The sequence below is a fragment of the Gossypium hirsutum genome, chromosome A11 (assembly GCF_007990345.1).
Source record: "Gossypium hirsutum isolate 1008001.06 chromosome A11, Gossypium_hirsutum_v2.1, whole genome shotgun sequence".
NCBI classification, from domain to species: domain Eukaryota; kingdom Viridiplantae; phylum Streptophyta; class Magnoliopsida; order Malvales; family Malvaceae; genus Gossypium; species Gossypium hirsutum.
The window spans coordinates 28,490,644-28,554,810 of NC_053434.1; the positions used below are offsets into that span (position 1 = coordinate 28,490,644).

Here is a 64,167-nt window from a genome sequence, read left to right on the forward strand (position 1 = left end):
AATAAATAAATATATTTTTAATTATATAATTAAATTGTTACAAATTAACTTGACTTCAATTCAGTCAAAAATAATTATACATATTTTATATAAATTATATGATTACAATGATTTTATCGTAAATATTAAAATTTAAATTAATGTTATAAATATCTATAAAATATTTTATTTTAATATTTTTATACAATTCAATATGTCACATTAGAGTTATTCATAAATTGAATAAGGGTAATCTACAAAAATAGTCACTTTTATTTGCCTCAGGTTACATTTTGTCATTTATGTTTGAAATGTTACGTTTTGGTCACTTATGTTATTACTTTGTTACGAAGTTATCACTCTACCGTTAAGTTCCGTTATCTTTCTAACGGTAATCCTACGTGGCAGTCCAACTAGATTTTAAGTGCCAACTTAGATTTCTAAATGGGATAAAAATAAATTTTTAATTAAAAATTTAATTAATTAAAATTTTTAAAGCTAAACTTTAACTAAAAAAAAACTGTTTATATCCTCTTTAATTTTTCTTCCATCTCTTCTTTTTTTCAATAATTTTTTTTCTCATTTGACTGAAAAAACTATTATTAATATCAAAATAGTTGAAATTAAATTGACTGCTTCATAAAGATGAATTCAATGGAAGGTTCAGGTATGTCTTTTTTATATTCCTCTATCTCTTTTATTCAGTACTGAAAAACAAAAGATTAGATTTTTTATTGTATAATGAAAATCCTAAATTAAAATTCTTGATATTTTCTTCTACTTTTTGAAATTGTTTGTAAACATGTATTTTATTTTGCGTCAATAGACATCCCATAAAATGCAACCAGAAACATGTTTCATTCAAGCTAATTTTAAAATTTTCAGAAAAGGGCTGTTACTTTCACTGTTCTTGTTCCTAATTATTATATTTTCTAGTTCTTTCATAGTTCTTGAATAATTGGTTTCTCAATCAATTTTTTTATTAGAATCAACTTGTATATTCATAATCTCTTTGTGGGTATTCCAGATTATTTTTTCTTATTTTTGATTTTAACTATTTTGATCTTAATAATAGTTTTTTCAGTCAAATGAAAAAAAATCATTGAAAAAAATAAGAGACAGAAGAAAAATTAAAAAGAAGAGATGAACAGTTTTTTTAGTTAAGGTTTAGGTTTAAAAATTTTAATTAATTAAATTTTTTTAATTAAAAATTTATTTTCATCCCATTTAAAAACCTAAGTTGGCACTTAAAATCTAGTTGTACTGCCATCTACAATTACCGTTAGAGAGATAACGAAACTTAACGGTAGAGTGATCACTTCGTAACAAAATAATAATATAAGTGACTAAATTTGTAAATTATCTATTGAATAAATGGTTGAAGTGGTTCATAAATTTCTTTAAAAAAGTGTAGCTGAGAGGAAATCATAAAAGTGGTTCAAGTCGTGGTGCACCTCCGTCACCACAAACATATCCCGATCTCGCACCACAAGGCCAATATTATTTTTCTAAAAGAATTACTTTGTACATCAAAATAACTAAAGTCTGAACTCTTTTTCTTACCAAACAAATGTAAGAAACATTGAAAATGCCTACTGTTCCTCCCACTGCCCTTCCCTTCTTTTTTTCTCCGCGCGAAATAAAGGACAACATTATATTATACTCTGATTTTCAACTAGGTAGCTAGTGGAATTAAGTTTTTCTATTTCGAGATGTCAGGAGACCTTGACTTTTAATATGGTCTTTGTCAACTATGCTTTTTAAAACACTATGCAATTTAATAATATGAAAAAGTCCAAGTCAATAATATACATGGGTAAACATACTAGGGACTACAATTTTATCTTCTATCTGTTTTGCTCCTTCAATTATGTAGTTACTATATTGTTAAGTGGTTGCTTATTTCTAAGATAAATTATATAAATAGTCATTCAATTATGAGAGCATTTCTATTTTAGTCGCTCAACTATAAAAAAATATTTTAATTACTCATTAAGATTTTTGAAATTAGAATTCTTTTTAACCACTATGCTATTAAGTTGATAATGAAAGTTTGATGTGATCTTTTTTATTGGCCTAATATCAAAAGTTTCCCTTCAATATTTATATGTTCTATAAGTTTAAACCTAATTTATATATATTTAGCTATAATTATTTCTTACCAGTATTTGATGCTAGAAAGTTTTTTTTTGTAATTTTTTATTTAACGCTAGTAAGAATTGAACTTTTTGGCTTAGGAGAACCATTATTTTCACATAAAAATTATATAGAAGAAACTTTTCAATAACTTATGATATTTCTGCCGCTGAAAAAAAAAAAGCTTTGAGTTTTTCAGTGTCAGAGAAGCACAGTTTAATATAAAGTGTTAAAAAAAATTACCAACAACTTATGATCTTTTTGGCATATAAAACTAGAAACATTTGAGTTTTCTACGCTAAATTACACTAGCAAAGACAATAAAAAATAGGTAGATGAAAAAAAAAGAGTTTAATAATTAAGATTAAATTGAAAAATTTTGTAAATATTGAGGGCTAAATTGTTGTTCTTTAGTATTAAGACTAAATTGATAGAAGATAAAAATATTGAAGGGTTGAATTTGTTATTTGTCCAATAAAAAAGATTCACGTCAAATTTTTGTTATCAATTTAATGACATTATAACTAAAAAATCTAATTTAAAAAATTTTATTGACTAAATAAATAAAAATATAGTTAGGTGACCAAACAAAAACAGATACATAGTTGATTGATTATTCATATAGTTGATTTGAGAAATAAATGACCATATCATCCAACCGTTTTAAATTTTAAAAAAATGAATTTGGATAGTTTAATGATTAAATTGAAAAAATTTTCAAGTGACCAAAACAAAAAGATAGTAAAAGTTTAGTGTATAGTAACCCGATTTTCATTGGTGCCAAAAAAGGTTGTTTCAAAACCTCATTTTTATAAACCAGGCCCGTTGGTATAATAAAATATTAGTTTGGTCCTTTGATTTTTTCTATTAATTGTTTAGTCAGGGTATAGGGAATAAATTGTAAAAATATTTATCGTTATAAATTTTTAATTGGCTAAAGACATAGAGACTTAAACTGCAATAATCCAAAGTTTCAAAATAATAATTAACTCATTTTATGATATATGTCTAGAAGATTCCACTAAAATTTGTTAATGATGGTTTTTGTTAATTAATTATAATTAAGCTTAATTAACAAATCCCTAATCTAACTATATAAGACAAAAATAAAGTAAAGCTTTCATCTTTTCTTCATCTTCTTCTTTTGGTCGAAACTTGAAAAAAAGAAAAACTTAGGAAGTTTTCACCATTCAGTCCTCAATTATTAAGATAATTCAAGTCATTTTCCTGTAATTTTTATATTTTTAAAGTCATGAGAGCTCGATTTAGCTAGCCTATGTACCAATTTGCAAAACTTCTAAAGTTTTTGAAAGTTTCCATTATTGATTTCTTGAAGAAATTGGTGTTAAATTGATAGAATTTAAGCTTAAATGTGAAAAAGGACTAGATTGTAATGTGTAATTGTTAGTTTTATACAAAAGGACTAAAGTCAATAAATTATGAAATTTCAGTAATACTAGATATTAAGGAGACCCCAATGGATGTGATTGAGATGGGTTTAAAAATCGAAGCTCAAAATTGAAAGATAGTTATTTCGGTTTCAATGACTAAATTGAATAAAATGCAAAAATTAAAGGACATTCGAAAAATGAAATTAAATAGGTTCATGCATATTATTGAATGATGTAAAAATATTTGGTATTGACGAATTAACTAAAATAATTGTTTAGATTAAGAATTGAATCAAATCAGAATAATTGAAGAAAAGCCAAAATTGTCAAATAGTCCATGAAGATTCAAATTGCTCGTTGTTTTGACTAGGTAAGTTCATATGGTATAAGTGTGTTTAAGTTGTTATGCAATTGATTTGTGTATATATGTTATATTGTGGGTTGATTTGTGGTAATTTAGTATGAATGGTGAGAAATGGACTAAATTGTAAAATAAAGGTTATAATTGACATGCCAATAGGGTTTTGTGTGCTATTGTACGAGATTGGTTGCAATTTTTACTGAGATCCAGCATTTGTTGTGAACTCGAAGACACAGTGACACATATTTAGCTTGGATTGGTAACCTGATGTCGTTTTAAAGGTTTAGCTTGGACGTGTAACCTGACATATATATTTTCAGATTGGACAAGCAATCAGATATGTCGTTATAAAGGTTTAGCTAAGACTGGTAACTTGACACGAATATAATTAGCTCAAACGAGCAATTGGTGTGACGTAGATACTTGAGTATCAGAGTTCGTTTAATAAGGTTCATCGGGCAAAATAAATTACATGAAGGTATCCGAACCTGTTTACTAAGGTTTACCGGGCGAAACAAATTACATGAATTGAGAAATTGAAATGAGACATAATGATATTGATATTCATTTTTGAAATGTTAAATTTGAACTTGAATAAGGTATTAAAGAAATGACATTAGAATGTATACAATTGTTTCATTCCATAATTGAATAAGTTTTGAGCTAGTCAATCAAAATGACATGAACTGACATGATATGTGATTGTGGTATTATATGTTTTATTTACAAATCAAAACTCACATTATGTGGTTCGCCATGTCTAGCCAACTATGCCAAGCTTAGTAACTTGTTGTGCTTAATTGAAAGTTGATGTAAACTTCTGTTTAATGCCTATGAACTTACTCTGTTTGTTTTCCCTTTTCCTTATAGATCAATACCTTGCAAAATACGTCAAGCCAGATCATTCTGAAGCCCACACTATCTTATCACTAAATCGTAAGATATTTAATCGTTTTGAGTCAAGGGATTGTGGCATGTATATAGTGCTTTGGTATTCATCTTAATGTATAAAAGTCTTGATGAGTTTGATAACATTTAATGGATTTGGTATACGATGATTCTCATATTGTTCATGGTATTAAATTTGGTTAATGCATGAGTTGGAAATGGTTGATGCTTATTTGAAATGGTATATGTTGTTATCATGCTTGAAATTTGATTTGGCATATATTTGATTTGATTCATTTTAAGGTCTATAGTCTTTGAAGTATACTATGTACATACACCAGTTATTCCTACCATTTGCCTTAAATTGCTATTGGTTTTGCTATTTTTTTTAATCGTTGCTACACCAATTATTCCTTCCTACTGTAAATTGCTACAAAATTATCGTCCAATTAAATTGTCGATTGCTACTTCAATTTATTGCTACATTTGCCTTTAGCCTTTAATTGGTTGCCAAAAATCTTGTCAATTTACTTGTTTGTTCCTCTAAATAATTCGTCGTAATTTTTTCCTCTAAAGTTCTACCTACACCGATCAATTCCCTGTTGTTGTTCATCTTCTCATCATTTGTTGTTGTTATGGCTTCATATAAAGTTTCAATTTTTTTCAAAATAGCGGCTACTATTATTTGATTTAATTGCCACTTTGTTGCACTTAATTTGTCTCTACAAAGGTGTTGATTTGCTCTTCAAAAATTGTTGTTATTTCAACCTACATAAGTTGCCCAAATCGCCCAATTTAGAAATTTACTTTTAATTCATACATTTTTCTATTAAAGTGAAAAGGGTTAGACGAACTGTTAAAAGCAATGCTCGTAATGAATTGATTGTTTCTAAGCTACGAACCCTTAGAATTATGATTTGTTATCCTTACATTTTAAATTATTTTAATATTGTAATTAAATTATTAGCTTAGTAACTATAATGTTGCGATACCTTACATTTAAAATTGTACTTGTGTGGTAGTTTATTAAATTGATTTTCATGATGGCTACTATTGTTAAATTGTTATTTTAGTTAATTGATTATTTTTTGATAATCATTGCTTAAATTATTACTTTAATAATAGATAATGCCTAATAAAGCTAGTGAAAAAAATTTCATATATAGTTGGCATGTTGTAAATGATAGGGGCCCCAATCATTGCTTACTGTTCATTGTCTGGATTGCCTTGAGTGTCTAGAAGTATTGTCATTGTTACACTTTATGCATTTGATTTGATGGTTGGTTTTTTATTAAGTGCATTTATTGTGCAACAGAGTATTGTCATTGTTGGTGGTTGCACTATTTTCATTGATTGTTTGGCGTTTGATTGGACACTTGTATGCCCAAACGTTTTTCCTCCTTGTGTTACTTGGGAAAAATGATTAAATGATTAAATGAACTTGAACATTGAATCGGAACGTTTTTGTTATTTATTGAGTGCCTTGTTAATGTTTCATTGTTATTTAGAAATGTTATTTCGTGATTGAATTATTAAGGTATTGCATCTTTGAAAAATGTTATTGACGGTGACTTTCCCTCGTAATATTGCATAATCATATATGGTTGTATCTTACTAGAATGCTCGGATTTTTAATTACGCATGTAGGTAATGGATAATTTGTGAGTTCTTGATTCAGTAGTATCGCCAAATAGTCTCTGCAATCATTTAATTTGTAAAGACCATTTAATTAGCTAAGTTTGGAATGTACTTAGGATTTGTTAGATTGTTTGGTTCAATTACTTTTGGTTTTATTTATTTCTATTTTGAAACTTATTGATTGTTTGATCAAGTATGTTAAATGATTTATTATTTGTATCATTTTTTTTACAATTTACGTTTTAATTTGTAAGATTGAGTGATTGATCGAGCGGGTTGCTCCGACGACCACAGTGGTGCTTCGGATCCAGTTGGACTTTCGGGTTAGGTTTTAGGTGTGCATGTATGATGTTAATATTAGCCAACAATTTCCCACCTGGGCTACGCACATACACATACTAATTAACTTATAATTACATGCTTTACTAGAACTACAAAATCTGCAATTGTATACAATCGTAATAAGTAATAAAGTGATAAGTATATCGAGTTATCGTCTCCATAAGAACTGTACAAGAAAATATTTATGAAATATTGACTTAAGTAAATTTGGGCAAGAGATGGATGGTTTTGGGCTGCTCCTTGGGCTCATGCTTCTTCCTTCCTCAATTGGTCCTTCCTTTCACATCAGGCTGTCTAAATTTATAGACCCAATTATTAATCAAATCAAACTAATTGTTTAGAGAGTCCAAATATGTTAATATGGGACATTCATGGTTGTAAATTCATCAAATAATGCTTTAGAGATGCTCTAGCAATTTAATCTTCCCAAGGTGACTTCAAGGCTGATTTTACTTCCATTACACAAAACTACTAAAAATAGGCAGAATTCCATAAGTTTAATATTAAAAGCTAAAAATCAAGATGTGTCTTAAATCATATCCAACTTAGTTATTTTACAATTAAAGCACAAAATCCAATAAAAAATAGTTAGAATTTTCATGAATTAATGCCTGAAGGTGTTGAAAAGTTTATATATTTTAGTGCTTCTACACCCCTAAACTTAATTCATTGCTCATCCCGAGGAATGCTTGACTTACGAAGAATTCAAGAAAATAACCTTTCAAAAATCAATCCTTCCCATAATTATGAGTTTAATACAATTATGCTCAAGAATAAAAATTCTATAATTATGCAACTCAAGTGTACATATCATTTAATTATTCTCAAATATTATCATGATAGCAAAAATATAGACCACATGCTTTCTCTTAATAATTATGTACTTAGTTTATTCCAATAAACTTTTGTTCCCTTAATTTAAACTAAGTTGCACTCCTTAAGTTTAATTATGCCTTCTTAAGTTGAGCTTAGAAATATCTCTCCACTAATGTAGTTGGCATAGAAATCTAAATCAATAGGTCATTAATATGGTTGTAACGTGGCTTGGCTAGAGGTAGGTAAAAGATAGATAATGTAGGCTAAAACCCTAGACTTAGCTTGCCTTGAACCTTCGAAATACAAATGCCCCAAAATCACCGGCTACTTTTGAATTTGAGTACACATGCTCTCTGTACATCTTTATTTTTTAGTACATATGCTATCTCTCTCTCTTTTTTTAACAAACTTGAGCATACTACTACATGCACTTCAACATTTTGAGCCTTTAGTACCACTTCTTAATTCCCCCAAGCTAATTCTATAAATATTCTAAATAAACTGAGTCTAGTGTTTGGGAAAATTTAAAGATAAATATTGCTTATTAATATAATATCCAGAAAAAAATTAGGCCCTATAGTCTCAAAGTTGAGTTTCAATGGATAAATATTCATTAAGGTTGGCTTGAAAGGTTCAGATGGTCCATTTTTTTTTTTTTGCATAAATCATTTTCAAATTATCATGCCTCCTAGGATTTTGCCTCAAGAAATTACTAAGTCAATTCTAGAGACTTAAACTTTCATGCATGCTTAGTTTTTCTAAGAAATTAAATTTTTCATGGCTTAACTTATACATTTTTATTAAGACCAACATTTATGTCATAATTTAGCTAACATAAAAATTATTGAGATAATAGAATTTTATTTATATTAAATTTTAACATAACTAAACAAAATTTTAAATTTTTTGAACAAAAATTTAACTTAATAATTTGATAAGAAAAATAACTTTTTGAAGAAAAAAGAAAAATTCAATTTTTGGTCCCCTCTCTTAAAAATAAATAATGTCCTCATTGTTTGAAATTAAAAAAGTGAATGTGAACTATACACCAGGTAGGATCCCAGGAAAGGGGGGTGAGTCAAATTTGACTGCTTAAATACCAAGCCTTTCCTTAACAGATCCAATCTTAAACATGTATTGATGAATGCCAAAAGTAACATGTTTTAGCCTCACTGCTAATGCGTTTTTGGATGATTATTTGATTTAAAATGCTGAATTTTATGCTTCAAATCCTTTAAATTCATGTTTCTATACTTAGGAAAGTATTTGGGAGCAAAAGGAGCAAATAACAAGCGAAAATAAAAAATCGGAGCAAGTTTCAGGAGCCACATGGGCTGGGCCATTCCACACAGGCTAGACACATGGCTATGTGCCAGATCTTGTGGAAATCACAAATTACACTCCAAACATGTAGAAAAATGCAATTTTTAGGTTCTTTGGGCATTCTAAGACCTATATATGACAAAGATAAGAAGAGAGAAGAGAGCCTTCATAGGATACTAAAGAAAACAAATCAAAAAACACCATTGAAGTCAACCCTGAAGTTGATTTTCGTCAAGATTGAGATCTCCTCTTAATTCCTTTGAAGTTTATTATGGGTTTTTTTCTTTCTTGTGGTTATACTGTATTTTTGATGTTTTTATTTGCGATTATAAACTAATTTTCTAAATACTTAGGGGAGATGAGCCCTATGATAATTATGTTTTTTTATTTCTATTTTATGCAATAAATGCTTGAATCTTGTTTCCAATTATGTGTGCTTAATTCTTGGTTTAATATTTTCAGACTATTAATCCATATTTGATATGCTTAAGTCAGAGGATGAAAAGTCCTTGTTTAAGAGTGAATCTAGCATATTTAAGTGAAGTTGCATGCAATTATAGAAATAGGATGACATAAATCTATCAAATTAGAGTAAAATCTAATAAGGGGATCCATAGATCGAGTTAATGCGACAATAGGGGTTTTAATTAGAAAGAAATTTCAATTAATCAACCTAGAGTCAGTTGCTATTACTCTTAAAAAAGATATTAGCATAATTTAGGCATTCCTACGAATCAAGATACTAAGTGAAGAAATTGTTTAATCCAGTTTGATACTGACAGATAAAATCTAGGTGGATTCTTTCTTGGGTATTGTTTCACTTCTTGGTTGTTAATCATTTGTTTTCCTAATTCATTTTTTGTCGTGTTCTTTAGTTAATTAATTTACTTAATTTTAGTTTTAATCAGTCTCTTTAATTTTTCGGTTAAATAATAGAAAGACGGTAATTACTAGTTCTTTTAGTCCTTGTGGGAACGATATCTTTACTCACCATAACTATACTATTAATTGATAGGTGCACTTGCCATTGTCAGATTTTTAGTTGGTTTACGACTGCAATCAAGTTTTTAGCACTGTTGCCGGGGTCTAAAATATTAGGAAAACTTTATTTTTATTAATTTAACCATTTTTAATTTTAATTTTAATATTTTTGTTTTTAATTTAATTGTTACATTTTACTTCTTCTTTTGTTTAATTTTGACAAGTTTTAGAGATGGATTATGATAAAAATAATCAGAAGCTCTTGAACGTCCTACTCCTCGGACTATGAATGATTATGCCAAGCCTACTCTGATCGGGGTTGAATCGAGTATTTTCAGATCGATTGTTAATGCAAAAAATTTTGAGATTAAGCTGAACACAATTTGTATGGTGCAGCAATTTGTTCAGTTTGAAGTGTTGCAAGATGAAGATCCGAATGCTCATTTAACCAATTTTCTAGATATTTGTGACACTTTCAAGATTAATAACATTATTGATGGTGGCATACATTTACGGTTGTTCCTATTCTCTTTGAGGAGCAAGGCAAAATAGTGGTTAAATTCACTGCCACGAGGTTCTATCACAACTTGGGATCAGATTATCGAGAATTTTCTGTTGAAGTACTTCCCACCGCTAAAACAACTAAGTTGAGAAATGATATTTCTTCTTGTACTCAAATTGATTTGGAGACATTATATGATGCATGGGAGAGATTTAGGGATCTTTTGAGAATGTGTCCTCATCATGAATTACATTTGTGGTTGCAAGTTAAAACTTTCTACAACGGTTTGAATCTCTCGACTAGGCAATTAATTGATGCAGTAGTTGGTGGAACACTGAATAATAAAAAACTCTAGATAGCTCAAGAATTCATTGAGGAAATGACACTAGATAACTATTAGTGGCAAGTCATGAGAATGAAAACGAATAAAGCAACCGGTGTTTTTAATATTGATGCAGTTTCTATATTAGCAAATTAGGTTGAAACTCTTGGTAAGAAATTTGATGGTTTGAGTTTTTCTAAGCAGGTGAACCTAGTAATGCAATACGATGAGAATGGAGCGGGGATGATTAATTCAGAATGGTTACGCTTCGGTTCTAGCATGGAGCATGAGCAAGTCAACTTTATGGGTAACAATTCTAGGCCTCAAAATAACCTTTATAGCAACAACTATAATGCAGGTTGGAGGAACTATCCAAATTTCTCTTGGGGTGGTCAAGGAAATCAAAGGTCACAATGCTTTGGTTTTTCAGCAACCTTATCATCAAGAGAATAAATTGAACCTTAAGGAAATGTTGGCTAAATTTATTTCGATGTTAGAAACTCGATTTCAAAACACTGAAACAACACTAAAAAATCAACAAGCATCAATTCATGGGCTTGAAAATCAAATTGGACAGCTTGTTAAACTTGTTTCAGAAATACCACAAAGTAGCTTACTTAGCAAATTGAAACTAACCTAGAAGAAGAAATCCATGCAATCATTGTTTGCAATGTGTAACGCCCCAAATTTCTTATGTCAGCTTCTGTAAAAATTTTGACACAACTGTGCATCTGCTTCAGTGGTTAAGTGTTCTGGGTGTGTGTGTGAGGTCTTGGGTTCAAGCCTTACCTTTAGCAATTTTTGTTATTTTTTTTTTAAAATTAGGCCTTACTCTTGGTAAGTGGTTTTATTTTTAATTGTTGCTATTGGGTGTCAGAATGGACATGCTATCGATGGAAGCCAAAAAACACTGTATGAGCCACACGGGCTAGGCCAGATTGGACGTGTAGGCCCATATGGGCACACCACACGGACGTGTGATAACTGGGCAAGGCCAATCTGGGCGTGTGGGCCCATTAGACTGAAATTTTTCGTTAGGTCACACTGGTCATCGTAATCGACTGTGGGCCTATCGTAGGGTTGGTAAATGCAATCTAACCTTATAACCAAATGATTTATTAGACTGAAATATGTTTATGAGCATGCCTATGTTTGTTTATCTGTTATCTATTTATGAAAGCATGTTAACCATGATTTATCTGTTAATTTTGTATGCATGTTCTGTTACTGAATTGGGGTGGGATGATGTATATAGGAGGAAGTGTTCTGAAAGGTAGAATATGCCTAATATCTGGCAGCTCGGCTGCATTATATCTGATATGTGTCGTATCGGTACAGCGTGGTGTGTAAGGTTGAGTGGGTGTTTTAAACCCCACATAGTGGCAGGGATGGTCGGAGATGGTGTGTAAAAGATGGCGGTAGGATTCTGATATCTAATTTGCATATCTATAACTGTGTCTGCATCTGAAATGGGCTCAGGCCCAAATCTGTATCTGCATCTGACATGGGCCCGTGCCCGAATATGAATCTATCTGATTTGTGGTATTCTGTATGTGTACATGTTTAACTCTGCTGGGTTACACACTGAGTTTACGTAAACTTACCCATTTTCTATTTGTCTGTGCTGGTAACCCACAATATTATGTGGATCGGTACAGCGGAGGACTTAGAAGTGACCACTTATTTTTACGATTTTATTTTATTTTATGGTTATGAAGTTTTGGCATTGAGGTTGTATTTTCTGGACTCTTTTAAATTGTTTGACGTTGGCTTTGGATTTTTGGTTTTTACTTATTTACAACTGTGATGGTTTACCAAAGGCAAGGGTTTTCTAAAATCTTGAACAGATTTTCTAGACCCAATGATTTTACAAGCTTCCGCTACTAATACGTTTTATCTCTTAATGATTAAATGAAAGAAAGCTTTGAAATTAATAATAGCAATAAAGGCTAATGAACTGGAAAGGTTTTAACTTAACGATAATGGTTTTTCAACTCATTTCATGTGAGACTTTAGGATTCGGCCATAACGTCTAGGCCGAGTTTGGGTGTTACATTTAGTGGTATCAGAGCCAGGTTACAAAACTCGACTGTAGAATTTGGGTTTTCAAAATTTGGTTTTAAAAAATTAGTTTTTCGAATGATTTTTAAAACTCTGGTGAAGTGTGAGGTATACTGAGTCTCTGGCGCCGATCCTGCAAGTAATTTGAAACTTAGATAGATTATTCTAAAATAATGAATATAGTTATTTTAAAAACACTATAGTTAGTACTCTCTGAAACTGTAGTGAAACGAATAAAGACTGAAACTTACGAAAATCTTACTGAACTTCTGATATTTATTACATAAAATATTTGCTTATAAAAACTGAAACTGATGCATAAAATTATTAATGTAGATAAACTTAGAACTTACAATGAGCGCACGAGGTATCTGTGGACGTGGTACTCAAAGTTGAGGTAGAGGCCGTAAGGGAGCTCTAGCTGAGTCTTCACATCTGGGCAGTACGCCGAATCTGGACACTAGTGAGACACCTGTGTCACTTGCTACTGAGATTAGGTCTCAGAGTTGTTTGGTTGGGGATGACGTACTGTCTCAAGCCATGCTGAGGATATTAGAGAGGGTCGCTAGACCTAATTCTAGATCTGGGGGACAAAGGGCAGTAACTGAGGGGCTCCAGTCTAATGGAGCTGAGTTATTTAGGGGTGTCACAAGAGTTGCCCCTAATGTGGCTGAGTTGGAGGCCACTAAAAGGATTATGGATGACTTAGACTGTACTCTCGAGTAGAAATTGAAGAGTTCAGTCTTCTTGCTTCTCGATGAGGCATATTAGTGGTGGTCGACTGTTAAGGAAGGCACTCAACCTGATCGTCTGACTTGGGAATTCTTTAAGACCACATTCCAGAGCAAGTATGTAGAAGCTAGCTACGTCGATACTTGTAGGTGTGAGTTCCTAAACCTCACACAAGGTAATCGATCTGTGGTTGAGTATGAGGTCAAATTTTTAAGGCTGAGCCGCTACGCTCGAGGCGTGGTAGTGTCCGAGTATGAAAGGTGTGTTAGGTTTAAGGACAGCCTAAGGGATAATCTAAGGGTTCTGATTACTCCGTAGAGGGAGTGTAAGTTTTCTGTTTTGGTAGAGAAGGTAAAGATTGTCGAGGATGTTAAGCGCGCAGAGCTCCAAAATAGAAATAGGGAGAGAGATAAGAACAAGAGGGATTTGAAGCCCTCGTGTTCTGTGCAGTGGCCTAAGAAAAAGGCCAGATTTGATGGGCCAGTTATAGTGTGAGGCCCTGTTGCCTCTACTAGGTTGCTGCCTTATGAAAATTATGGGAGATGCCATCCGGGCGAATGCTAGAGGAGGATTGGGGCGTGTTTGAGGTTTGGGTTTTTTGAGCACTGTATCAGGGAGTGTCTGCAGCAGGTAGATTAGACGCAAGCTCCGGGTCATGTACAACCGTCGAGGGTAGTTCAGCAGCCACCTAGGGGTCGTGGAGCAATTAGGGTGGTAACGGTTTGGGCTGAGGGAAGAGAGCACCGGGCTGAGACTCTGATTAGACAGATGCGATGTAGCCTACTTTGGTTTATGCTGCACATCGCCTAGAGGACAGAGATACTCCTGACGTCATCACTAGTACATTTCTTGTGTTTGATTAACCTTACTTTTCTCTGGTAGACATAGGATCTACTTATTCCTATATGGTTTGTTCTATTTCCGAAAATCTGGGGCTATCGGTTGAGAGTACTTCTAGTGAGGTTACTGTGATAAGTCTGTTGGGGCAGTCAATTTAGGTTAGTAAATTGTATAAGGATGTCCTGTTAGAGGTGCAAGGGGAGATATTTCTGGCTAATTTGATGGAGCCTCCGTTTAGGGAGTTCGACCTAATTCTGGGTATGGACTGGTTGGTTAAACACCAAGTTATTTTAGACTGTGTGGCTAAAATAATCGTTCTGAGGACTGAGGTGATAGAGAAGTGGTGGTAATCAGCGAGCATCGAAATTATTTGTCTAACGTAATCTCTGTGCTTATGGCTGAGAAACTGGTCCAGAAAGGATGTGAGGCATACTTGACCTATGTAAGTGTTTCAGATTCTGGGGACTCTTCTATTGGGAACATCAGAATAGTAAAAGACTTTCTAGACGTCTTTCTTGAGGAGTTTATAGGATTACCACCGAATCGAAAAGTGGAATTTGGGATTGAGCTTCTTCCGGATACAACATCGATGTTCATTGCTCGCTACCGAATTGTACGGAAAGAGCTTACTGAGCTCAAGGCTCAACTACAAGAACTTCTAGACCATGGCTTCATCCGTTCTCGTGTGTCTCTGTGGGGAGCACTAGTACTGTTTGTTAAGAAGAATGATGAGACCATGAGTATGTACATAGGTTATCGGTAGTTGAACAAGCTGACCATTAAGAATAAGTATCCACTTCTAAGGATCGATGACTTATTCGATCAATTTCGAGGGGCTTCTGTGTTCTCTAAGATCGATCTCTGTTTAAGGTATCATTAGTTAGGGTTAAGGAGGCTGATGTTCATAAGACCGCATTTAGGACTCGTTATAGACATTAAGAGTTCCTAGTTATGCCTTTTGGTTTGACGAACGCTCCGGCTGTGTTCATGGATATGATGAATCGAGTATTTCAATCCTATCTGGATTAGTTCGTCGTGGTATTCATTGATGATATTCTGGTTTACTCTAAGATCGAAGATGAGCATGACGTACATCTTATAGTAGTGCTTCAAGTTCTATGTGAAAAGTAGCTCTGCTAAATTCAGCAAGTACGAATTCTGGCTACGTGAAAGTGACTTTTTTGGGGTACGTAGTCTCTACTGAAGGGATTCAAGTTGATCCTTGAAAGATTAACGTTATGTTGGATTGGAAACAACCCAAGAATGTGTCTGAAATCCGTAATTTTTTGGGTCTGGCCGGTTATTATCGGTATTTTGTGGAGGGTTTCTCCTTGATCGTTGCTCCATTGACTAAGCTACTGCGTAAGGGGGTTCCATTTGTTTGGACATGTTGATACGTGATATTCGTGATAGGTTTTAAATATTTATAATAAATCGTTCTTGAAACTAACTATTATCACGATGAAGGCAAGTGTACCTATCGAACAGTAGTATAGCTTTAGCAAGACTGGTTTATCGAACCCAAAGGAACTAAAAGTACTAGTATTAACTTCCTTTTTATTATCTAGCCTAAGAATAATGAGGTTAGTTTTACCTAACTAATTAACTAAACTGAGAATTCATAGAAAATAAAATTGGAGAATTACTTTTGGAAAAACAATTGAATTAAGACAATACCTAAGGAAAAATCCACCTAGACTTCACTTGTTATTTGACTCTGAATCGAATGATTTATTCATTCAACTTGTTCCATAGAGATCCCTAAGTTATATTATTATCTCTCTCGAGACTAACAACGTCTAACCCTAGTTTGAATAATTGAAATCTCTTTCTAATTAACGCCCTAGGGTTGCATTAACTCGACCTATGGATCCCCTTATTAGGTTTCACCCTAATCCGGTAAAATCTTGTCGCCCTATCTCTAGGTGCACAACCAACTCCACTTAATTATGACAAATTTACTCTTAGACAAGGTTTATTCCTCCTCTGAATAAGAGCTTAACTTGTAATGCCCCAATTTTTGAGAATTCTGTGAATGTTGGCATAGGTTTAATTATGTCAGTGGGCCTCTAGAAGGCCCAAGCTTAAGATAGAACCCGGCAATTTTAGTTAATTTTTGTTCTATAAGAAAAAGGGGGTGAAATTATGAAATAGAACCTATATGAAAATGTTTGAAAATGCTATCGGCTAAATTGAAGTGGCCAAATAAATAGGAGTGCAAAATAGGAGAATTTGCATGACAAACCTCCCATTTTACATGAAGTGGCCAGCCATCATGTTATTGTAGACAATATGAGCACTTGATATCCATAATTCATGGTACAAATTGATAATGGGTTAGAAAAATGTTCCATGATAATGGATTAGGTAAATATTCCATGATAATGGGTTAGGTAAATGTTCCATGATAATGGTTTAGGTAAATGTTCCATGACGGGCATTTCATGACTTTTGTATTAAAGAATTAAATTGATGAAATATGAAATTTTATTAAAAGAAAAAGGGGTGAAAAGAACAAAGTTTTGTCCATCTTTGTTCATCATAGCCGAAAGTTAGAGAAGAGAAAGGAGAGGAGAAAGCTCTTGAATGTTCGGTCACTTAGGGAAGAAAATTGAAGGTAAGTTAATGGCAGTTTGCTTCTATCTTGATGTTCATGAGTTCTTCTTGATTCTACCTTAACTCTTGAAGCATATCTTGGTTTTTAGTTGTGTTGTGAGCATTTAGTCATGAATTAAAATGAAGGAAATGGTTGTTGTTTCATGTTCTTTTGATGAAAAATGGAAGATAGGAGAAGTTGAGCCAAACAAATGAGCATGCATGTGCCTTAGATGCTAAGGTGAAAAATCGGCTAACATGTTGTGCTTTAAAATGATGAAATGGAGATTATACTTAAATAAAATCATAGATATGTGATGATTGATTGGTGATATACATGTTTAAATAACAAGCATGCAAGTTAGGTGTGAAAGAGTGATTTGGTAATAAATCTGCTTGGGACAGCAGCAGTAACGTGACTTTCGAAAATCGCCATAAATTGTGGGAGATGAGTTAGAAGCTGAATAAATTATATAATTAAAGCTTAATGAGTCTAGTTTCAAATGAAATAAACGAGAACATATTTTTAATTCTGTACAATGAGAAATTTGATTCGTAATGAAGAGTAGTCGGATTAGTCAAACAGTGAAACATGGGAAACTTTAAGAAAAATCTGGTATTGATTGGCCTAACAAAAAATTCTGAAAATTTTATGGATAGAAGATATATGAGTATATTTTCAGGGAAAATTAACGGCACTTGATTTGGAGTTTCGTAGCTCCAGTTATAGATGATTTAGTGACTATTGCTCAGGAAGATAGCTTGCAGTGAAATTATGATTATGTGGTAAACATTGACAAATTTGTTAATGAGTTGCATATTGATTTCTTATAAGCTTACTCTGATCTGTAGGTGTGATTGGCCGAATATTGTAAGGGGTTAATACGTAGTTCGTATTTGAATAGTTAGATTAACGTGTTAGTAATCCAATTGTAGGCAGTTCGTGTGTGGATCTCGTCAGCATATCGTCGCAAACAGGTGTGTAACTGACACTCTCTCATAGACTAGATTGGCAAAAGCCGAAAAGCCGAAATGCCGAAAAGTCAGTATTTTGGGAATTTACGAGTGTGCGAATGCTCGTAAGATAGTTGGGTTTGTATATTTGGTAATCTAAAGTAATAAACTGCAGTACGCGTGATTTCGTACATTTTGATAATTTGGGCTTAATGGGCCAAAGATCGGGTTCATGGGCCAACGAGCCCAATTCGGTAAGTATGCGCGGTAAGTGTTCTGATAGTACGTAAATAGTTAGTATATGCATAAAAACCCTAAAAGCAGTTAAATTACTATAATACCCCTATGTATGGAAAATTATTGTTATACCCTTAGGTGCAAAATTACCATTATACCCCTAGGGTTAATTTTGACTGAAAAGCATGATGATCTGATTCTGTATAATGTATGTCATGATTATATATTTGTTGCATGGAGACATGGATTATGTTATGAAGGAAGCGTCCTGGTGGCTATGCCACAATTATCTGATCTGGTGGCTCTGCCACATATATTTGTTCTAGTGGCTATGCCATGATTATCTGATCTGGTGGCTCTGCCACATATATCTGTTCTGGTGGTTATGCCACGATTATCTGATCTGGTGGCTCTGCCACATATATCTGTTCTGGTGGCTCTGCCACAATATCTGTATCTGGTGACTTCGTCACAATATCTGGCAGCCTCGCTGCAATTTCTGTAGTGTGTAGCGGTTGGGTGGGTCGAGTAGTCTCCTCACATGGTGTAAGGCTGGTACGGGGGTGTTATGGATGAATTTGGGTTGGGTTGGGTTTCTGCATAAACATGTAATATCTGTTCTGTTCTGTTATGGGCCTATGGGCTTTATTTTGAATTTCTGTTCTGGGCTAAGGCCAACTTATTCTATTTCTGTGGTTTGAGCTGATATAGGCTATGGTTGGGTTAATTTACACATTGAGTTTCCCCAAACTCACCCCATTTATTTTCATCCACGCAAGTAATCCCCAACCATAGTGGGCTTGGAGCTGTGAGGGAATTCGGAGTTGCCACCCGTTCTGAAAGTTTGATTTTCTTCTGGTGAATTGGACATCCTTTTATTTACGTTTGAAATTTTGGGTTTTTAAATGTAATAAGGCCGCTTAATTATTTTTGATGGTTTTAATATGTATTACTAAGATAGGTATTACTTATTTTAACTGTTGAAATTGGATAGCTTTAGGGCGCGTTTTCAAAAACAATTGATTTCAAAATAACACGACAACAAGCAAAGCTTCCGCAATGAAAGTATTTTTCAAAATTAATCACTTTTCCTAAAAAGGACATAATCAAATCGGTTTCCTAGAAATATCCATGACGTTAAGGTGTGGCAATAGCGGTATGAATGTCTAGGATTGGATCCGAAGGGAGCTTGGTACTTAGGCAGTCCGATGGACTCACCACCTCTTTTCCGATTTCCTACCTGGTGCACAGCTTCCATTCACTTTAACCTATAATGAAATTATCTTTTAAAACACTAAGTTTTTCTGGATCAACAATATAAAATGTTTTGAACGTTTCGATGTGGCATGTCGGATCCGGTCATAATGTCCGGGTCGGGTTTGGGGTGCTACATAACTTGAATCAATATCCTGGACTATCAAAACAAGAATTAAGAACACATAATTAAGAACAAGTCAAATATTTATGATACAATTCAGATAATAATAACAAGATCCGTCTTAGGTTTCATCCCCCTTAGGTATTTAGGGGTTTTAGTTCATAACTAAAAAGGTAAACATTTCAGAAGAATAATTAATACAAAACATAAAGAAAAACCCAAAACTCCTGAAGGGAAATTGATGGGAGATTTTCAGTCTTGATGATGAATCCGACTTCTAAGATGGATCAATCGGCTTTCCTTGAGTAGTTCCCTGCTTCCTCCTCTATGGCCCCTTTTCCCTCATCCTCTAGGGTGTATTTATAGGCTTTAGAATGCCTAAGAACCCTCAAAATTGGCCTTTTCCAAATTGGACTAAACTTGGGCTCAGCAGAGACACGCCCTGTGCAATTACTTCAGGCCGTGGTCAAACCTGTTAAATAGACACGGGCGTGTGGTCTACCCGTGTGAGTTGTGCTTCGATTCTAGCAAATTGACACGGCCGTGTGGTCTGCCTGTGTGAGGAAGCCTAGGCCGTGTTGATTTTGTACGTTGGCCTATTTTCTTCATTTTTGGCTCGTTTCTCGTTCCTTTCACTGTCCTATGCTCACCTAAGTAGAAAACATGAATTTAAGGCATTAGGAGCATCGAATTCACCAATTTTAAGGAAAAATCATCCATAAAATGTACTAAGCATGGGATAGAAATATGTATGAATTACGGTTTATCACATATGCACAACAATCGAGCTTCGAGAAGCTCAGGACTGTTTTGACTCAAGCTCCTGTTCTAATATAGCCTGAATTTGGTGAGGAGTTTGTGGTATACAGTGATGCATCACATGTTAGTTTGGGATGTGTGTTGATGCAGGAGGGGAAAGTTGTGGCCTATGCATCTCGAATGCTTAAGATGTATGAGGCAAATTATCCGACGCATGATCTCGTACTGTCTGTGGTGGTTTTTGCATTAAAGATCTATAGACAGTATCTGTACGAGGAGAGGTGTATTGTCTACACTGATCAAAAGAGCTTCAAGTACCTCCTTACTTAGAAGGAGTTGAATCTTAAGCAGCACCGTTGGATTGAGTTGCTCAAAGATTATGACTACATAATAGAGTATCACCCTGGTAAGGCCAATGTAATGACTAATGCTCTAAGTCGTAGAGCGATGTTCGCTCGCCTTAGTCTGTTTGATTATGGGGGTCTGTTAGCTGAGTTGCAAGTTAAGCCAACTTGGATTGATTAGATTCAAGTTAAGCAGTTGGAGGATGAGTCTCTGGGTGTGCAGTTTCGACAGATTGAGAGTGGTGGTACTTTAGATTTTGGGCTGAATAAAGATATATGTTTCCGAGGTTGAATTTATGTGCCAAAGGATGTGGATTTGAGGTAATCGATATTGAGGGAGGCGCATAGTAGTCCTTATGCTATGCATCCTGGCGGTAATAAGATGTATCACGACCTTTGCAAGTTGTAGTGGTGGCCCAGTTTGAAACATGAGGTTATTGACTTCGTGGCTCGATGTCTGACGTGCCAACAGGTTAAGGCTAAGCACCAGTTACCTTTGGCTTTATTGCAGCCAGTCAAGATTCCCTTATGGAAATGGGAACGTGTGATGATGGACTTTGTTAGTGGGTTTCCCTTAACACCCACTAGGAAGAATTTTGTTTGGGTCATCGTGGATCAGTTGACCAAGTCTGCTCACTTCATTCTAGTTCAGACGGACTTTTCTCTTCAGAAGTTGGCGAAGCTGTATACCTCTGAGATAGTTAGACTGCATGGGGTTCTGGTATCAATTATTTTCGACAGAGATCCTCGTTTTACATCATGGTTCTAGAAGTTACATGAAGCTTTGGGTTCTAGATTGGACTTTAGTACTGCGTTTCATCTTCATACAGATGGCCAATTCGAGAGGGTGATTTAGATTCTGAAGGATATGCTTAGGAGTTTTGTGAATGATTTCCACGGTAGTTAGGAGGATTATCTGCTGCTGGCTGAGTTCACCTATAATAATAGTTTCCAGGCCAATATTCAGATGGCACCTTATGAGGCTTTGTATAGTCGTAAGTGTCGTACTCTATTGTGTTGGATTGAGTTAGGCGAACGTCGAGTTTTGGGTCTTGAGTTGGTTTTCGAGATGGAGGATAAGGTTAAACTGATTTGGGATCGTCTGAAAACGGCTTCTGATAGATTTGAAGAGTTATGAGATTGAGTATTCTGTGGAGGGCTTTGTATTTCTTAAGGTTTCTCCATGGAAGAAGATATTGAGGTTCGACCGTAAGGGTAAGCTAATCCCTAGATTTATTGGGCCGTACCAGATTTTGAAACGTGTGGGACCAGGTGCCTATCAGTTGGAGTTACCCCTGAACTAGACCGTATCCATGATGTTTTTCACGTTTCGATGTTGAGACGGTACCAATTTGACCCATCTTATATTGTCTCGGTTGAAGAGATTGAGGTTAGGCCAAACTTGACCTTTGAGAAGGGGTCGATTCAAATCTTAGATCGAGATGTTAAGGTTCTATGGAAAAAGTCCATTCCATTAGTGAAAGTGTTGTGGTGGAATTATAGCACTAAGGAGGCCATGTGAAAACCTGAGGACTCAATGCATCAGTAATATCATCTATTCTGATCAGGTAAATTTCAAGGTCGAAAGTTCTTTTAGAAGGTAAATTTGTAATGCCCCAAATTTCTTATATCTACTACTGTAAAAATTTTGACACAATTGTGTATCTGCTTCGATGGTTAAGTGTTCTAAGTGTGTGAGAAGTCTTAGGTTCAAGCCTTACCTTTAGCAATTTTTGTTATTTTTTTGGAATTAGGCCTTACCCTTGGTGAGTGGGTTTATTTTTAATTGTTGCTATTGGATGCTAGAATGGGCCTGCTGGTCTGGTGGTTAGGTGGAGTGTGGGTTTGCTGGAGGTCCTGTGTTTGAGTCTTTACGCAGGCGTGATTGCTAATATTTTTTGCTCTGTTGGTTTGTACAGTTTCGGTTGAACGAAAAGTCTGAGTAGTGGTTGTTAGTGCGATTAGTGAAGAGATTTGAAGGATGGGGAGTTATGGGAATTATCCTTATTGTTTTTTTCTTTTCTTTTTTTGAAAATCTCTCTTTCTGAAGTTTTGTTTTCCTCAGCACTCCGCCGAAATTCCTTTGAAACTTCTCTTTTTTCCTTTTCCTTTTGCTTCCCTAAGTCATCTTTTCTTTTAGCAACGTGAATTGCAATGGTGAGGGTTTTGTGGATACGTACCCCCGCGTATACTTGCTGAGTTTCACAAACTCCCGCTCATACTCTGTCACAGTCTTATTACATTGCTTCAACTCTAGGAATTCCTTTCTTTTCTGGTCCATAAACCTCTGGCTAATGTACTTCTTTCGGAACTCTCCTTGGAAAAATTCCCAAGTTACTCTTTCTTTCGGTATTACAGACATGAGAGTGCTCCACTACTGATAAGTTGAGTCTCGTAGAAGTGATACAGCACACTTCACGCACTCTTCAGGTGTGCATGGCAGTTCATCGAATACCCTCATGGTATTCTCTAGCCAAAACTTCGCTGTCTCTTGGTCATCATCTACACTAGCCCGAAATTCCTCGGCCCCTTGCTTCTGGATCTTGTCTACCGGAGGCTTCTCTCATCTGAACACATATGCACCTTGCGGAGCCATCGGGGCATATTGAGGAATCGAAGGAGGTGGGGGAGGTGGAGTGTTCGGGTTCGCACGAACAGACTCCATATACCAAGCATCTATCATTCGAAGGTAGGCTTCCCTAGCCCTTCTGTCTTGGCCCATACTTATGGGCTCACTCTCAATCGACGCGGTCCCTTCTGCGGGAGCTGGTGCATTACTTTCTACGTCATCTACCGTGGTTCTATCAGGACCAATTACTATAATAAAAACAATTTATAATCGTCAAGAATCGTCACACTATCAATATGCATATACGTGGCATGTATAGCTAGACTCGTACTCTCACTAGTTTAGTCCTAGAATCGACTAAACCATGCTCTGATACCACCAAATGTAACACCCCTCACCCGTATCCGACACTAGGATAGGGTTTGTGGTGCTACCTGACTTAAACTCAATCAACTGTATAAAACTGGACCATGAAATTTCAAACAATTTAAAAACTTCTCCTTTCACAAGCAACTATCTCATATATGGGCTTACGAGGCCCAATCATAAATCCAGGGTTGTTTGCAACCCAACCGAGACCTCATGAAAACTTAGAAAATTTTTATACATCAAGACTCTACACGCCCGTGTAGGTATAGAACACACGACCATGTGCCAGGGACACGCCCGTGTCCCGAACCCGTGTCTGAAATCATAAGCATTCTGCCAAAACCACACAGCCCTCGAACACACCCGTGCCCTATAATCGTGTCCTTCACATGGTCGATACACATGACCGTGTCTCTTGTCCGTGTGCTACAAACATGCATACAGACTTTATGACACGGCCTGAGTACACGCTAGTGTGGCCTACCCATGTGCTAAAATAAATTTAAAAAATTTAAGTGTAGGACGCACGGCCATAACACACGCCCATGGGTGTGAGCCATGTGTCACACACGGCCTAGACACACGCCCGTATGTCTTACCCGTGTGGACAAACTAGGCTATTTCCCAAGCCCTTTTGTCACCCATTTTACACAACCTACACAAGATCGATTCAATACATATATCTCATCACAATTGGCACTAATTCATCCATAGAAATAACATTATATGCATTCATCAAAATGAATAATAGCCATTATTCCAGGCTTGATTACAAAATGAAGGGCCTTTGACTTAAGCCAAAATACATGAACCATTCTCTTAATACAACATCCTAGTCTAGCCCTATACATGCCACCATAAAAAATATAAATCCAACTATACCAGGTATTGCGACTGATAGTGTGATCGATATCTCTGACTTTAAGAGTGATAAATGCCAAATTATACATATTTTTACCCCAAATACTTAGCATATTTATGGATGTTTATTACTAGATTTGTGGATTTTGATGCTCTTAATCCAGTTATTTCATGTTTTGTACTCAAGAGAGCATCAAAAGTCAAAAGGAGCCAAAAACGAGTAAAAAAGGGACGAAACAGACCAAATCGAGAAGATGACACGGCCTAAGCCTTGCCACATGGGCAGCTCACACGCCCGTGTCTTTTGAGGGTGTCGACCAAAGCTTTCAAGATTCACACGGTTTGGCCATTAACCCACACGGCTGTGTACAATTTAACGGATCGAACACGGCCTGATAATCACATCACACAGTCGTGGCACACGGGCGTGTCCCTTTTTCAAAGAGCTGTATTTTACACAGAAAAGGATACTTAGGGAGGAAGAAAACCAATCCAAAGCCTATATAAACACCCTAAGTATGACTTAGAAAGGGGGTCCCCTTTAGAACTTTTCTGGAGTACAAAGCCACACGCCGGGAATTACTTGAAGGATGCCAGACGATCCATCCCAAAAGCTGGAGCTACTCCAAGACTGAAGATCTCTCTCAGAATTCCTTCAGGGGTTTTAGAATTTTTTTTATGTTTTGTTATTTTCATACTTTTGAGATGTACTCTTATTTTATTATGAACTAAACCCCTTAGATACCTAAGGGGGTTAAAACCTATGATGGATCTTGTTATTATTATCTGAACTGTCTGATAAATACTTGATTTGTTCTTAATTATGTGTCCTTAATGCTTGAGTTAATATTTCGGGTATTGATTCGTGATTTGATGTGCTTATGCAGAGGAGCAAAAGTCCCTGTCTAAGGTAGATTTGGCATAATTAAGCGGAGTTGATCGAACGCCTAGAAATAGGGTTACAAGATTTTACCGGATTAAGGTGAAACCTAATATGGGAGTCCATAGATCGATTTACTGCTTCCCTAGGGGTTTTAATTAAAAAGAGATTTCAATTGATTCAACTGAGGGTTAGACATTATTAGTCTCGAAAGAGATAATAATATAGGTTAGGGAGTCTCACGGATCAAGTGAAGTGAATAAATCGTCTTGTTCAGAGTCAGATAACAAGTGAAATCTAAGTGGATTCCTTCTTGGGTGTCTTCTTTATCAATTACTTTTCTTCAAGTCTTTTTTCAAATTTTCTCTTTGCTTTAGTTTAATTAGTTAATTATTTTAGTTAATTAGTTTAATAAACAACCCCTCTTTATTTCTAGGTTAACTAATAAAAAAGATAGTTATTACTAGTACTTTTGGTTCCCTTGGGTACGATATCCCGGTCTTGCCATACTATAATATTGTTTGATAGGTGCGCTTGACTTTTCGTCGTGATAATAATTAGTTTAAGTTTGATCTTCATTATAAATATTTATTGTTACGAATCACGCGATCAAAGGATCCTTAAGTTAGCTTGATAACACTGAAAGAATAGGGAAATGAAAGAGGGTAAGCGTAAAGCTTAATAAGTAGCATATAAATAAATATACAACAACAATCTCACCATTAGTCATCGTACTTATAGCTCAAAGGTAAACATAATTTAACTTACTCATTATCATCTACTCGAGTCACATTCTCTAAATTAAGCTCGTTACTCATGCTTACCATATAGGTACCTGTACCATTCACAACATGATTATTCTTTCTTTATCAAAATTGATCTACAACTCTCATCATTGAAACGTTTGGAATATTACTGGATATTCTATGAACCTTCAACATGGGATATATTACCGATACCATATCTCAGGCATGGTCTTGCACTAGCACTCATCTTTGTGCCGATGCCATGTCCCAGACATGGTCTTACATTGGCTATCATAGTATGGCTGATACATGTCCCAGACATGTCTTACACTAGCCCTCGTCTGGATGCCGATGCTATGTCTCAGACATGGTCTTACACTGGCTCTCATAATATGGTCGAAGCATGTCCTAGACATGTCTTACACTGGCGCACAAATCACCCAATGCCTCGGCACGAATATCCAGTTCGTATTCTAATGTTTCAACGGGATATTTCTATTATCTCAATTATTCCTAGGCATTCTCAATTCATAACTTGACAACTCATACAATATCAATTCAATGGCGATATGAATACAAGTATTAACAGTGTAGTTGTATCATTTACATACAACTTACCTCGGTTCACAAAAAGTACTCGACTATTCGGTTTAGTCGGTTTGCTTGGCATTCCCCCGATCTAGGTTCAGATTTGGTAATTCTTGATCTATAATGATAATATACACTCATTTAGTCACTAATTAGGATTAATAAATCAGAAATTTACATATTTGGTAAAATGACCATTTTTCCTCTAGACTTTAGCAAAATGACCATTTTACCCCTATGCCCGAAAATCTATTTTCATCGAATTTCGTTGTATCTTAGGCCTAATCGAACTATTTTTACTATTATAGCAACTTCAAATTATCACTATTTCACATACTTATTAACTATTTTACAACTTATGCAAAATAGCCCCTTTAGGTGTTTTCATGCTAACACCTTTTACAAAAGTTGTTTATAACACAACTAGGACTCATATTCCTCCATAAAAACTCAATAAAAATTACAAATCCTTTCATGGCAACACTTTAAACTCTCGAACATTTTGCAAGATATCACCCTCATTTGAAAACTCATGCTTTAAAGGTATCAAAAATGCAAAAATCATCAACAAAGGGTGTGGGAATCACTTACTTGTGAGGGCTTTTAGTTGCTAAAAATTTTTAGCCTTCAAAACTCTATTTTTATTGATATTTTTGGTGGAGAAGACAGATGGAGAAGAAAGAAATGATAGCTAGGCTTTTAGGCATTATTTTATCAGTAAATCATGACATCATCCACCTAACCCTTTGACTATTTGCTTAAAACCCATCACATGGCTGGCCAACACTAATAAAAAGGATGTAATTTCCCTTTAAAAGCCCTAAATTTAAGTTCTTTAGCTATTTAACTCATTTGGGTACTAAAATGTAACTTTTTCCTTTTATCCGATTTAGTCCTTTTTCGAAATTGGGCTAGAAAACATTAAAATTAGCTCACCAAATTTTTTATGCACTAATAAAATCATACTATAACCTCATAAAAATAATAAAATAATTTTTTTCTAACTTCGTATTTGTGGTCCTTAGACCACTGTTCCTATTAGGCCCTAAATCAGGCTGTTACAGTATGGGCCACACGGTCACGTCACATGGGCGTGTGATAACTGGGCCAGGTCGTGTAATCCACACGGGCAAGGTTAATCTGGGCGTGTAGGCCACACGGATGTGTGGGTCCACAAGGGCAACCCGCACGAGCATGTGGACCTATTGTACTGAAATTTTTTGTAGGGTCACACAGGTCGTCCTAATCGACTGTGGGCCTACCATAAGGTCGGTAAATGCAATCTAACCCTATAACGAAATAATCTATTAGCCTGAAATATGGTTATGAGCCTGCCTATGTTTGTTTATCAGTTATCTGTTTATGAAAGCTGTTAAGCATGATTTATCTGTTAATTCTGTATGGGAGTTCTGTTACTGTAATTGGGGTGGGATGATGCATATTGGAGAAAGTGTTCTGAAAGGCAGAGTATGCCTAATATCTGGCAGCTCAGCTGCATTATATCTGATATGTGCTGCTTTGGTATAGCGTGGTATGTAGGGATGGGTAGGTGTTTTAAACCCCACATGGTATGTAGGGATGGTCGGAGATGGTGTGTAGAGGATGAGGGTAGGATTTTGATATGTAATTTGCATATCTATAACTGTATCTACATCTGAAATGGGCTCAGGCTCGAATATGTATCTGCATCTTACATGGGCCCAGGCCTGAATATTAATCTATCTGATTTGTGGTATTCTGTATGTGTACATGCTTAACTCTACTGGGTTACACATTGAGTTTATGTAAACTCACCCCTTCTCTATTTGTTTGTATAGGTAACCCACAGTCTTAGGCAGATCGGTGCAACAGAGGACTCGACGGTGACCATCTATTTTTACGATTTTATTTTATTTTATGGTTATGAAGTTTTGGCATTGAGGTTGTATTTTTTGGACTCTTTTAAACTATTTGATGCTGGTTTTGGGTGGTTTTTACTTATGTACAACTATGATGGTTTACCAATGGCAAGGGTTTTCTAAAATCTTGAACGGATTTTCTAGACACAACGATTTTACAAGCTTCTGCTACAAATACGTTTTATCTTTGAATAATTAAATGAAAGAAAGCTTTGAAATTAATAATAGCAATAAAGACTAATGAACTGGAAAGGTTTTAACTTAATGACAATGGTTTTTCAACCATTTCATGTGACACTTCCGAATTCAGTTATAACATCTAGGTCGAGTTTGGGGTGTTACAAAACATGGAAGGGTTAGTTATGCCTGAAAAGAAGTCAAAGCTAGAAGTTACTATAAAAAGTGATGAGATTGAGGAAAGTAAGAAAAAGCATAAGCCAGTAATTAAAGACTACAAACCACTATATCCAGCAGCATTGAAGAGAGACCACAGAAAAGAACTATATGGTATATTTCTTAAACTTCTAAAAAAACTGCACATTAACTTACCATTTGTTGAAGCTATTTAACAAATGCCAAAGTATGCAAAATTTTTAAAGGAGCTATTAACAAATAAAACGAAGTTAGATGAATTATCGACTATGAAGCTCAATGCAGTTTGCTCAGTCATTCTCCTAAACAAACTACCCAACAAACTTAAAGATCCAAGGAGTTTTATTATTCCATGTCTCATTGGTAGTTTAAATGTTGAAAAAGCTTTGGCTGATTTGGGGGATAGTATAAATTCTATGCCTTATAAGATGTTCAAACAACTTGGTCTTGGAGAACTTAAACCCATTAGGATGAGTATTCAATTAGTGGATAGATTAATTAGATATCCTAGAGGTATTATTGATGATGTACTTATAAAAGTCGATAAATTTATATTCCCTATTGACTTTGTTGTATTGGACATGGATGAGGATATTAAGGTACATATGATCTTAGGTCGAGCTTTTTTAGCCACTACTAGAACTATTATTGATGTGGCTACTGGTGAACTTGTGCTTTGTGTAGGTGATGAAAAAATTTCTTTTCAAGCACGTGATTTTATGAGAGTCCCTAGTAAGCGAGATGATACTAATTGTTCTGTTAATGTTAGTAATCATGAGGCTCAACGTTCTTTGTAGGAAATCCCTCATGAAAACACATTGGAGCCATATTTTATTCAAAGTGATATGTAACACCCTAAAATAGGGCCTAAGAGTTTTATGGGTAATTTAGGAATTTTAGCCTTAGACTATTCAGAATTTTATGACCTGGTATATCAGTAATGTTTTCGAAAAATGACTAATTTGTAACAGGGCTGAAATTGTGAGCATTTATGCTGTAGTTTTACCAAATTTTAAATTTGAACCTAAAAACCCAACATACTTGTTTTCACGGTTTTTTTCTCTTCTTAGGTTGCTTGTGCTGTCCTTTGCTCTTCCAATCTCCCACCTTTGATTTTCCTTGTTAAATTTTCATTCTTTTGATTTCCATCATCATCCAAGTCTTTAATCTTCATAATACTTCAAGAAAACACTCCAAAATTCCATTAATTTATTTATCTTCTTCACTTGTAGGTTTCTCAGATTTGCATCAAAATCTCATTTATTCTTCTATCAAAGGTAACCATTCACTTTCTTAATAGTTTTTAATGTTATTAGGCCTTTGAAACCAGGTATGGAGTTATGAAATTGCATATTTTAAATAAAAGCCAAAAATAGAGTTGTTAATGGTGAATTTTAGATTTTCGAGTAAAAATATGATTTCAAAGTGTTAATCAATAGGTTTTGACATGATTAAGAGATTTCAAAACTTGTTTTGAAGTTTCATTAAAAATTTCTTGAGTTTTAATGAATTTTAAAAAAATAGCCATAAACATGTTGAAAAAGTCGATACCATGAACTGAGTAGATTAATGTAGTTTAAAGGTTGAGAATTAGACGTAGGTGAATTATAAGATGAACAGAATTGGTTTTATGCGAAAAGACTGTGTATAGACCTAGATATTCGAATTTAAAGTTTACTATGTTAAAGTTTTCAGTTACATGAAAACTTAGTTTAGGTTTATATTTTTGATTGTTTTTGGTGAGTCATTAGCTGATTTTTGAATGTATTGTTGTGTGAATTATTGTGTTGAAGCTTCGGATTCGCTAAGACCATTTACGAGTTAGGAAAGGCTAGTTTGAACTTTTGGCTTTTCGGTGAAAGCATATTGGTGTGTGTGGAGTAATTGCTTGTGGCCCCAATTCAATGCATTAATTGAGAATTTAGAAGTAGCCTAAACCCCTATTCTAAATTTCAAGTGTACAATTTCTCGTACTCTTAATTTAATATGTGCTTGTTGATTGTAAAATTGTGAAGTGAGATAAGATGTTATATTATGTGATATGTGCTCAAGATTACCTTTGAGAAAGTGTAAATGTAAACATGTTATATACGCTAGATGACAGTGATAATGTTGTGTTATAATGTAATATTTACAGTGAATAAGTGCAATGAATGGTAAGTACATGTGTATTAATAACGGATATTTTGACCTTGTGATTCTTAAGACCATTGGACATAGTTGGCATGCCATAGGATTGTGAGTACTCACCTATATGTATATGTGATTTTGGCGTTAAGGCCTTGAGATATGTTTGGAGAGATAAGGAAATGTGAGCTAAGCTCCATTCAACGATACATGTTTGGTGCGTTGGAGAGTGTTAGCTTTATGCATTAACTTTTGGACACGTTTGACTCAATGGGTCTTTGTGGTGTGTTGGGGATCCATATAACCATTGAGTTGTGATAGTGCCCACTTTTATGTTTAATAGCTCAAGTGTCAAATTATCTATACATATGTTTGTATGTATTGTGATGTATGCATGAATGTGTATGTAGTGACTCCATAAATAAACTATGGAATATGCATGAGAAGTAAAATATGTCAACTAAGTTGAGGCTGCTATAATTATGCTACTGATATGTTGTAGCAATGTTTAATGGACTGTTTGCATGGTAGTTGTTCTAGGCATTCATTGAACTTGTTAAGCTCGTCCACCCGCTTCTTAAACCTTTGCAGATTAGTTGTGTGCCAATGTGGTTTTTACGGGGTGATCCAACAAGTCCATTTTTGTTTTTTTGTAGGTGTTAGTGTTAATTATTTACATTTTAGGAATAAGGCATTGTGGTAGGCTTTTATTGGTATTTGTCATGATGTTTTTGGATGCTTCCATAATCTATTCGATCTTAGGATTATGAGATTTGTTTTGTAATATGTTGATTATAACTTGAACCTAATTTTGATTTTTGAAACTGTTGATATGGATGATTGGATGTTTATTTGGTATAGTAATGGATGCATGATGAATAAATTTGATGTTGGAATGTTCAGTAGGCATATATGTGTTGTATTGTTGAGGTCTAAAAAAGAGGTATCTATATTCGTGTGTTAAAAACGATACCTCTATAATTTTTGAAATGTGTAGGAAGTTAGAATTATAAATTGGTATCGATACCATATCATGAGTATCGATATTCGGGGTAAAGTTATCGATACTTTTTGTAAGATATCGATAATTTTGAGTGGTTTATTTTTGGGCGAGAAATAAATATTGTTTTGGTATCGATACTGAATGAAGGAAATATTGATACCTATGTGCCAATATCGATACCTACGTACTAGATTGGAATTTTGCTAAGCGACCCTTGTGTATGTACAAATGTCATTATGTGATGCTTAAGGTTTGTTCAACAAGACTTAGTGGTAATTAGGAGTATGTTTCACTTAAAACTCAAGCAAATGCTAAAATGGATGACATTTCTTCTAGAATGAGCTCTTAATTGTTGTGAATGACATGAGATGGTGGTATGGCGTCCTGATATTCGGTCTCGACAACCGGATAGGACTGAGCCAGGTATTAGAGCTTAGGTTCATTAGCACTTGAACCTAGGTGATTGTTGATGAGTGAATGGTTAAATGTTTTGTTACATTATATTAATTTGCTTGAATGGTTAATTAAGGTGCCATTTGAGGCATATTGGTTAGTTATTTAGGTGTTATTGTTGTGTTATGTTTGGTTGGTGAATTTGGTATAAAATTAACTTTTAAAGGATGAAATTTTACCATTTTTGATGTTAGGTATTGATATTTTGGCATTTGGTATAGATACTTGACCATATGAATAGTTTTAAAACAAACACAATGCCAAAATGATATTGATTTTTATTTAAGTATCAATACTTTTTCATAAAGTATCGATACCATAAAATAAATATCGATACCTTAGTTTTTGGTAACAAACAAATTCATAATCTAGTATCGATTTTTCATAATGTATCGATTCAATATCGATACCAACTATGAAATATTGATATCAACTTTAAGAATTTTGAAATTCTACTTTTCAAACCCATTTCATGTCTAGGCTATTACAAATAGATCTTTATTGAATTCAATTTTCTACGTTTGTATAATAGATAATTAAGTGAATTATTTGTAAACATATTATTTATGAATTAATCATAAAAAATTGAATTATTAAATTATAAATTGTTTGTATTAAATAGTATTGATTCGTAACATTCTATTACTTGGTTCCGGCCACTAGAACGGGTGAAGGGTGTTACACCTTAATAGCCTTTGCTTTCATAATTGAATATAACAAAACCATCCGTTCCACAAAAATTGTGGTGCTATGTGACACAGACATTAGACTAAAATTTAAAAAATAAAACCATACCTTTGCTAATGGGGTCAAATTTTCTCTACGACAAGTATGATTTCCGCATCTCGACACAGTCCATTTAAACCCAGGAATTGTAAGTTCACGTAAAAATTCTTGCAACATCTCCGTGTCAACATTTATCTATATCGAAGAACCATCTTTATCTTTGTAATAAGGTAAATAATAAAAATCATTAATTGATTTTGAGTTTAATGGTACCTTAATACCTCGGACAAAGCTTCTATTGCATTAGTTGAGGTCAGATTTGCATAAAATTCTCGAACTAACTCAAGATCTAGGATCGGTTTTTCATCACAAAACGCTTCCCAATTTAATGCTTCAACTATTTTCTGAACGTTTGCCATGAAGTCACTGTGATTACTTTCTCCCAAATTAAATCCTTTTTCCATGAGTGTAATGACCCATTTTTGCCCGGGCTTACACTAGAACCAAAACCAAAATAAAACAAAAATAAAAAAACAAAAATAATTAGGTCCAATGTCCCTGTTACAAGTCTAATTATTTAGCCCACAATAACATAAACCCCTAGCCCAAATTCTGACCCAAAACAGAAAAATATTCAAGAAATCCTAAGTTACCAAGTTTACACAAGCCAGAAGCTTCTGGAACGTGCCAGAACAACGTCAGGGGACCGGGCTCCCATGAGCAATTCCGCAGAGTCTCCGAGCCTCATCCACGAGTGTTCTTTTCCGTACAGTCGAACCTGCGAGAAGAAAATAACAGAAATAGACCAGCAGATGACAGCAAATATTAGAGTTTTCTCTATTTTATTTATTTATTCTGTAAATCGGTTATAAAAAGGTCGAAAAAAATCAGTGTAAAGGGGGGATTACGAAAATATTGAATACAAAATAAAAAAAAAAATGAAGATTCCACAAAAATTAGAAGGTGATAGTTTACTTTATTTTAATTTTTTGGTTTTAAATCTCTGTTTTCATTTTTTTTTCGTTTTTAAAATACTTTTCTTGTATGCGAATAAATAAAAAGGAAAAGAGAGAGGGGAGTTTACCTTCGAAAACGAGCCATCGGAATCCTTATCTCCTTCGTCGAAATCGAAGCCTGAGATGGGGATTTTAGAGTGTTAATCGGCCGAATAGTGAAAGGGGAAATTTCCTTTGTTTTTGAAGTGGCTAAGGTTTGGTCTTTGAGAATCGGTTAAAAAAGGGGAAAATTAGGGATTGCTTTGATTGCTTAAAGAAAATGGCAGATGGCCATCCAATTTCTTTTAGTTTTAATGTTAAAAAATGGTGTCATTTAATAAAACAAGAAAGCCCGCACGTTGGCCCAATTTGTAAGCTGGATATGCGCATTTCCAGCTTAAATGAGAAATTTTCTCGGACAGTCCCTCATACTTGTGCCACCCTTAATTTAATCTTATTTTATTTCCTTCACATTTTCCCTGAAGTTTGCGGGCTATTTCAATTCAGTCAGCGCCTGAGTGTTTTTCTTTGAAGTTGGGAACATTTTCACTTTTAACCCTTGAGCATTCACACGCATTGTATTTTAGTCCTTATGACAGTTTCATTGATTTATTTTATTTATTAATTATCTCTGTTAGTTTAATTTTATTTCAATTAAGTTCTTTTTTCCATTTCAATTTGTATAATTCATTATTTTTTTTATATACATTCATTTAGTGTTTATCTCTTTTTTTTATATACAATTTAAATTACTTTCATAAATTACTTTGTTTTCATTATAAAAGTACTATTTTAAAATCACCTTTTATATATCATATTATTTTAAAATTTTGTACAATATTTAATTTAAATTACCTATATATATATAATTTATGTTAAAAATAGTTTTTAAACATTATTAATTCTTGAAATTTTGTACAATATGCTTATTTGCATCTCCTTTTAAATTTATTATGTATGTAATTTATTCTTGAAAAAACATATTTTATTATTTCTTTGTTATTTAGGATCCTTTCATGTATATATAGTTTTATTATATATTGACTTGTTATTCTTTTATGTATATTATTCATTCCTTATTTTTATTGTATCTTCATTATATATTGTTTACATCGATTTTTTATTTTTGTATGTATATTATCACCTTTAAATAGATATGTATTGTTTTTAAAATATTTTTGTATGATATTTGCTCCGAATTTCTTCTTTCACAATATTTTTATTTTAATATCCATTTACATATTTTTAAGTTTATTTTTATATATGTAAACCATTGTCAAACCCTAGCATGCATTATTTATTTGTAAGTTTTTCATATAGTTTTAAATTGTTGTGTATTATATTGGCTCTTAGTGTCCATATTACTCTGTATATTATGTGTTGTGTTTCATTTTTCATATTATTTTATATATTATTATTGTATATTGTCAATCAGTCTTTTGTACTATTGCTTCAATTTCTGTTCATCTATGCTCGAAACTTGTTATATTTTATTCTAATTTATTTTTGGATGTGAGCTCATTGCTATTGTGTGTATGTTAATTTGTTCTTTTTTGTCCACTTGTATAATATTTCATCTATGTATATATCCTCTTTTAAAGTTATTTATGCATATAATATATTTGTTTTAAGAACCATATTATCATATATACTCTCATGTTATCCTTATGTATGCCTTATTTATGTGTTCTATCAATTCAAATCGTTTTGCTACATTTAAAATTATGTTATATATTATTTGTTTTAAAATTTCCTTTATAAATATAGTTTTACAAATATACATCACTAAATCTATGTATTTTGTAAATATTAGTTTTACCGATCTTGTTTTCATTTAAAATTTTGTTATATATATAATTTATATATATTTATACATTATTAACTTCATTCTTCCACAAATAATTATTCCCAAATTTACTAGTATATACATATTTTATGAATTTATTATGTATGTTATATTATATCATGTATTGTTATTCCTTCATATTGAATCTTTTATTTAAATTATCTTGTGAATTATCAATTTTTGAATGAATTTGTGTTTTAAATATTTCATATATAATTTGATTTGAACTTTGTATTTTTATCATAATTATTTTCAATAAACATGTTTTTAAGCAAAATTTTAAATTTTTATTGTTCAAAAAATTCTGAAATAAGACAATATCTAATATTTGGGGAATTCAGAAAATCGTGCTCAATCGTACTAGGCATGACTTTTCTGGATAACCGAATATTTGGATAACCCTTTTATAATTTTAATGTATGGCTTTTCAAAAGTCGAAAATCCATCGCATCTTAAAGGTGTAAGGGATCGTATCCAATCGTACTGGGTATGAAATCACATATCTTTGAAACGAGAGATTTTTTTTTACCGCTAATTTGAGCTATTCAAACAATTTAAAAAAAAATCATACTTTGGAAACTCTTTTCTTTTAAAACTTTTGATATAAGGATAGCATCAAATCAATTTGGTACCAATTTTTGGGGGTAATGAGGGTGCTAACCATTCCTCATGCGTAACCGACTCCCGAACCCGTTTTTCTTTATTTTACCTAAACCAAATTTATTTTCTCATTGAATAAAGCATTTTAGTAGGTGACCCAATCGCACCTAAATAAAGAGATTGGTGGCGACTCCACATTTTTGTTTTCAAAAGTCGATCCCCATTACTTTCAAAATAAAAAAGGGTTTCGACAATGAGCATTTTTTGTTTCCTGAAGATGTTCTCGTACCTCACCTTTACTTCTTCGGAATGGAATTTATTTTGTGATTTTTCAATTTGAATCGTGAAACATGTTCTTTTCTGAGACATATTGCAATTAATAAAAGCCTGAGACTTAAATTAAATGAAAAACCAACATAAATAGAAATTCTCCAAATTTTTTACGAAATATTCAACATAGTTAATTTTACTTAACAAAAATATTAATAAATAAATTAATGGAAAAAAAAATTGATAACAAGTTTATTACTACCTTTGTAACAAACCAATGAAAAATTGTTATAGGGTGTGGAGGAAAGGGTGTTGGGTTTAAGGGTATAGGGGTGGTTGATGGTGGCTTGGGCGGTAGTTGAAGGTGCGGCAGCTTGGAGCAAGGTGCAACGGTTGACAGCTTAAGGGAGTTAGGGATGTGTAGCTGATGTTGGTTGGGGAGAGAATGTGGCAGTGATCTTTGGTTGAAGGAAGGGTGCAATGCGCGATGGTGGTAGGGAGCTAAGAAGGCCAATAGTGTTGGGGAATGAAAGTAATGTGGTATCTATTGGAGAGGCAAATGTGGTGTATGGGCGGTGGTGGAGAGAAGAAGTAGAGGTGGAGATGGAGAAAAGGTGGTAAAATTTAAGGTGTTGGTAGGAAAGTTTTAAGAAAATACAAACACTTAACAATTAAAATATAATTAAAATATGATTAATCCTAGTTCTAAACAAATTTGATAACAATTGATATATAATATATATGTATATAATTATATATTATTATCTTATTAAATAAAAATAATTTTTTTATCTATAACTGTTAAAAATATTTATTTACAGAAAACACAACCATTTATTAAAAACAAATAAATTAAGTACCTGCATTGAAAAATAAATTAAAAAGAAAACAAAAAATTAACGTTTGGGGTCAAAATGGAACCTTTATTTAGCAATTTAAAATTTATTTGTCTACTTAGAAAATATTTTCTCAAAAAGTTATGTTAAAATCAATTATCAGGAAAATTTGGAGGGATCACAAGCGATCCCATTTAAATTCTAACCTCCTAGAGAGAATTTCTTTTAAAATAATAATCTAGAAAATATTGTCTAAGTCAATTATTTGAAAAAGAAAATGAAAAATTAAAGATCCGATAAAGTGAGCGAAGTTTTATTCTGCTCAACTTTATCACCATAGTAATGTTTAAGGCATTGACCATTAACATTGAACTTATGTCTCTTACCGTCATGAAGTTCAACTACCCCGTTTGGAAATACTTGATGAATAATGGATGGATCAGACCAACGAGATTTAACTTACCTCGGAAAAACTTTAATATGGAATTGAACAACAAAACTTGCTGATCACGTGATTCGTAACAAGTAATAAATATTTATAATGAAGATCAAACCTAGACTAACTATTATCGCGATGTAGGCAAGTGTACCTATCGAACAGTAGTATAGTTTTAGCAAGACCGGATTGTCGAACCTAAAGGAACTAAAAGTACTAGTAATGACTATCTTTTTATTATCTAGCCTAAGAATAAAAGGGGTTTTATTTGTTTTAATTAACTAATTATCTAAACTAAGAACGCACGAGAAAAGAATTGGGGAATTACTTTTAGGAAAATCGATTGACTTGAGACAATACCTAAGGAAAAATCCACCTAGACTTTACTTATTATTCTGGCTCCGAATCAGAATAACCGAGACTTTTCTCTAATTAACACTCTAGGGTTTCATTAACTTGATCTATGGATCCCCTTATTAGGTTTTACCCTAATCCGGAAAAATCTTGTCACCCTATTTCTAGGCGCGCAAACAACTCCACTTAATTATGACAAAAGTACTCTTAGACATGGTCTATTCCTCCTTTGAATAAGAGCATGTCTTGAATCAGTATCTTGGGATATCAAAACAAGAATTAAGAACACATAATTAAGAACAAGATAAATATTTATCATACGATTCAGAAAATAATAACAAGATTCGTCTTAGGTTTATTCCCCTTAGGTATTTAGGGGATTTAGTTCATAACTAAATAAGAAAACATCTCAGAAGAATAAAGAATACAAAACATAAAGAAAACCCAAAACTCCTAATAGGAAATTGAGGAGAGATCTTCAGTCTTGATGATGAATCCGGCTTCTGAGATGGATCAATCGGCTTCCTTGGGGTAATTCCTTACCCCCCTTCTCTGTCTCCCCTTTTCTCCTCTTCTAGGGTGTATTTATAGGATTTGGAATGCCTAGAAGCCCTCAAAAGTGGCCTTTTCCGAATTGGACTTAACTTGGACTCGACAGGGACACGCTCGTGTGACACGCCCGTGTGCTATTACTTCAGGCTGTGTTCGAGCCTGTTAGAATGGCACGGGCGTGTTCTATGCCCGTGTGAGTTGTGCTCCAATTCTGCCAGATTGACACGGCCGTGTGGTCTGTTCGTGTGAGGAGGTCCAGACCGTGTTGATTTCGTACTTTGGTCTATTTTTTCTGTTTTTGGCCTTTTTCTCGTTCCTTTCGGTCTCCTATTCTCTCTTAAGTATAAAACATGAAATTAAAGCATTAGAAGCATCTAATTCACCAATTCTAATGAGAAATCATCCATAAAATGCATTAAACATGGGGTAAAAATGTGTATAATTTACGGTTTATCACTTGCTTATCTACTTCAAACTTTAGAAATCGGATGTGTTTGTTATGCCATCTTTTTATTCTCTTTTTAAACAACTTGGCATTCTCATATGAAAACATCCAAAATTCTTCTAATTCATTGAGCTGAAGCAGTCGTTTCTCTCTAGCAAGCTCGAGATCCAAGTTGAGTTGCTTGAGAGCTTAATAAGCTTAATGCTCTAACTCCAAGGGCAAATGGCAGGCTTTCCCAAAGATTAATCGATAGGAGAACATCCCTAAAGGTGTTTTTAATGTTGTCTAGTAGTCCCATAAACCATCATCCAATCTTCTAGACCAATTTCGCTGGTTTGTATGGACTACCTTCTCGAGTATACCTTTTATATTTTTATGTAGCAATTCAGCTTGCCCATTTGTCTATGGATGGTAAGCTGTGGTGATCTTATGCTTCACTCCATGTTCATCAATTAACCATTTCAACCATTTCATCATTAATGATAGCTCTTGGAGTTTCAAACCTTTATGAACATGTTTTTGAAAAAAACGCATCACTATCTTGACATTGCTCATCAAATACGCCTCAGCCTCAATCCATTTAGACACATAGTATACCGCTACTAGAATGTACGTGTTACCATAATGAGGAAAATGACCAAGAAAGTTAATACCCCAAACATCAAATAATTTTATCTAAAAAATGTTCGTCCATGGTATTTTGTTTCTATTTGATATGTTTCCGACCCCCTGGCATCGGTCACAACTCCATACATAAGCATATGCATCTTTGAATAAGATCCGTCAAAAGAATCCAGCTTGCAACACCTTGGTCGCAGTACATGAACCTCCGAAGTGTCCCCCACTTGGAGACAAATGAAAATTATGTAAAATATCATTTACCTCATTTCCTACCACACATCTCCTGATCATTTGATCTATGCACTGTTTGAATATGTATGACTCCTCCCAAAAGTAGTACTTCACATCGTTAAAAACCTTTTTCATTTTCTAGTATGACTTATCTGGCGACATCACACCACAAACTAAATAGTTAGCATAATCAGCAAACCAAGGGTATTATGAACGTTATTTACCTTAAATAAGTGCTCGTCCAAAAATTTCTTCTTAATAGCAACAAAAGGAAATATCTTTTATTGCTACTCCAATTTGGATAAGTGATCTACTACTTGGTTTTCTACCCATATCCGATCTTGAATTGTTAAATCAAACTTGTGAAGTAAGAGTACGCACCAGATCAACTTCAGCTTGGCATCTTTCTTGGCAAGTATTTTTGTAACACTCCTAACCCGTATCCGTTGCCGGAATAAGGTTATGAGGTATTACTTGACTGAACAAAACTTCTATAAGGTCAAAGATACTCATTATCAAAACATAACCGAATATCTAATAACAAATTAACTACTGTCAAGTTATAACTAAAACATTTCACCACATTAGTTCAATTATAAGGCTTCTCTAAACAAAATGAGCAAGCCATCTTCGCATGGCTATAATGTATACAAAGTCGAAATATCATTCTACCTATAGTCTATCCTATACATGCCTTAAACCATGATGATATACAATCTTCTCAACTCACATAATGACTCGATAGTGTGATGATATCTCCGGCCCTTCCAACTTGAGCTAAAGTATAAACCTATAAGAAATGGAAAAGAGAACACGGAGTAAGCTTCAATGCTTAGTAAGTTTTAAGCAATGCAAACAATTAATTTACTTATAGATAGATTATTTCAAATTTTCAAGAAATCATTCCTAGATAATTGCCATTTTGGCCAAGTATCCATGAACATAATGCATATTTAGCAAATTCACCTCACTTGAATCTGAACTCAATTAAAACCAAATATTGAAATCACAAGTAAGATCATAAGAACTCGAAAAGCATCTCATTAACAAGTTTTAACCATGTTTGCAATAAAATCACAAATTCACTAAAGCTGTCTTCCTGAGCAACAGTCACTAAATTATTTATAACTGGAGATAAGAAACTCCAAATCAAGTGCCGTTAATTTTCCCTGAAAATAGACTCATATATCTTCCATCCATCAAATTTTCAGAATTTTTGGTTTGACCAATCAATACCATATTTTTATTGAAGTTTCCTCTGTTTCACTGTTTGACTATTCTGACCACTCTTCACTACGAATCAATTTTCTCATTATACAGAATTCAAAATATGTTATCATTTATTTCATTTGAAACTAGACTCATTAAGGAGTCTAAGGATATAAATTTTATCTTATAACCATTTTTGTACCATTTATAATGATTTTCTAAAAACAAAACAGGGGACCTCGAAGTCATTTTGACTCTATTCCACGCCACTTCAAATATCTCATTATTGGCAATTCTTTTGCTCACGGTTTCTTTTATAAGAAACTAGACTCATTAAGATTTCATACATAATTTATTCAGCTTCTAACTCAACTCCCACAATTTATGGTGATTTTACGAAATCACATTACTGCTGCTGTCCCAAGCAGATTTATTACCCATTCTTGCATTCATATTATTTAACATGTATATCACCAAATCAATCTCATATAACCTTTCACCATAACCGAATACACACATACACATATGAGATTTTCACATATACTTCTCATTTCTCAATCATGATTCAATTCCGATCAATCTAACATATAAAAGTATATAATACATACCTGACCAACTTAATGTATTTGACATATTCAATGGTAGTTTACTACGAACATTCGAAATCATAATCTTACTCCAATCATCGGCATTAAGTCTGCTAGGTTTAAAACCCAAATCCAATCACCACCACAAAGCATGCGGGACTTTAAGCCCGAATATAATACCAGCACAAAGCCTACGGGACTTTAGCCCGGATCTAACACCAGCACAAATACCTTCGGGGCTTAGCCCGGATATAACACCAGCACGAATGCCTTCGAGGCTTAGCCCGGATATAACACCAGCACAAATGCCTTCGGGGCTTAGCCCGGATATAACACCAGCACAAATGCCTTCGGGACTTAGCCCGGATATAACACCAGCACGAATGCCTTCGGGACTTAGCCCGGATATAACACCAGCACGAATGCCTTTAGGACTTAGCCCGGATATAACACCAGCACAAATGCCTTCGAGCCTTAGCCCGGATATAATTCTCCATTATCATGCACATATATATATGTATCATAACACATTAGCATTTTATTTGCATTACTTGAACACAAGCACAACGTGCTTATCAACCATTCCACTTTCGGCTCAATAGCCACATACAAAGAACACGATTTCGTTTCGCTATCCAACATGATTTCTATAACCATTCGGCTACAAGTCATATACACAAATTATTTATCCCACTACCTAATTCAAGTAGAACCAATAGGTCACAATTTATTTATTATGCTTATATACCATGATTTTATCAAATCATAAGCTAAGTTTCATTACTCAAAGACTTACCTTGGTATATTCAAACGGTTGTAGATTGGCTACTCTATTGCTTTCTCTTTTCCCCTATCCAATTTTGATCCTCCTTGCTCTTGAGCTTAATAAATGCAAGTAGATTTGTTTAATATCTTAACCAATATTGTTTACTTATTATTCACATTCGGCAATCAAATAACAAATTCAATATGTATTATAATTTATAAATATGCCATGATTCAAATTTCGTACTTATTTATAACCGAAAATGGCAAGAACTTATCAAGCCACGATAGTCACTTATAACTCAAACTCAAAATGATCATAAAACCCTAATAACCGATCATTCAACTTATACTAGTTTCGCATACACAAGCAAAACTCACATAGTTTAGCTTGTTTTCTTATACACTAGTTTAACCACTACGATTATTACCAAATAAATCACATTCAATTAACACTACCCATTTACATATACATCAACTATCAAATTCTCACTCCTTAGCTAATGCCGAATGCTTATATAAGCCCTAAGTCATCTTTACACATTTATCAACTTTCCAATTCAACTTAATACCAAAAATTAATGTCATTTAAATAGCCAACACCAAAACATTTGTTCAAAAGGACCTAGCCGAACACCTCACTTAGTTAAAAGTTCCACACAAAACACTAGTAGCCAACTCAATTTCATCCTTAATATTTCTTATAACAAAATTTATCAAAATTCAATAAGAAATACATTAAATTCCATGACCGAATTTGCATTTCACCATAATAGCCACTTGCCATAAAACAATTAAGCCACAATCATTTAATTTACCTAGCTTAGACTTAGATTAATAATTATCTAAATTATTTAAACATTCAACACAAACTCTTCTTTAATTAAGCACATATGCGGCAAGGAAAAATGGTAAATTAGCAAACCTTAGTTTAACATATAATTTGTTTATAACACATTTTAAGCATTCTTTTCATTCCGTCAACTCAAAACACATACATTACTCAAATATAACCAAGTTCATATTCGGCAATAGCATCCAACATGATAGCCGATTCTTCCTACTTAGCATCTAATGCATACATATGATCATTTGTTTGGCTCAAACGCCCATCCACCATGATTCGTCCAAATTAACATGAAACAACAACCATATTCTTTATTGACTACTATGGCCGAAAGCTCTATTCATTCCCAAAATAAAAAATTTAACATGGGTCAAATAAAGAAGTTGGTAACTAACTCAAAAATTAACTAAAATTTCAAGAATTAACATAAACTTTTTACCTTAGTTTAAGCCTAGGATGACCGAGTGGTGTTTCTCCCCTATTCTTCCTTCACATTCGGCTTAGAAGAAACAAAGATGAACACTTTGTTTTCTTCACCCATTTTCCCCCTTTTTTAATTATTATTATTCTATAATATAAAGCCATTTAATTAGAATAATGCTAATAGAAAATTCATATATTATATATTAACTAGTAACATGGCCGGCCACTATCTAAAATGGGTAATTTGACATGCAAAACCATTCTTTTCAATACATGCATTAATAGACCATTATAAAATTAACCTATCACATTTCAAAAGTGTCTCACATAAGTCCTATTTAATAAATTCACATACAAATGATCAAATCAAAGCATGAAACTTTTACACATGCATTATCTCATATAATAGACATGGAATTTAACATTTAATTATTTTCATGACTCGGTTTTGTGGTCCCGAAACCACTTCCTAACTAGGGTCAAATTAGGGCTATTACAACACTCCCCCCTTAGGGATTTTTGTTCCCGAAAATCTTATCAATAAAAAAAAAGTTTCCATTCTGAAAACGTTTTCAAAAATTTCGGAATCACAAATTTCCATTCATCACATGTATCTCTTTTTACCAACAATCTCTAAACTTTAATTCACACTGACAGATCACATTGGCAGACTATATTATAAATATCTCAACAACTTTGTCGATCGGAATTTTGTACATACTAAACTGAAGACACAGATTCTTCCTTGTTAAAAGATCGATCATGACCCAATGATATTTCTTTTTCAGGAGACAAATAAATTTTTTTATTTGGTTTGGATATGAATTCTGTCTCATAACCACTTCTATAACATCACTTATTGCTTTTATTCCATGGTTCAAGAAACATTCAAATTTTTCCCTCGAATACTCGAAACTGTCAAATATGCAACACTGACACAACCACAATCATCTCTAAACATCAGCCGAATAGTTCTTTTTATAATAACTTTAACATTTGTCTCTAAATCTTTAACAAATTCAATCATGCATATTGTAACACCCCAAACCCGGCCCAGACGTTATGACCGGATCCGACATGCCACATCGAAGTGTTCAAAACATTTTATATTGTTGATCCAGAAAAACTTACTTAGTGTTTTAAAAGATAATTTCATTATAGGTTAAAGTGAATAGAAGCTGTGAACCAGGTAGGAAACCGGAAAAAGAGGTGCTGAGTCCATCGGACTGCTTAAGTACCAAGCTCCCTCCGGATCCAATCCTAGACATGCATACCGCCATTGCCACACCTTAACGTCACGGATATTTCTAGGAAACCAATTTGATTAAGTCATTTTTAGGAAAAGTGATTAATTTTGGAAAATATTTTGATTGCGGAAGCTTTGCTTGTTGTCGTGTTATTTTGAAATCAATTTTTGTCTTTGAAAACGCGCCCTAAAGCTATCCAATTTCAACAGTTAAAATAAGTAATACCTATCTTAGTAATACATATTAAAACCATCAAAAATAATTAAGCGGCCTTATTACATTTAAAAACCCAAAACTTCAAACTTAAATAAAAGGATGTCCAGTTCACCAGAAGAAAATCAAACTTTTAGAACGGGTGGCCACTCCGAATTCCCTCACAGCTCCAAGCCCACTATGGTTGGGGATTACCTGCGTGGATGAAAATAAAAGGGGTGAGTTTGGGGAAACTCAGTGTGTAAATTAACCCAACCATAGCCTATATCAGCTCAAACCACAGAAATAGAATAAGTTGGCTTTAGCCCAGAATAGAAATTCAGAATAAAGCCCATAGGCCCATAATAGAACAGAACATATATTACATGTTTATGCAGAAACCCAACCCAGATTCATCCATAACACCCCGTACCAACCTTACATTGTGTGGGGAGACAACTTGACCCACCTAACCCCTACACACCACAGAATTTGCAGCATGGCTGCCAGAATAGATAATGTGACAGAGTCACCAGATACAAATAATCGTGGCAGAGCCACCAGAACAGATATATGTGGCAGAGCCGCCAGATCAGATAATCATGGCATAGCCACCAGAACAGATATATATGGCAGAGCCACCAGATCAGATAATTGTGGCATAGCCACCAGGACGCTTCCTCCATAATATAACCCATGTCCCCATGCAACAGATATATAATCATGGCATACATCATACAGAATCAGATCGTCATGCTTTTCAGTCAAAATTAACCCTAGGGGTATAACGGTAATTTTGCTCCTAGGGGTCTTATAGTAATTTAGCTACTTTTAGGGTTTTCATGCATATCCTAACTATTTACGTACTATCAGAACACTTATTGCGCATACTTACCAAATTGGGCCTGTTGGCCCATGAACCCGATCTTTGGCCCATTAAGCCCAAATTATCAAAATGTACGAAATCGCGCGTACTGCAGTTTATTACTTTAGATTACCAAATATACAAACCCAACTATCTTACGAGCATTCGCACACTCGCAAATTCCCAAAATATCGAATTTTCGGCATTTCAGCTTTTCGGCTTTTGCCAATCTAGTCTATGAGAGGATGTCAGTTACACACCTGTTTGCGACGATATGCTGACGAGATCCACACACGAACTGCCTACAATTGGATTACTAACACGTTAATCTAACTATTCAAATATGAACTACGTATTAACCCCTTACAATATTCGGCCAACCACACCTACAGATCATAGTAAGCTTATAAGAAATCAATAAGCAACTCATTAACAAATTTGTGTCAATGTTTACCACATAATCATAATTTCACTGCAAGCTATCTTCCTGAGCAATAGTCACTAAATCATCTATAACTGGAGCTACGAAACTCCAAATCAAGTGCCGTTAATTTTCCCTGAAAATATACTCATATATCTTCTATCCATAAAATTTTCAGAATTTTTTGTTAGGCCAATCAATACCAGATTTTTCTTAAAGTTTCCCATGTTTCACTGTTTGACTAATCCGACTACTCTTCATTACGAATCAAATTTCTCATTGTACAGAATTAAAAATATGTTCTCGTTTATTTCATTTGAAACTAGACTCATTAAGCTTTAATTATATAATTTATTCAGCTTCTAACTCATCTCCCACAATTTATGGCGATTTTCGAAGTCACGTTACTGCTGCTGTCCAAGCAGATTTATTACCAAATCACTCTTTCACACCTAACTTGCATGCTTGTTATTTAAACATGTATATCACCAATCAATCATCACATATCTATGATTTTATTTAAGTATAATCTCCATTTCATCATTTTAAAGCACAACATGTTAGCCGATTTTTCACCTTAGCATCTAAGGCACATGCATGCTCATTTGTTTGGCTCAACTTCTCATATCTTCCATTTTTCATCAAAAGAACATGAAACAACAACCATTTCCTTCATTTTAATTCATGACTAAATGCTCACAACACAACTAAAAACCAAGATATGCTTCAAGAGTTAAGGTAGAATCAAGAAGAACTCATGAACATCAAGATAGAAGCAAACTGCCATTAACTTACCTTCAATTTTCTTCCCTAAGTGACCGAACATTCAAGAGCTTTCTCCTCTCCTTTCTCTTCTCTAACTTTCGGCTATGATGAACAAAGATGGACAAAACTTTGTTCTTTTCACCCCTTTTTCTTTTAATAAAATTTCATATTTCATCAATTTAATTCTTTAATACAAAAGTCATGAAATGCCCGTCATGGAACATTTACCTAAACCATTATCATGGAACATTTACCTAACCCATTATCATGGAATATTTACCTAATCCATTATCATGGAACATTTACCTAACCCATTATCAATTTGTACCATGAATTATGGATATCAAGTGCTCATATTGTCTACAACAACATGATGGCTGGCCACTTCATGTAAAATGGGAGGTTTGTCATGCAAATCCTCCTATTTTGCACTCCTATTTATTTGGCCACTTCAATTTAGCCTATAGCATTTTCAAACATTTTCACATAGGTCCTATTTCATAATTTCACCCCCTTTTTCTTTTGGAACAAAAATTAACTAAAATTGCCGGGTTCTATCTTAAGCTTGGGCCTTCTAGAGGCCCACTAACATAATTAAACCTATGCCAATATTCACAGAATTCCCGAAAATTGGGGCGTTACAACTCTACCCTTCTTAAAGAAATTTCATCCTCGAAATTTACCTGATCCAACTAGTTGAGGGTATTGTTGACGCATAGTCTCTTCTGATTCCCAAGTAGCTTCTTCCCTTCCATGATTACGCCAAAGTACTTTCACTAACGGGACAGATTTTCTTCTGAGAACCTTAACATCTCGAGCCAATATTTGCACAGGCTCCTCCTCAAAGGTCAAATCAGTCTAAACTTCAATTTCTGCAACTGGCAGGACATGAGCAGGGTCAGAACGATAATGCCTTAACATGGAGACGTGAAAAACATCGTGAATCCTGTCTAACTCTGGAGGCAATTCCAACTGATAAGCCATTGGGCCTACTCGCTTCAAAACCCGATAAGGCCCAATGAACCGCGAACTCAACTTGCCCTTCTTACCGAACCTTAATATCTTCTTCCAAGGAGAAACCTTTAAGAAGACCATATCACCTACTGAGTACTCAATCTCTTTACGCTTCAAATCTGCATACGACTTTTGCCTATCAGATGTTTCTTTTAACCAGTCCCTAATTATTCTAACCTTATCCTCAGTATCAGCTACCAACTCTGGTCCAAGAATTTGTCGCTCTCCTAGTTCAGTCCAACAACTAGGGGTACGACACCTTCGTCCATACAGTGCTTCATACGGTGCCAGTCGAATACTCGCCTGGTAACTGTTATTGTACGCAAATTTTGCCAACGGCAAGTAATCCTCCCAACTACCTCGAAAGTCAATCACGCATCCCCTCAATATGTCCTCCAGAATCTGAATAACCCTTTCCGATTGACCATCAGCCTGGGGATGGAAAGCCGTACTAAAATTCAATCGCGTCCCCAACGCCTCATGCAACCTTTGCCAAAATCGAGATGTAAATCTGGGATCCCGATCAGAAATAATTGAAACTGGGACTCCATGAAGTCGCACAATCTCCGCCACATACAACTTGGCTAACTTTTGAAGTGAAAAGTCAGTACAAACAGGTATGAAATGGGCCGATTTGGTCAACCTATCCACAATCACCCACACCGAGTCTATCTTCGATGGTGTCAAGGGCAGCCCACTCACAAAGTCCATGGTTAGCCTCACCCACTTCCAAAGTGGTATCTTCACTGGCTGTAACAGTCCAGAAGGTAATTGATGCTCAGCTTTCACTTGCTGGCATGTCAGACATTTCCCTACAAACTCCGTTACTTCTCGTTTAAGTCCAGGCCACTAGTACAATTCTCGCAAGTTGTGATACAACTTGTTCCCTCCAAGATGCATGGCACAAAGTCCTCCATGAGCTTCCTTTAATATTGTCTGCCTCAAATCAGAGTCCTTCAAAACATAAATTCTTCCTCGGAAACACAGAACTCCTTCGCCATCAAACCCAAACTCAGAAGTTTCCCCTTCCTTAACTTGTTGGAAACTAGTGACCAAAGACTCATCGTCTTACTACTTTTCCTTAATCTGATCCACCCAGGTTGGCCTCACTTGCAACTCAGCCAACAGACTTCTATCATCATACAGACTCAGACGAGCAAACATTGCTCTCAGATCAGATACAGTTCTACGACTTAGAGCATCGACTACCACATTAGCCTTGCCTGGGTGATACTCGATCGAATAGTCATAATCCTTAAGTAACTCAATCAATCTCCTCTGCCTAAGGTTCAGCTCCTTCTGAGTCAACAAATACTTAAGACTCTTATGGTCAGTGTATATAATACACCTTTCTCCGTACAAGTAATGTCTCCAAATCTTAAGTGCAAATATCACTGCTACCAACTCTAAATCATGAGTAAGATAGTTCCCTTCGTGAGGTTTAAGCTATCGTGATGCATATGCAACCATCTTACCCTCATGCATTAACACGCAGCCCAAACCCACGTGTGATGTGTCACTGTACACAGTAAAATCCTTCCCAGACTCTGGCTGAATTAACACAGGTGCTTCAGTCAGAACTTTCTTCAACTTCTCAAAAGCTTCCTGCTGCTTCTTAGTCCATACAAACGATACTCCTTTCCTTATGAGTTTTGTCAAAGGTGCTGCCATCACAGAAAAACCTTCCATAAACCTTCTGTAGTATCCAGCCAGTCCTAGGAAACTCCGTATTTCTGACACTGACCTAGGCGGCTTCCACTCCAAAATCACTTCAATTTTTCGAGGGTCCACCTTAATCCCCTCAGTAGAGACCGCATGTCCTAAGAAGGTTACCTCCCTCAACCAAAGTTCAGACTTGCTGAACTTCACAAAGAGTTCCTTCTCCCTTAACACTCGCAACACCATACGGAGATGCTCATCATGTTTCGCTTCAGTTTCAGAATATACCAGGATATCGTTAATAAAGACGACTACGAACTGATCAAAAAATGGTTGGAACACACGATTCATCAGATCCATAAATGCTGTAGGAGCGTTCCTCAGTCCAAATGGCATAACCAGAAACTCGTAATGACCATACCGAGTCTTAAATACCGTCTTATGGATATCTGCCTCCTTGACTCTTAACTGATGATATCTAGATCGAAGGTCGATCTTGGAAAATACAGAAGCTCCTCTAAGCTGGTCGAACAGATCGTCAATCCTTGGCAGTGGATACTTATTCTTAATCGTTAGTTTGTTCAACTGGTGATAATCAATGCACATCCACATCATACCATCCTTGTTTTTCACGAATAGCACCGGTGCTCCCCATGGAGACACGCTTGGCCTAATGAAGCCCCTATCCAACAACTCTTGAATTTGAGCCTTTAACTCCACTAACTCCTTCGGTGCCATCCTATACGGTGCGATGGACACAGGCGCCGTTCCAGGCAACAAATCTATTCCAAACTCAACTTCTCGGTTCGCAGGCAATCTTGGAAGCTCCTCCTGAAAAACATCTTGGAACTCCTTTACGGTCCTAACCTTATCCACTGTCAGTCCCTCCTCTTTCGACTAACTTACAAATGCCAAATAGGCCTCACAACCTATATTCTGCCACATTCGGGGCTATACCAGACACGCCCCTAAAGATCTTTGCTCCATTAGCCCGAAGTCATTCAGAAATAGATCCTTAAATTCTGTTACCCGTACTTGCCCCGGCAACCCTTTCCAGAGCACGAAGCATTTCCTGTGACAAGGCATCATCCTCGGCACCACGGTCATGAGACTCTACCTCTGTTACCGGTGGTATCGGTGCATCCACCACCGGCATATGTCCCGAAGATGAAGATCTCGCTCGAGCACTTTCTCGGCCCCGTCCACGGCCTCTTCCACGAGCGGCTCTTGTACTCATATCGTATTATCTGATTACGAATTTTTATGCATTAATTCAATATTCCAGTGTTTATTACGGATGTTTTATGAATCAGACAGTAATTCAGAGTTTGTTCTCGCAGAATCAAAGTCTAGCTACAGTTTCAGTCTCTTATCAAATTTTTCTATGGTTTCAGTATCATCCTATCTAGAGTATCCTAGCAGGATTTTAGTACAGACAGATAATTCAGGAAAATATTCAGAAAAATTCAGAATACTTACAGACTTGAGCCGGAGATTCGGAATGCCACATTCTAAATATCTAAATTTTGAAAATCGAGTTTATCGCATTCTTTATAAAATTTTTGCTTTCGAAAATCTTTGTTTTTGTAAACCCATTCCACAGCTGAGTTGTTGCAACCTAGGCTCTCATACCACTAAATGTAGCATCCCAAACCCGGCCCAGACGTTATGACCGGATCCGACATGCCACATCGAAGCGTCCAAAACATTTTATATTGTTGATCCAGAAAAACTTACTTAGTGTTTTAAAAGATAATTTCATTATAGGTTAAAGTGAATGGAAGCTGTGCACCAGGTAGGAAACTGGAAAAGAGGTGGTGAGTCCATCGGACTGCTTAAGTACCAAGCTCCCTTCGGATCCAATCCTAGACATGCATACTGCCATTGCCACACATTAACGTCATGGATAATTCTAGGAAACCGATTTGGTTAAGTCATTTTTAGGAAAAGTGATTAATTTTGGAAAATACTTTGATTGCGGAAGCTTTGCTTGTTACCGTGTTATTTTGAAATCAATTGTTATCTTTGAAAACGCGCCCTAAAGCTATCCAATTTTAACAGTTAAAATAAGTAATACCTATCTTAGTAATACATATTAAAACCATCAAAAATAATTAAGCGGCCTTATTACATTTAAAAACCCAAAACTTCAAACGTAAATAAAATGATGTCCAGTTCACCAGAAGAAAATCAAACTTTTAGAACGGGTGGCCACTCCGAATTCCCTAACAGTTCCAAGCCCACTATGGTTGGGGATTACCTGCGTGGATGAAAATAAAAGGGGTGAGTTTGGGGAAACTCAGTGTGTAAATTAACCCAACCATAGCCTATATCAGCTCAAACCACAAAAACAGAATAAGTTGGCTTTAGCCCAGAATAGAAATTCAGAATAAAGCCCATAGGCCCATAACAGAACAGAACATATATTACATGTTTATGCAGAAACCCAACCCAGATTCATCCATAACACCCCCGTACCAACCTTACACCGTGTGGGGAGACAACTCGACCCACCCAACCGCTACACACCACAGAATTTGCAGTATGGCTGCCAGAACAGATAATGTGACAGATTCACCAGATACAGATAATCGTGGCAGAGTCACCAGATACAGATAATCGTGGCAAAGCCACCAGAACAGATATATGTGTCAAAGCCACCAGATCAGATAATCATGGCATAGCCACCAGAACAAATATATGTGGCAGAGCCACCAGATCAGATAATTGTGGCATAGCCACCAAGACGCTTCCTCCATAATATAACCCATGTCCCCATGCAACAAATATATAATCATGACATACATCATACAGAATCAGATCGTCATACTTTTCAGTCAAAATTAACCCTAGGGGTATAACGGTAATTTTGCTCCTAGGGGTATAACAGTAATTTTCCATACATAGGGGTATTATAGTAATTTAGCTACTTTTAGGGTTTTCATGCATATCCTAACTATTTACGTACTATCAGAACACTTACCGCGCATACTTACCGAATTGGGCCCATTGGCCCATGAACCCTATCTTTGGCCCATTAAGCCCAAATTATCAAAATATACGAAATCGCGCGTACTGCAGTTTATTACTTTAGATTACCAAATATATAAACCCAACTATCTTACGAGCATTCGCACACTCACAAATTCCCAAAATACCGACTTTTCAGCATTTCGGCATTTCGACTTTTGCCAATCTAGTCTATGAGAGGGTGTCAGTTACACACCTGTTTGCGACGATATGCTGACGAGATCCACACACGAACTGCCTACAATTGGATTACTAACACGTTAATCTAACTATTCAAATACGAACTACGTATTAACCCCTTACAATATTCGGCCAACCACACCTACAAATCATAGTAGGCTTATAAGAAATCAATAAGCAACTCATTAACAAATTTTTGTCAATGTTTACCACATAATCATAATTTCACTGCAAGCTGTCTTCCTGAGCAACAGTCACTAAATCATTTATAACTAGAGCTACGAAACTCCAAATCAAGTGCCATTAATTTTCCCTGAAAACAAACTCATATATATTCTATCCATAAAATTTTCAGAATTTTTGGTTTGACCAATCAATACCAGATTTTTCTTAAAGTTTCCCATGTTTCACTGTTTGACTAATCTGACAACTCTTCATTACGAATCAAATTTCTCATTGTACAGAATTAAAAATATGTTCTCGTTTATTTCATTTGAAACTAGACTCATTAAGCTTTAATTATATAATTTATGCAGCTTCTAACTCATCTCCCACAATTTATGGTGATTTTCTAAAGTCACGATACTGCTGCTGTCCCAAGCAGATTTATTACCAAATCACTCTTTCACACCTAACTTGCATGCTTGTTGTTTAAACATGTATATCACCAATCAATCATTACATATCTATGATTTTATTTAAGTATAATCTCCATTTCATCATTTTAAAGCACAACATGTTAGCCGATTTTTCCCCTTAGCATCTAAGGCACATGAATGCTCATTTGTTTGGCTTAACTTTACCTATCTTCCATTTTTCATCAAAAGAACATGAAACAACAACCATTTCCTTCATTTTAATTCATGACTAAATGCTCACAACACAACTAAAAACCAAAATATGCTTCAAGAGTTAAGGTAGAATCAAGAAGAACTCATGAACATCAAGATAGAAGCACACTACCATGAACTTACCTTCAATTTTCTTCCCCAAGTGACCGAACATTCAAGAGCTTTCTCCTCTCCTTTCTCTTCTCTAACTTTCGGCTATGATGAACAAAGATGGACAAAACTTTGTTCTTTTCACCCCTTTTTCTTTTAATAAAATTTCATATTTCATCAATTTAATTCTTTAATACAAAAGTCATGAAATGCCCATCATGGAACATTTACTTAAACCATTATCATGGAACATTTACCTAACCCATTATCATGGAATATTTACCTAATCCATTATCATGGAACATTTACCTAACCCATTATCAATTTGTACCATGAATTATGGATATCAAGTGCTCATATTGTCTACAACAACATGATGGCTGGCCACTTCATGTAAAATGGGAGGTTTGTCATGCAAATCCTCCTATTTTGCACTCCTATTTATTTGGCCACTTCAATTTAGCCTATAGCATTTTCAAACATTTTCACATAGGTCCTATTTCATAATTTCACCCCCTTTTTCTTATGGAACAAAAATTAACTAAAATTGCCGGGTTCTATCTTAAGCTTGGGCCTTTTAGAGGCCCACTAACATAATTAAACCTATGCCAACATTCACAGAATTCCCGAAAATTGGGGCGTTACACATATAATCCGAGTTAAACCACACAACTGAATCAGTCTTGTCTAACAAATAATAACTTTTCAAGACCACTTTTTTTTGTGCCTGTCGTAACTCTTCAAATATACATTCTATTAGATCTCCTCTATAACAGAAATAACACATTCTTCAACATTTTTATAAGATGGAATGCAAATCAATAGAAACAGAAGAATAACATCATATGAATTTATCCCCAAATTCATTCCGATCATACTACAATAAATTCTCAAATAGAGGAATACGATGATATCGATTATAAACCAATCAAAATAGCAATACTTTTATTAAACATCGGAGTCAGATAACATTCTCACTTTATAGCATTTTCATCAGAAAAAGGAACAATCACACATGTGTCCCTGAGAATAAGAAATATACAGAATATTCAAAAGAAATCATCTAAATTCACTTGACTGTAATTATCCAATTCAGACACTCTTACTATTCATTCGTCATTTCGAATGCCATTCTATTTCATTCACTAATGAAAACCACTTAGGAAGAATTCCCAACAGATACATACTTATACATCATATCTGATTGAATTAAATTACCAGACCAACTTTCTTTTACTAATGACAATATTCAATCTGAAGAACCTTCGGGACATTGTACAAGTCCTGCCAGCCTTAATTCATTGCCAAATCGTTCTAAAATTTGCTTACTTAATCATTATCTCACTATTTAACTCTTTAATCTTTCTTTGCAAACTCGTTCTATTTCGTTCCATTGAAACCTTATAATCATATCACTGGTAAGGGGGTGAGGTCGTTAAGCCTCGAAAGGGAGTTTCATATTCGAATACACAGATAAATTCATCTCTCATCATCAGAGTATTACACACTTTGATTCAAACACTTCATTCAAGAATTTCAATTTTTTTTTTCATCTTGTTACAAACACATTTTCACATATCTCAGTTTCACATGCAACTTTATTTCATGTGAGTATTAACAAAACATAAGTGAAATTATCACGATTCAAACTTTCATTTCTATTACTCAAATTACCAAGTAGTTCCTTATCAAATTTCCACATTTAGTCTTGATCATTTGTCAATATTTATCCCATTGAAAAACATCTTACGGTTTTGAGTACGTCGCTTACTTGATGCCATAGTCCAACTATGGTCTTATACTAACTTTGCCATGATTCAAATTTCATACTTATTTATAACCAAAAATGGCAAGAACTTATCAAGCCATGGTAGTCACTTATAACTCAAACTCAAAATGATCATAAAACCCTAATAACCGATCATTCAACTTATACTAGTTTCGCATACACAAGCAAAACTCACATAGTTTAGCTTGTTTTCTTATACACTAGTTTAACCACTACGATTATTACCAAATAAATCACATTCAATTAACACTACCCATTTACATATACATCAACTATCAAATTCTCACTCCTTAGCTAATGCCGAATGCTTATATAAGCCCTAAGTCATCTTTACACATTTATCAACTTTCCAATTCAACTTAATACCAAAAATTAATGTCATTTAAATAGCCAACACCAAAACATTTGTTCAAAAGGACCTAGCCGAACACCTCACTTAGTTAAAAGCTCCACACAAAACACTAGTAGCCAACTCAATTTCATCCTTAATATTTCTTATAACAAAATTTATCAAAATTCAATAAGAAATACATTAAATTCCATGACCGAATTTGCATTTCACCATAATAGCCACTTGCCATAAAACAATTAAGCCACAATCATTTAATTTACCTAGCTTAGACTTAGATTAATAGTTATCTAAATTATTTAAACATTCAACACAAACTCTTCTTTAATTAAGCACATATTCGGCAAGGAAAAATGGTAAATTAGCAAACCTTAGTTTAACATATAATTTGTTTATAACACATTTTAAGCATTCTTTTCATTCCGTCAACTCAAAACACATACATTACTCAAATATAACCAAGTTCATATTCGGCAATAGCATCCAACATGATAGCCGATTCTTCCCACTTAGCATCTAATGCATACATATGATCATTTGTTTGGCTCAAACGCCCATCCACCATGATTCGTCCAAATTAACATGAAACAACAACCATATTCTTTATTGACTACTATGGCCGAAAGCTCTATTCATTCCCAAAATAAAAAATTTAACATGGGTCAAATAAAGAAGTTGGTAACTAACTCAAAAATTAACTAAAATTTCAAGAATTAACATAAACTTTTTACCTTAGTTTAAGCCTAGGATGACCGAGTGGTGTTTCTCCCCTATTCTTCCTTCACATTCGGCTTAGAAGAAACAAAGATGAACACTGTGTTTTCTTCACCCATTTTCCCCCTTTTTTAATTATTATTATTCTATAATATAAAGCCATTTAATTAGAATAATGCTAATAGAAAATTCATATATTATATATTAACTAGTAACATGGCCGGCCACTATCTAAAATGGGTAATTTGACATGCAAAACCATTCTTTTCAATACATGCATTAATAGACCATTATAAAATTAACCTATCACATTTCAAAAGTGTCTCACATAAGTCCTATTTAATAAATTCACATACAAATGATCAAATCAAAGCATGAAACTTTTACACATGCATTATCTCATATAATAGACATGAAATTTAACATTTAATTATTTTCATGACTCAGTTTTGTGGTCCCGAATCCACTTCCCGACTAGGGTCAAATTAGGGCTATTACAATTTTATTTTCGAATGATCCGTGAAAATAGTCAACTTGGTACCTACAAGATAATATAGAAACTTTTCAAAGAAAAAAAATGACAAGTAATTCTTTTTCTATTACCATATAATTCAATTGAGCTATTTTTAAAGTTTGACTTGTATAGTAGATGGGATGAAAAATCTTATTCGTTCACTGACCCATTACGGCTCTCGCAACAAAGTCATTTACATCACACATAAATTAAAATAGAGATTTCCAATCCGGTGTGACAATGATTGGTGTTGAGACCAACCAACTCTTCAGATAATCAAAAGCTTTCGAGCATTTTTCATCAAATTTAAATGTTGTGTCCTCCAATAATTTGCATAAGAGTTTAACAAATTTGGAGAAGTATTTGATGAACCTCCGATAAAATCTAGCTTGTCCTAAAAAGCTCTTAACACCCTTAACAAATGTTGGAGGTGGGAGTTTCTCAATTACATCTACTTTCGCTTTGTCTACTTTGATCCCTCGTCTCATTATTTAGTGTCCTAAAAAAATATCTTCTCGTACTATGAAATGACACTTTTTCCAATTGAGCACAAGGTTTATTTCTTTGCACTGCCTTAGTACCTTGGCCAAATTGTGTAAGAAACCATTGTAAGTATCTCCAAGCATTGAAAAATCGTTCTTAAATAGTTCCAAAAACATTTCAACCATGTGTATAAATCATGATCATACATATTTGAGATGTAGTAGGTGTATTACATAAACCAAAGTGCATATTTCTAAAGGCAAATTTACCGTATGGGCATGTGAATGTTGTTTTAAGTTGATCCTCTGAAGCTACTATGATCTGATTGTATCCTAAGTATCCATGTAGAAAACAATAATAGTCTTGCCTTCTGGGTCTATCCAGCATTTGGCCAAAGAATTAAAAAACAAAGTGGTCTTTTTGAGTTTCCTTGTTCAATTTTTAGTAATCTATTCTCGAACCCATAACTATTCCGGTTGGTACCAAATCATTGTTTTCATTCTCCATGATCGTAATGCCTCATTTCTTTTGCACGCATTGGATTGAACTTACCCATGAATTGTCTGAGATGGGGTAAACTATACTTGTATCTAACCACTTAATAATTTTTTTCTTTACCACATCCTTCATAACTGAGTTCAGTCTCCGTTATCCATCAATTGTTCATTTCTCGCCATCTTCTAAGATAATTTTGTGCATGCACATGAATGGACTAATACTACAGATATCTTCTATGTTCCATTTGATAGCCCTCTTAAATATTTTTAGTGCTTCAATTAACTTTTCTTCTTGTTCTTTAGTTAGCTCGGCTGAAATAATCACAGAAAAGTAGAACTGTCACTTAAATAAACATATTTTAGATGTCAAGGAAGTACCTTAAGGTCTAATTTAGGTGGCTCTTCGATTGATACTTTTGGTTGGATATACTCCCAGTTCGCTAATTCCAAATATTCAAAACGAGATTGAGGAATAAATTCCTTTGAATTAGCTTCTAGCAAAGCTAAGTCGAGGAATAAATTCCTTTGAATTAGCTTCTAGCAAAGCTAAGTATTTTTCTCCTTCCTCATCACTAGAAGGGTTTGACATTAAGACTTGTTCCAATGGGTGATCAACAAAATTGAATTCCCATATTTGTGGCTAATGCTTCTAATTTGGTTACGGCAGAACATTCATCAATTGCATCAGGAAATTGCATAGATTTAAATACATTAGATGTTACTTGGTCATCCTGAACACGTATGGTAAGCTTGCCTTTCTGCACTTTCATTAGAGTCCTTCCGGTTGCAAGGAAAGCCTTTATAAGATGATTGATATTTCCTTATCTGCTTTAAAATCAAAGACTATAAAGTTAGAAGGAAAAATAAATTTATCTACATGTCAGTTGAAGCCTAACCGTAGCTGGTCTAACTTCATCTATCCCCAATTTTCTAAATACGAACATGGGCATCAAGTGGATGTTCGCTCCTAGATCGCATAATGCTTTACCATAATAAAATGACCCAATATTGCAGGGTATGGTAAAACATCATGGATCCTTCATTTTTTTGGGGTTGTTTATTTTGTAGGAATGCACCGCTCTCCTTTTTCTGTGCTACCATCTCAAACTCCAAGTTTTCTCTTTTTGGATAGGATGCCCTTCATGAACTTGACGTAATTCAACATTTGCTCAATAGCTTCCACCAATGGGATATTGATTTGAAGTTTATCATAATTGACTGGTTTTGGGTTTACCTTATCAGAATTTATCGAGTCTGATTCTGTGAAGTTAGAGTTTCAACACTTGGTTGAACTTCTATTTTATCTTTAGCATCAATGGGCTCTTATTCAACTTCAATAGCGCACTGTGATCGATTTTGAAGTTCTGTAGCAAGCTGACCCATGTGGTTCTTCAGGTTCTTCAATGTAATTGCTTGGCTTTGGATTAGACATCATTTTTTTCCATGTATGCCTTCAGCAAGCTTTCCAAACCATTCGAAGGCTTAGCTTGTGATGGTTTCTGAACTTGCTAGGTAAATCCTAGTGGCTGGTTTTACCTAGGTTGCATGTAGGTGCTACTAGGTCCAACTCATTCATTACTCCAAGAAAAATTTGGGTGATTTCGCCATGATGGGTTGAAAAAATTGGATTGTAATCCTTGTCTACCAATGTTCTGCTTTTGACTACCCATGTAAAAAAAGAACATTGGAATTGATGGGAAACTTTTGAACAAGTGTCCTTCCTTAAAATATACACAGGCTATGTTTTCAAATTGGTTATGTGGCTGGGCTACAACATTATTAAACCCATTAGCTGCAAGTGATAACATGTTAATTTGCATGGCTTTTGTGTTTAATTCGGTTAATTTTTGAATTGATCCTTACTGAATTAGTGCTTTTATGTTTTAATCTTCTTAGAGATGCAATTGGGATGCTATGAGTCAAAAACAAGCAGAAAATGACCAAAATGAGACACAGTCAATAAAGTGAGACCGAATAAAAATGTGGAAAAAGCCAAGGACTCATCAGATTCTTTTGACTTTGTAAAAGCCAAAATTAGAAAAAAATTAATTTTAATTTTAATTATATGTTGAAGTGGTTAAAGCCAAATTTAGTAAATATCATGTATATAAATAGGGCTTTAAGGTACCTTGGAAAGACACATTACATTTTTCATTTGATTTCCATTTGGAATTAAATAGAATTATTTTTTTCTTCCAAAGTTCTTATTGTAACACCCCTTACCCGTATTCGACACCAAGATAGGCTCCGAGGCTTTACCGGACTCGAATATGAGCATTCATATAAAATTGGGCCATAAAATTTCATTCAATTTAAAACTTTTCATTCACATATATATCATCCCTCATATGGGCCTCGAGGCCCAAAACATATATTGGGTGTGGTTCGGGACTAAACCGAGAACTTTCAGAACTTTTACAACATTTAGAAGATTTTCTTATTCTGGAGGGTCACACGCCTGTGTGGGTAGGCTGTCTAACTCTCTGTTTATGATGTCATCAACATAATTAGGGTCATACTGCCAGGTCACACGCCCGTGTGCTTAGGTGTGTGGCAAATTAAATTCCAAAATCAGGTGCAGACTTCGCACAGCCTGGGCACACGCCCATATCTCGAGGCCGTGTCCTTTACACGGTTGAGACACAGGGCCATGTCTCTGCCCGTGTGTTTACTACTAAACATTCTGTTTTACCTAATTAGGGTGCAGGGGACACACGGCCGAATCACATGCCCATAGGGCAAATTGTGTGTCACACACGGTCTAGACACACGACCGTGTGTCTACCTGTGTGGACAATTTTGAGGCTATTTTCCAAGCCTTTTGTCACCCTCAATAACACACACAACATGTAACATCAATTTACTTCCATTTCATACATTCATGCCTTAGTTGTTATTATGCCATTTACTCACAATTTCATTATCAAACATTCATGATCATATCCACAATTCATCCATGCCAAATGAATTTAACGACATCATGAGTGGCACTAGCACATGCAAGCATATATAATTAGTTTTACAACCCAATAATCAATATGAACCATATCTCATGGCCATATATAAAATAAATCAAATATTATCATAAGCCAACATATTTGGCTAACCTAATATGACATATAACAAAAGACCAAGTCCCTATACATGCCATACTTAAAATACTTAAGTTCACTGTACCAAAAACATTAGTTTGATAGTGTGAATTGGGCTCCGACGTCCTTTGATCCCTAAGCTAGCTTGGCGATACTATAAGAATATGAAAAAGAAAGGGGAGTAAGCATGAAGTTTAGTAAGTTTGCATGTAAACAATTAACAACTTTAACCATACATTATTACACACATAACCTAATAATGTTTGTCACAATGTCATCAAGTATCATAGTTACATTTTAAGTCATGTCATTTACATAATGTACAATAAAACTCATGATCATAATTCATTCATTCACAACTTACCGAGGCCTCATCGACTCATAATCTCAATATTTATGAGCTTTGCGTACGTATCTGTACTCTTTTAACATGATCATACCTTGTCATCTCTTTGATATAATCTTTGGATTACTCATTGAACCACTTGGAATACTAAAGGATACTCGGGAAATCTCATACACAAAGTAAGATGCCAATGCCATATCCCGGATATGGTCTTAAATGGGATCACATATCGATGCCAATGCCATATCCCAGATATGGTCTTACATGGGATCACATATCAATGCCAATGCCATGTCCCAGACATGGTATTACATGGGATCACATAACGATGGAAATGCCATGTCGTAGACATGGTTTTACATGACGTCACATAACCCTTATGTCATGACATTCGTATCCTAAATATTCCTAAGGTTCAGCTAGGATTTTGAGGTATCAAGCTTTGTCGAATCGTCATCGAGTCATCATTAATTAAATCACAAAGACAATCACACAATCCATGCAATATTAAAGCATTAAAAAAAGAATAATGTAATGTTGTGCTATTTACGCACGAACTTACCTCGGTACCCAAAATATGGCTAACTATTCGATTTAGTCCACAACTTTTTCCTTTTCTCAGTTTAGGTCCAGACTCTTTTTTCATTGATCTATAATAGCAAATTTCACTTATTTAATTATCACATTGTTTAGAACAATCCATAAATCATACTTTGGGAAAGTTATAATTTTGCCCCTAAACTTTCACATAATTACAAATTAGCCTCTAGGCTCGTAAAATGAAATGTGTTCATTTTCTTTGCTACCCAAGCCTAGAGGAATCTATATCATACTTATATCAGCCCACATTTTCTTTCAAATCAGATTTTTAACCACCTAATTTACAACTTTTACAAAACAATCATTTTTAGGTGATTTCATGAAAAACCACTTAGTAAAAGATGTTTATCATACATCAAACTTTCATATTCCTCTATTAAACACCAAAATACATGTATGTCAGATATGGGTAAGTTTTTGAACATGAACCCTAGCTCAAAATAATGGTAGAAATGGCTAGATCATGCTTCAAGGATCTCAATAACATAAAGAACCTTAAAAATGAGGCTAGGGTGTACTTACGAGCTTGAAAGGATGAACAAAACCCTAACTATGGCTCATTGAGAATTTCAGCTAAAGGGGAGGAAGATGGACACAATTTTTGACTTATTTTCCCTTTTATTCTTTTATTAACCAAATGACAAAAATGCCCTTTAGGGCTTTCTTTCAAAAATTTCCTATTCATGCCCATTTTTGTCCATAAAAATAGAAATTGGGAAAATTACTATTTAAAGACCTTTTATTAATAATCCATGGCAATTTCATTCTTGAAGCTTCTAGAACTCACATTTTGTAATTTTTACAGTTTAGTAGTAAATGTCAAATTGGACACTTTATCCATAAAATTTTTCATGAAGTTTCACACAAGCATGCATTCATATCATAGACCTCATAATAATCATAAAATAATTATTTCTACTTTAAATTTGTTGTCTCGAAACCACTGTTCCGACTAGACCCTAATTCGGGATGTTATAGGTGTGTAATTAGCATACTGCTATTTCATTTTCATTTCTTTGTCCTTTACCAAAATTTGTCTAATTGCCTTTCAAACCCATTCCCTTCCCAATTTCCTCCATTATCATCATATCACCTTTCAAAACCTATGAAGCATGATTAAATCCATGTTTTACTAAATTTCATCTTAGCTTTAGGCCAGTGTTCTTTTTGGTCGAGAATCATACGATACGTATTCACACTAAAAATCCTTCTAATCGGTATTCATATTTTTCCTAAGTGTCGGGATTGACAACTCATCCCTTAATGTTAACTCGATTTCAA

At 34.6% G+C, this 64,167-nt stretch overlaps 2 long non-coding RNA genes and 1 other non-coding gene across 8 annotated transcripts; all 3 read right to left on the reverse strand.

Moving 5' to 3' along the window:
* Window positions 1–6,795: 6,795 nt before the first annotated feature.
* On the reverse strand, window positions 6,796–34,505 carry LOC107896913 (uncharacterized). Of its 6 annotated transcripts, none has more exons than XR_005905052.1 (6): window positions 34,256–34,505; window positions 33,825–33,949; window positions 33,445–33,668; window positions 33,241–33,366; window positions 26,623–26,710; window positions 6,796–7,029 (listed from the first exon to the last, which is right to left on the reverse strand). It is a non-coding gene; the product is annotated as an uncharacterized lncRNA (long non-coding RNA). The 6 variants fall into 6 exon arrangements; XR_005905055.1 differs by lacking the exon at window positions 6,796–7,029 and adding an exon at window positions 19,515–20,126; XR_005905053.1 differs by lacking the exon at window positions 26,623–26,710 and having other exon boundaries at window positions 6,796–7,025.
* Window positions 10,500–10,606, reverse strand: LOC121210302 (small nucleolar RNA R71). The gene has a single exon (XR_005905416.1). It is a non-coding gene; the product is annotated as a small nucleolar RNA R71 (small nucleolar RNA).
* Window positions 12,584–18,507, reverse strand: LOC121209888 (uncharacterized). The gene is made up of 2 exons (XR_005905056.1): window positions 13,094–18,507; window positions 12,584–12,873 (listed from the first exon to the last, which is right to left on the reverse strand). It is a non-coding gene; the product is annotated as an uncharacterized lncRNA (long non-coding RNA).
* Window positions 34,506–64,167: the final 29,662 nt, after the last annotated feature.